General features: G+C 36.4%; 1 protein-coding gene across 1 annotated transcript; it reads left to right on the plus strand.

The window, feature by feature from the left end:
• The first annotated feature begins 17,967 nt into the window (after positions 1-17,967).
• Positions 17,968-59,803, plus strand: LOC148861305 (lon protease homolog 1, mitochondrial-like). The gene is made up of 20 exons (XM_088985795.1): positions 17,968-18,508; positions 19,819-19,884; positions 24,488-24,679; positions 24,803-24,868; positions 26,821-26,862; positions 27,039-27,161; positions 29,002-29,100; positions 29,341-29,406; positions 29,512-29,598; positions 29,816-29,855; positions 35,588-35,759; positions 44,116-44,240; positions 44,892-45,022; positions 45,129-45,233; positions 45,444-45,557; positions 48,886-49,053; positions 56,367-56,468; positions 56,597-56,854; positions 57,785-58,303; positions 59,258-59,803. The coding sequence occupies exons 1-20, from the start codon at positions 18,182-18,184 to the stop codon at positions 59,441-59,443; spliced, it is 2,988 nt and encodes a 995-aa protein (XP_088841921.1). The 5' UTR covers positions 17,968-18,181; the 3' UTR covers positions 59,444-59,803.
• Positions 59,804-60,948: the final 1,145 nt, after the last annotated feature.

Here is a 60,948-nt window from a genome sequence, read left to right on the forward strand (position 1 = left end):
TTTTAATAAATCATTTTTTATTTTTATAATTTATTCATATTTTTCAATATTATTTTGAATTTAATAAATTATTTTATGAGATAGTACAAGTTGAACTCAAAATTACCAAATAGTCTAATTTAGGGGTAAAATAGTAAAATTAGTGAATTTCAGATGCTGGAGGTTTGATCCAACAAAAACAATAGCCTCTTACAACTATATCTCTTTTCAGATTTCAGACACTTGTAATATGTTTTTAACTTTTCAAATTTCAGATTTATCAAACGCCACCTAAATAGAAGGTACAAACCTTAACTATGGTAATTTTGAATAGATAAAATCTTCAAAGAAAAAGGAAACTCAACCTATTGAGTCCCTTTTTGAAGATGAGAGTCAAAAGAAATCAAGGAGACCCAATCATCACCACCAAAGCTTGAGGATGGAGGCTACGCAATTGTAGATGAGCTTCAAGAAATCAACCTTGAAACTATTGAAGACCCCAAGCCCATTTTTGTCAGTTCTATACTAACCAAGAAAGAATTAGCATTATATGAATCTTTACTTAAAGAATACAGGGATGTCTTTGCCCAGGGATATCAAGACATGCCAAGACTAGATCCGGAGATAATTGTATATAGATTAGTTGTTTCTAAGGACAAGCATCCTATAAAACAAGCTCAGCGTCGCTTTAACCTGAGCTTATTATACAAATTGAATCTGAGGTTAACAAATTAGTAAATGTTGGTTTTATCGGAGAAGTTAAATATCCTACGTGGTTGGATAATATTGTATCTATGAAAAAGAAAAATGGACAAGTCCACACTTGCATAGATTTTAGAGATCTTAATGATGTGTACCCAAAAGATGACTTTCCACTACCTATTACAGAATTGTAAGTGGATGTTACTACAAGATTTGAAGCATTGTCCTTCATAGACAGATTTTCAGGTTATAACCAAATTAAAATTGCTCCAAAAGATGAAGAGCTAACTACTTTTCAAATTCCAAAAGGAATATTCTACTACATAGTTATGCCCTTTGGCTTGAAAAATGTTGGAGCTACATACCAATGAACCATGATTGTAATATTCAATGACATGCTTCACAACATTGTGGAATGTTATGTTGATGTTCTAGTGGTGAAGAGTAGAAAAATAGAACATCGCCTAGATGATTTTAGATGGGTTTTCAATAGACTCCAGAAACATCAACTTAAAATGAACCCCTTCAAATGTGCATTTGGGGTAATTTCAGGAAAATTCCTTGGATTCATTATGCGACATCAATGAACTGAGATTGATCCTACAAAAAGTAAGGCAGTTATAGAGATGACACATCCTCAAAATCTACAATAATTTCATGATTTACAAAGAAGGATAGCATATACAAATTTTCACTCTTCCTCTTCTTATATTTCTATTTCTTTTCACTTGACTTATGCAAGAGTCTTCATCTATTGGTGTCGAATAGAGTTGTTTCATGGGTTGGGCATTGCATCAAGTTTGGGTCGGGCTTTGCCTCTTTAGTAATAGAAAATGTCTATGTTCAAGTTTGAGGCCAACCCTTGTATAAATCCCAAAGCTCGGTTTGAACATAAAAAATCTTACCTATGGTGTAATTTAATAATATAGCATTATATTAATTAGGTAGTAATATGATAAACCAATAAACTAATTCCTATTTCCTAAACTATACATTGGTATTTGGTAATAATTTAATAAACTAGCATTATATTTATACTATTTATATACTTTTTTATTATATGTAACATTATCAATTCAGGCTCAAGATCGAGCTCAAGCTAGGCTTATTTAAAAAAGCCCAAGCCTGAGTTCATAGACATGAAATTTTGTTTAAACCTAATCAAAGGCAGGCTAGGTTGGGCTAGCCCGTCCAGCTACCCAACCCATGAATAGGTTTGGTGACTTTCAATTATCATAAACCCTTGAGTCCTTATTTATCGTCTTCATCATTGTCACTCATAAATGGTAGATTCATAAGGATGATCATGGGCCTAGCTAGGTCGGGCTTGGGCCAGGTTTAGCACCAATGATAAGGGCTTTAAATTAGGCCTAGGCCTTGCCCATCCCATACCCCAGGCCTAGAATGCAAGCCCAAGCCAAGCCCTACACGAGCCCGAGATGGGCTTGCAAGCATTTCAGGCCTAATGAGTAGTGAGTAATGATTATGAGCATGTGACATCAAATATTAAAAATTTAATTATTTAAATTTTTAAATTAAATATCATGTAATACATACAAAAAATTACACATGCCAAAGTTAAAATTGTGCTAGGCTAGGCTTTAAGCCTATAGCACAAAAAACAAGGCATAGGCCTCATTTAATTGGTAGGCTTGATTTGGCTTCGCTTACCTATCCTTTTATAGGTGAAGGCAATGCCTTCACTCCCATTCTTGAGCAATGGAGACTGAAAAGAACATTAAATTTAAATAGTTAGTGCAACTATTGAATGCTTTCCCAAGTCCCACATTGCATAGGGAATGAGAATGAAGGTCTTGCCCCCATCTATAAAAAGTCCTTACTTAGGAGGACAATTCTCATACTTGAATTGACTTAAGTGTAGACACATGTGTTGACACATGTTAATTCATAAATATTTATTTATATGTTAATATAAAACTTAAAACCTTTATATTTATATTTTATATAAAATAATAATCATTTAATATAAAATAAAATATATTTGTGTATATATATAATATATAAAATATGATGCATATATTATATTATATAAAAATATGTATATTAAATAATATATTTAAAAATATATATGATATTATATTGCAAGATGGGCTTAAGTGTTGGACCAAGCCCAACTCAAAAAATTCTAGGTCGCGGACCAAGGCCCAGCTCAGGCTTGCATACAAAATCTTGGGCCCAAGCCTTGAAATTTGCAGGTTGGGCCAGACCAAGAATTATCACCCCCTATATATTCATTTCTTGCTCATGTTCTTCTCCAGCTTCGTCATTTTAGGGTTTTGCAATTTTTGTTTTTTTTTTTCATTTTGTAGGTTTGTAATTTTTATAATATTTTCTTGTAATTTTTGTTATTTTATATTTTCCATGTTCATTTATGACCTTTGTTATATTTTCCTATAATTTTTGTTATATTTTCTTTTGATTTTTGTTATATTTTCTTTTGATTTTTGTTATATTTTTCTGTAATTTATATTATATTTTTATGTAATTTATGTATGTAGGATGAATGAGTTGGTGGGTTGGGTTAAGGCGATCTTGGATTGGACCAACCCATTAAAATTTTTCTAATTGGGTCATTAGCGGGTTGAAGCTTAACCAAAACCCAACCCAACCGCCCAATTACCACCCCTAATTCTTATCATCATCACCGACACAACATGTGCAAAGCATGCACATGCATATTTGTTAGTATATATGAATATATATGTGCCATCTATTAAGAAAAAATGCAATATATATGTTAACGAATTTAAGTTCAAAGGGGCAAAAAATAAATAAATTTAAGTTCAAAGGCATGTTTGTTTACATATAATAAGCTAAAATTTAATTAATATCAAGCGTTTGAATATAGGTAGGAGTGAGCATTCATTTGTTCAGTTCAAAACCGAACCGGAAAATCCAAAATTTTAAAAATTGATTTAACAATATGGTAACCAAAACAAAAATATGTGAAAACTGAATAAACCAAACCGAATTTTTTTCGATTATTTCAGATATTCTGATTCAAACCAGAACTATTTAACCTGAGTAAAGGAGTCAGATTTTGTGATTTTTTTTATGAGAAAAAAATTTATGAAGAATTTTTTTTCTCCGTTCAAAAGCAGAGGATGGGTAAAACACTGAATAAACCAAACCGAATTTTTTTCGATTATTTCAGATATTCTGATTCAAACCAGAACTATTTAACCTGAGTAAAGGAGTCAGATTTTGTGATTTTTTTTATGAGAAAAAAATTTATGAAGAATTTTTTTTCTCCGTTCAAAAGCAGAGGATGGGTAAAACTCAAAAATTTTTTAGAAGTTAGAATCAGTGTTAGTGAATATGGCTGGCCTATGGAGGCCGCAATGCTGTGTGTAATTCACATCATTGTCCTACTGTTATGACTATAGGATACTAAAACAAAAGTCTTTCCAAGGGAAAAAGAAATGCGGTAGACAAATAATTTTTTCCTTCAAATAGCTAAATAATACATTTTGTGGTTTGAACTTGATTATCTTGAAATTGTTAGAAAGAATAAGCTCGTCTCCTTCACTCAACCCACCCTAATCACATTTTGTGGTCTGAACTAGGATGCAACAAGACAATAAGGACATTTAATCATAAAAAAGAATAAGCTCGTATCCTTCACTCAACCCACCCTAATCACAACCACTTTCACCATCCAAATTAAGCTATTCAAGACTCTCTTTTTTCTCTACTCTTGGCACCCCATAGAAAGTTTAATCATCTCAAGCATGATTCATAAAATCTCTTTTATTATTGACATCTCAAACTGATCATAGCTTCAAAACCTACCAAATTTGCAAAGGTTATGATCTCTCATCTCTCATACCTCCTTTTATCTTTCTAATGACAAGAACCCAGGTTACCAATTCAACTTAAGGGAATTCTTTGTTTAATCTCCATATAAATAAGTTACAAGAGCTTACTTCCACAGAAGAATCTTCGTGCTTTAATCCCCAATTTCCCCTCCACAATCCTTTAAATTGAATTATATAAAATTATATTTCGACATCTACCATCACCTAACTCTACTACCTAGGTTGAGTTTCTGTTTCAAACTTTCAATTTTAAATACAAAATAGTGGACACAGAATCAATCTATCAAGACAAAACGTGGGCTCTAGAGGTTTCTTTTCTGGCCCAAGCATCACTAATCTCATAGGCTCCATCTTAATCATGGGTAGGTAGGGCCCACTCAACTATAAAGCAAGGTCCCCCAATGAGGTCTCATAGTATAGAATGGTGGCAATGGCAATGCTGAAGGTGATGATTATTTATTGGGTACAAATGTACAACCCAAAGCTTCATGGAATAATCTCCTGAGGCCTAAGTGATGCAAAATCATACAAAACATCCTTTGAAAATTTATTCATATTACAGATTTACAATGGAAAACTAGCTACATTTTGCCCATTTCCAAGATATACATACAGAGATGCAAATATCAAAAAATGAACGTTACATTCAAACAAATACATTTACATTTTTTTATTACATGCTCCTAACTTGTGACTAAGAGAAGACACAAGTTGTAGCCTCACGTAGACCAATTCCAACTTCCAAGGGCCCTTGCCTGCTGTGTGGCATGCTTCTTGACATAATTTTGGTTATCTCGTTCATCTACTTATACAACCATCTTTATTGTATTATCTAGGAGGTTCATCTATAGGAAAAATAAAATAAAATTATAAACAAAAGTTGTCAAAATCAAACAAAATTGAACTTGTGTTTAAGATAACCTCAAGTCCTCAACTAAAGTGGTTTTATGAGATCTCATCAATTGACTATGCTAACTGATGTCTCCGTTCAATTAGCAGTCTACCACACCTGTCGCCATGACCTTACCTTCAACCATCTTAAGCAATCTCAATTGAATCATTCAATCTCTGCCCTCAAACCTACATGCTCAGTTTCATTGAATTGTTAGAACCAAAACTCAGTTAAGGGAGCCCATTTGCTTTGGTTTGGAAAAAAATCAAGAAAACCAGAATTCCAAATAACATATTATAGTTTTGATTTAAGAGGAATAGCAAAGAACTTACCTCATGAGATAAAGAATAGTTGGCTAGATGGCAAGTTTCAACATTGTTAGCTAATAGCTTTCTTACATCAATAATCTTACCAGTTGAGATTCCCTTCATTTGCCACAAATGGATTTGCATCAATGAAATAATAAATACAGTTTTCTGTTTAAGACATTCATTGAAATCATTCAATCCTTCAAAGAAAATCACCCAAAAGAAGAGAGCACAGAGCAGTACCTTAAGTGTAATTTTTGAGTCATATGGAGTGACAACAGTGATGTCAAGCAGGCTAGGCACAACTGCAAATGCAAAAGAGAAAAATAAGATGGGTGGTTTGAAGAGAAAATTGCAACATTTGACTATTTGGTTATTCAAGTAGAAGAGCTACCATTCTCTTCTTTCTTCTTCTTCTTCTCTCCCTTAGCTTTATCGGCTTTGCCTCGTACAAATTTAGGTGCCATTTTCAATCACAAGGAGTTGTATTTGATGGAGAAATTTGGAAACCCATTTTAGAATTCATACCCAAGGTTAATAAAAACAACTCAGAATCATTGGTTTACAGTTGATGAACTCTCACCAAAGGAGAAGAGGCTACAGGGAGACCAAAAAGCATGAAAGAGAGCTTCAGATCAATAGTGATATAGAAGAAAACATGTATTGGGTACACATAAGATAGGCTAAGGGTTTTAGCCTTTTGGTTGGATTCTTGTGGAATATTGACCTCTCGTTCTTGTTTTCTACTCTCTCTACACTCTTGGCGACATGTGAATGTGATACATTTATGGTACACCACTACTCACCCGGTCACCCCTACCTACTGTTTATTTTGATATCTCCGTTCAAAAGAAGATTAGTTAACATTTGCAGCTGAACTTCTCACTTCACCAATTTTCATTATCCACCAATATTTTTGCCTATACAGAAATACAGAATCTGCTGAAACCAAAAATAGAGCGACAAACCCATAAAGGACAAAGATAAAAAATGAAAAGAAAACTAAAGCTTGCCTGCAAATACAAGGCTATAAATCTGTAATTGTTTCATATAACAATTAATTATCATATTATTAATTCCACAAATTCATTGGAATCTTCAAGATCATTGTAATTAATCATCATATTAGTTATCAACCCATCATTGTGAAAATGTATTAGATTAGAAATGGGATGAATTGAACCATAATTGTTGTCTTCAAAACCACTACAAAATATTTAAGATTCGTAAAACTTAGCATCTCCATTAGACAATCAACACAAGAATAGGGCATGCCCATTTAAAGTTTTAAACATATCTAATTGATGGGTAGTCTATTAACATGTTTACAAATTAAGGAATTAACAGAAATTACATAATAAAAAAAGATTTCTAGAAGAAATACTATCCAAAAGAAATGTATTAAGTAATAGTCCAGAGAAGATTTGGAGCACCCAAGACTTTGTCTAACATAACCAAAATTTTCTTTTACTTCTCTTGTTTATCTACTTTCAGAGCTTCAAAGACAATCAAAAGTCCAAAACTTCCACCACTATAGCATTTGCAGAAAGACTTTGCCCCCCTAGTAATTATATCTATTTGAAAAAAAAGGCCCCTTGTTAAAAAATTAAGGTGAATAAATACAAAATAGTCCATCATACAATATAAGTATGGAATTTAGAAACTTACCCAAGAATAAGCATAGGAATGAATTTAATGATCAAATATCAATCACTATTGTTTGCTCGATGCACTCTTTGATAAATCTGGAAGGGAAGAAAAACATGTATCATTTAATCATTTATGAAGGCTAAACAATTATCATTAGAAATGCCATATGAAACTTGAACAAAAAAGAGTATTACCATTTTCAAAATTGTCAATCTCTTCTAAATCTTCTTCAACATTAATTGCATGCTGTGATGACCAGTCCAATCTTGAGTACATATAAGTGTTTCTTCTACCTTAGGTGTCAAAAAGCTCCTAAATGCATCAAACACTCATCCTCCAGTGTTAAAAGTGGATTCAAAAGCAACTATAGAAATGGGAACTATTAATACATCACGAGCCATCTATGAAAGAATAGAGAATCTAGGACCATTAACTTTCCATCATCCAAGAATATCAAAATCATCATTACCTTGTCCCTCTTCAGTATCTTCATTCAGATATCTATCCAACTTTGATTTAGCATCTCCCCCTTCACTTACTAACTTGTACTTCTTAAATCGAGACATCATCAACATCTTTTTTGCTTGTGATTGTTACTTATTCTTTGTCTCACTAGTTGAACATTTGACCTTCCCAATAGCTCGTCCACTCTAAGGTGCAAACATACTCTTGTATTCATTATACAACTCATACAAGGCTTGCCTAACTCTTTTTGCAAATTGTTGACCCTTGGCACCTTGATAAGTTTCATTAAGTACAAACTCCACGTACTCTAATTTGTGTCAAGAGTCTAACACAACTGCAATATAGATAAACTTATTCATCTTTTCAATGTTTCCCCAAAACTTATCGTACTTCCATTTCATCCTCTCTACCATCTCCCTTAAATTTTTGTCGTCATTGTTTATCCATTCTTGTAAAAGGCACTCAACTGCATTAATTTCATGGGAAAAGTTGTTTGTTGTGACATACAAGGAGCCTAAAACCTGTAGTGTGAGATCATAAAAATGTTGTAAAAATATCACTACCTTCCTAACATTCACCCAATCAAAACAAGTAAGAATATCATCCTCCATCTCAAGTTCACTTCTAAAATGAGGATCATGATCCTTAAACCTCTCAAAGACTCTTTCAAACTTTTGAGTTGCGTCCAATATTAGGTATGTTGAAATTCATCTAGTACTAACATCTAAATACAATGAACTCTTACTTTGAATATTTTCAACTTCAACAAATTCTTTAAATTTTTGCAACCTAGTTAAAGATTGCCTCACATACCTCACAGCCTCCTGAACACGACTAATAGACTTACTCATTTCTTTCAAGCCATTATTCATAACTAGATTTATAATGTGTGCAGTGCACCTCATATGAAACAACTTCCCATCTACAATACAAGTTCCCCAATTAGAAATTTTCCTTTTCAAGTATGTAATTACAATATCATTTGAACTCGCATTGTCAATTGTAATAATAAAGACTTTATCAATCCCCCATTCAAGAAAACATTTTTTCACTACCTTATCAATGGCATCTCCTCTTTGACTAGAAATTGGATAAAAGTTAAGAACATTGTTATTCAATTTCCAATCATTATCAATAAAGTTGGTCGTTAAACACATGTAGTTGATTCTTTGCAATGAAGACAATGTGTCTGTGGTAAGACAAATCCTTTGGCATGAAATTTTTAGGAATTTCTTTTACTTCAATTTATCATCTACGTACAATTAGTAACAATCTCTGGCAACAGTCTATCTAGATTGAATCTGAAACTTAGGACAAGAAAGTGTTATAAAGTTTTTAAAGCCCTCACCATCCAAAAATTTGAATGGAAGCTCATCAACAATGAGCATCTGAGCTAAGCATTTTCTAATGGCCTCTTGGTCAAACTTACAACAACTAAGGGAATTCATATTCTCAATGTTTTCACCCTCCCCCTCCCTTGAGGTTGATTGCATATTTAACTGTAATTGTTTTGCCTCTAAGCTATAGAGGTTTTTCTTACATATGTTCATGTGGTTCTTTAATGAGTCTGTCCCATTTTTCTTAGGGTTACAACAAAATTCTCTATCACAGTGTTTCACTTACCCTTTACTTCACTATTATCTGAGATAAATTTCAAAAAGTGGTCCCAAATTTCTGACTTTGGCTTCATCAATTTTCTTTTTCCTTTAGCAATTACATTCATCGAATTCATTTGGTTAAAAGGTCAGGGTCGGGGGTGTGAACTTCCAACCTCAATAATATTGGTAGGAGTATCTCTAATTTGTTGTGACATCTATAATCACAATTCACAAAAGATAACATATATGTTAAAACTAACAAACAAATGGAATAAAATACTTGAACATCTACAATCATAATTCACTTAACAAACAAAAAGAGAACCATGTAAGAGCAAACTTACATTACATGATAAGGTAGATGATGTCGTTGCTAAAAAAATATAGCAAACTAAATAAATACTCCAAGAATTCAAGTCCAAATCCCTATCAAGATAAAAACAACAATTTATAGAAATTAAAAAATACAATCATAATTTAATGCAACACAAAGTCATTACCAAACAAAGGGAATATAATTATATAAAATTATAAATATAAATCATGATAGGTGATTTCTCTGAATTCTCTTTCAGGGAAACACGAATTTAGTATATTTCTTTTATAGGGCAATTGGTTCTTACATAATAGATTTTAATTATTCTTACAATGGTTTTTATTTATTCTTGAAGTTTTTAAACTATACATTGAACATGTTACATGTTAGTATTCCAACTTCCAAGTTCAATTTCAAAGTTTGTTAATATTCCAAGTTCCAAATATCCAAGTTCATGAGAACTTATTCTTTTTGAAACATTCCAAACACCACCTCATCATATTAGTTTTTTCTCTTAATGCTAGTTCTCATCATCCACAATTTTAAATGAAGTTGTTCCCTTTTCTAACTAATTCTAATGCTACTCAGATTGGTATCTTGTTCAGCATATTAGTTATTTTCCTATAGAAATATAAATATTTAAAAGATTTTGATATTTGTACTTAATTGATGTTGCATAGTGCATTGTTGCTTCTTCACCAGGATCATTGAATCAATCTAAATATTTAAAAGATTTTGAATCTAAATATTTAAAAGATTTTGATATTTAGATTCTACTAAAAACATACTACCAAAGCCCAAAGGGATTGCAAAATGCAGACTAAAACTAAAACATCCCCATTTTCTACCCAAGATCAAAAAACATGTATACCAAATACCAGTTAGGCGGTTACTCAGTAAGTCAAGCCTTCTGTCAATCTATGTTCTATCAAAATAGAGGAGAAGAAGAAGAAGAAGAAGTTACCTGTAACTTTAATGTTGTAAGCCTGTAACTAAAGCTGAACGGAGGAAGATACAAGAGGATCGAAGCCTAGAGGAAGATGCAATGGCAGCTAACAGCCGCGGCACTCGACAAAGACGGCAAGCCTTCAGTTAGTCAACAACTCTGTGTTCTATCAAAAACAAAGGAGAAAAGAAGAAGAAGAAGAAGATACCTATTGTAAGTCTATAATTGGAGGTGAATGGAGGAAGATGCAAGATCCAGAGGACCGGAGCCCGGAACCTAGAGCCTAGAGGAATTAAGGAGGATGCAGTGTAGCATCGGCAACCAACAATCGTGACACTTGGCAACGAGTCAATGATGTTCGTGTTCGGTGTTCCTATTGGTGTTGGGTGAGCCGGTGATGTCTGGCAGCCCTAACTCAGAGTCTCAAAGAGAGACCGATTGAGGAAGGAATCATGAATCAAGGAAGAGTCAAAGTCGAAGAGACGAACTGACGAAGAGTGGAAGTCTGGAGACTCTGGACTCTGGACTCTGAAAGACGCTTAGAGTCTTAGTCTCTTAGACGCCTCCACGGAAATTTACTTGTCTAAGATGTTTTGCTTATTTTGGAAACTTGGCAAATAGCCAAATACGATATATATTATATTAATTTATTAAACATTCATATGAAATTTATAAATTATAATATAAATAATATTAAAAATATATTGTTATAAAATTAAATCAATTTTTTTGGTTAACCGATTTATCAAGTATGATAACTGAAACCAAAACCTGAAAAACAAAAAACCGAAGAATAAAATTGAACCCAACCAAAAAACTGATTAGACCAAACCAATTAAATCGAAATCAAAATTTTGGTTCGGTTTTTCAGTTTTAATCGAATTGTGCTCACCCCTAAATATAGGAAATAAGAACATTTGGCAAAGGAAGTAAATCATAACCTTCGGATTGGGGTAGGGTTAGGGTAGGGGGTTCCATAGCCCGAATTTGGTTAGGATTGACTTCAACTCGACATAACATGGCCTAATTGTATATATATAGATTCAACAGCTCGGGTTGGGTTAGGGTTGACCGACCCCAAGTATATAGATAGATAATAAAATTGGATGGTCCATGCCAGCATGTCTCTCCTTTGATAGAAGTTATTTATCTATTTTTTCTTTTTTTTTTTTTTGCATCTTTCATATTTTGTTTTGTTTAAAAAATAAAAAAAAAATAATCATTGTCAATTTGATTAGATCAATAAACTTGTACATTATTGGATAGAGAGAGAGGCATTTGGGTTTTCAAAGGCCTATTATTTTAATGCATGTTATTATTACATTTAAAAAAGACATGATGGAATATTAATACAACATAATAAAGTAAAATATTAATTAATAAGTCAAATAATATAAATAGTTTGAGGTTAAACAATCAAACATAAAACAACAAAAATAAAAATATTATTTTAAAAATTATTAATTTAAACATGATAAAAAAACTTAGTAAAAAATTAAAACATTTCAATTCCACTTAAAAATCAAACTCAATAAACACTATTAAAAATAAAAATTTTAAATAAACCCGCTTAAAACTAAGAAATATTAAAAAAACTTAGTAAAAATTAAAAACATTTTGATTCCAGTTAAAAATCAATATTTATAATCAATAATAAAAATAAGAAATTTAAATACAAAAAGTATTAATTGATAATTTTAATAGTATTATGATTTAAACATGGGTTTGATATATTGCAAATAGAACTTGTGCTCTAATGTTGTATTTTGTTTTACTTATTTTCTTATTTTATTAGATAACTTTGTGTTAATGCATTTTTAATTAATTAATAATATCATTAAAATTAATAATTTTTATGAGTTGAGACCTTTATTTGCATAATGTCCATAGTGCGCAAGAGACTTATGATCACTTAGACGAAAAAGACAAGCTAAACGGGTCAGTGTTAACCCGTAACTTGTGATACATGACATATAATAATAATAATAATAATAATAATAATAATAATAATAGCAACAACAACAATAATAATAAATTAAAATTTAATTAGTAAAATTTTTATGTAGCAACTATTAAAAATTAATAAATTAATAAAATTTAGTAGTTCATAAATGAAAAAACTAAAATACAATTTAATTCTATTTAAATATAATTAATATTATTAGAACAGTACATAGTAAAAAATTATGAAAAATAATAAAATAAAAATTATAAAAATTTATTAAAATAATGTCATAAGACTCCTATTTAGGGATAACCATTTATAACTTAGCCCAACTTTGAGCTCAAGCAAATATTTTCTTCTAAGCTAGGTTTACTTCAAATTAATAAATTACTAAAATTAATAAAACTATTAAATTTGATAAGCTTTTATCTAACAATTATTAAAATTAAAAAATCAATAAAAATTAGTATTGATAGGATAATTAATATTAATAATAAAAAACTAACAAATGGTATATAGCTTAGCCTAACCTGATTAGATCTATAAATTTTAATGCTCAAGCAACTATTTTCTTTTGAATTAGGTATAGCTTAGATATGTACCAAGCCCATACATAATGTGAGTAGTGGGTATGTAAACTGATCATATTCAAATCAAATCCAACTACATCCATATCAACATCTGATTATGAAATTTCTAAATCTTCATCTACATTTGATTATTATTATGTTGGATTTTGAATTTTAAAGTATAAATGCATATATGTATAATTACACATAATATCTATGTGTATACAATAATTATACTACATATATAAAATAATATTTTTTATTAGACATGAATTTTAATCAAATTGGATGGGGTTAAATCTACACCAAATCAAATTATGAACTATATGAAGTTCTAGCATCCAAATCTGGGATAATCAAATCCGAAGTCTAATTGGGTGTCGAGCTTTCAGAGTCCATTGATGGCCCTAACAGATAGGGCCCAAGCTAAGTAACCCTAATAAGCTCAACTTGGAAGTTACATGCATATATGCTAAATATTATTATATAATATTTAATTAACAAATTATATATATATATATTATTTTTACATTAGAATATAATTAAATAAAATTTTTAATTTATGAAAAACCATAGGCCCAAACAAATACTATTACACTTAAGGTATGGGCTAGGCTAAGCCAAGCAATCTTAAAAAATGCTAATACACTATCAAATTTTTCATTGGGCTACACAATGGGGGTAGCCCATCCTTCATAGCTCCTTTGGCTTTAATATTATCTAAAAACAGTTAAAAAGAAAAACTAGAAATAATGCATGCATGGGTTGCACCCAGCTTGGTTCAGTCCAATTATGAATGTTACAATGTGTGCAATTTGGGTGAGTTGGGCCAAGATGAGAATAAATCCAACCCAAATCCAAACTCTTAAACCTTAAGTTTGGGCTTAGATTTTATGAATAAGAAAGTTAACTATATATTAATTTAATTATGACTATAGCCAAATTTTATAATATTTACTAATTGTTAAGTATTTTAAATATTTAAATGATATTTTCAAAAAATTGAAACATTTAATCATTAATAAAATACAATAAATAAAATAGAACACTAACAAATAAGATGAAAAAATAATTATTTTATTAAGTAATTAGCAATAAGTTGTTATTTTTATTAAAAATATTAATATAATTAATCCAAATTACTAAATTAGTAAAATATTTTTGTAACAAAGTATTAAAATAAAGATTTGGGTAAAATATAAAAGCCTCCCCTGAGTTTTCTTACAATCACAATAACCTCCTCTATGTTTTTATTTTAATAAAAATCTCCCTTGTATTTTTTAAAAAAATATGCAACTACCTCCCTAGACAAGAAAGATGACCTAATGTATTTGTTTTTCTAAATACCTATTTTGCCCTTATGCATATATATTTAAATACTTTCCACAACACTATTCATTTTCTTCCGAGAATTGAGAACCGAGCCATCGTTTCTCTCTCTCTCTCTCTCTCTCTCGTTTGCTACGTCCATCTCGACATGGTCTATCACTTTATCACTCACATTCCCATACTACCAATGTGGGATATCTCACATCAGCATACCATACTACCAACTTGGGACAAATGAATTGTAACATTCCACCACACTCTACAGTCTCAGCACCCACACAAGCTAACTTTGCACTAGTCCACCTAGTCCTAGCTGAACATTGCAATACCGATGTCACCACCCTCACCACATGATTGCAATTGGGAGGTATAGTGTAGGGTTTGATACCATTTGATATGTGCCTTAAGAGAACTCACCCCTAAAAGCTAGTTGTTAGAGAGAGGGAACCCAAGCACATAAATACCCCACAATAGCATCTCATACTACCATGTAGGATACCTCACATTAGCATCCCATACTACCAACGTGGGACAAATGGATTGTAACACTTACATACTGGCTGTAAGCTATAAAGCACATGGGCTAGGATGTTAACGCGGATTAGGAAGATGATTTCCTTCAACATGCTTTCAAAATCCACTTTCTGATTCTTCTTCATTCTACTTATCTTTCTATCATTTCTGGTTTTAGACATTCTTGCTCTCAATTCCTTCCTTGCTCAAACCCTTTTTCAAGTAGTCGTCATTCCAGTATTTTACTGTTTGTCTTTTGACTCCGGCCTTTTGACACTGAGTGCTCTTTCTTGCATTGGAAGCAATAAGCCACCTTCCTTTTATGTGAGAGGAGGAGCCACACACTCTTACGCCATTAGATTGGAATATATATTTAACTCCAATGGGTAATGGCTTGCCTTGTAGTGATATTTTTTTTCTGCCTTTTTCTTCTGCTTTGACCTATGAATGACAATGATTATGCTTCTCACTTTTTTCAATTGTTGGAGTAGAGACAGAGTAGGGTAGATGTGAGGTCAACTAGCCAATAGCCATCCTACAGAGAGCTCGTAGTTTGGCGATGAGGCCCCCACTAGCCAATCCATGGAAAGGCCACAATCCCGTGGGATGATTCCCTTGCTTTTGCCATTGTAGGTGGTGTGTCATAGATTGATCTTCTCAAATGGGTGAGAAGGTCGGCGACTATTGTTCTCAATTATCGGGAAGAAAATGAACAACATTTTGGAAGGTATTTTAAATAATCTACATCTAAATAGATAGGTATAAGGGCAAAATAGGCATTTTAAAAAAATAAATACATTTGGTTGGCTTTTTTTTTATGTATGAAGGGAGGTAGTTGCATATTTTCTAAAAAGTACAGAGGAGGCTTTTGTTAAAGTGAAAATACAAGGGATGTTTTTATTATTGTCAGAAAACTCATGAGAGGTTTTTAAATTTTACCCTAAAGATTTAGGGCCTGTTCGTTTCCTCTTAACTCTTATCTCTTAAGAGAAATCTTTTAACTTTAAGAGAAAAATGGTTGTTTGTTTGTTTCGTCTTATCTCTTATCTCTTATCTCTTAAAGCAATCATACAAGTTTTTGTTTTCTAATGATACCCCAAAAAAGACAAACAAAAACTCTCATATATGGGGTCAAAATGGACATTTGATCATTTTTAGAATTCAGAATTCAGAGTTCATAACAATATTCTTTGGATTCAAAGTTCAAATGAAAAAAAATTTCACCAATACCAATATACCTCTTAATGTAATTATTGCACTTTCAGATGTTATGAACATTTGATCATTTTTAGAATAGGCCCTTAATTATTTTAAACAACACTGCATTCTTTCCCTAGTCACAAGTTTTTGGTTATTTCACTTTCCTTGATAAATTCTGTGGATGACACGAGTCCCCGCTAGTGATAGTATCTGACTTTGAACAATGGGCCCACACAATGAGCAAAATAAGGTGGACAACGTCTTAGAACTTCAAGAGTCAAAACTCAAGACTCAAAGCATGCGACATCTCCATTAATGAATTACTAGTTATCACCACTCCTCCACTTCCAAGTAACAAAGCGTGTATCTAAATGGGCCAAGCACAACTCGGTTCTTCCAGAGAATTTTATTTCATTTAAATTCGGCCCGACACAGTACGACACGATGGCATGCGGGCCATGTCAGGCCTGGCACGATGGTCTAAGCCATGCTGGGCTTGGGGTTCCAGTCCATAGGCTAGCATGACATGGCACGACGATGTGTGCTGTGCTGCCCGTGGCCCACATGTAGGCATGGCCTAGCCCATGGCACGGGCCGCCCTGTAGGCCCGTAGCTATATAGAGTTTTTTACATAAATACCCCTCAAAAGTTATAAACAACTATATAAAGGGGGTATTTATGTATTTTGGTTTTGGGGGGAGAAATAACAAGACAAATGCCCGCCAACAACTATATAAACAACTAGTTTGGGGAGGCATTTTGGGTAAAGTGATAAATAACTTTACAATGACCAAAATACCCCTCACAACAACTAAAAAATGGCTAGTTTTTAGGGTATTTTGGGCAATTGAATTATTTCCAATTCCTATAAATAGCCATATCCTCCACCATTCTCATCACACCAATTCAACAATTCCTATAAATAGCCCTATCCTCCACCATTTTCAATTCCTACAATGATCAAAGTTAAGAACAATAGGAGAAAATGATGAATTCAATATTTTTGTATACTCAATAATTGTATAGCATTTTTTAAATTATTGAAAATTTTGTTTTAATTTTATTTAATTTATTTGATATTTTTAATAACATATTTTTTATTTTCAATTTGTAACTATAGTGTATTTTTGATATTTTATTAATTCATTCCATTTTTCAATTTTCATATTTCATTTGTCCAACCATATTATGCTTTGTATCATTCAAAATTAAATGAAATAAAATTCATATTTTTCATCCAATTTGCTATTCGCTTTGAGTCTTTATTTGTTTGACTTCATATTTGGTTAAGTATTTTTTTCATTTCATTTCTTATTTTTTCAAATAGTTCCCAAAAAAAAGTTAAATATTTTAGTTTTACCTAACAAAGAAATAAAAATAAAAATATAAAAAAACAAAAAATCTAGTTTGGCTCAGTTCAACCCACACCCAAGGCCTACCTTGCAGCCCAGCTCGGCATGGCTCAGGCCCACAACACAACCTACAACCTCGCTCGGCCCAAGCCCGTAGCATGGCATAGCACAGGCCCACACGGGCTTGGGCCATGGTCCATGCCGAGCCAACCCTCTAAATTATCCCCGAAGAGGGCGACACGGCCCAGGAGCCGGCACAGCCCGCACTTAGCACGGCCGATCCGGCACGGCCTGTTTTACACTTGTAAATTTTCGTCTTTGCAACTGGAAAGGACTTATTAGTACTTTTGAAGAAGAAGAGAGAGATTTTCGGTAATATACTCTTCTCATGCATTCTCAAACCAGGACTTTGGGAGGGTTTTAGCAGCGATGCACATGCACTAAAATACCTATTTTCTTCGAGCTCTACTCAACCAATGGCGATTATTCACGAAGACGAACAGATATAAAAGTAGAGAGAGGGCACAAAAGGTCGGGAAACCGAATTCTTGTCGGCTTTCTTCATTCAGTCATCATCTATGCTGAAGGTTTTATCAGCTTCATGCCGACAGGGCCGATTGCAGAATTTAACTCCAAGACTTCCCGGAAATTTCTCTTATGGGGGAGAACAAAGAGCTCCATTACTTAGAGTTTTGGACTCTCTGACAAGTTCGAGTCCAAGAAATTCAGGTTTATGTAAAAGAGTATATTTCTGTTCAGAGTCTGGCGACGGGTCCAATCCCGTGGTTGAGCCTGAGGAAAAGACAGCTGAAGTCGAAGCCGCGGCGGAGAATGCGGAGGAAGTCGATTCGAAAGCTTCGTCAGCTATAGTCCCTACTAATCCCAGACCAGAGGATTACCTCACGGTAGGACTTTGTTTTTGTCATTTTAACTTTTTTGAATTGCAATTTTGTTTTACGAGTTGTCTCCTCTTTCCTGCAAGTATTGGGTTAGAATCTTTCATCTCAGGGTAAATAGCTCACCAAGTCTTAAGCTTTGGACAATTTAGAAAGGAATTTTAATTTTTACTGTTTTTCCACTCGGATGTAGCATTGTCTTGGCTGGTCTTAATTGGTAAGGGAGTGAATTTTTGGATATTGTTAAGTACAAAATAATCTATTTCCTGCAATTTTCTGGTACTGCTAACCGGATCTCTTGCTTCTATAAGGATGCATATGGATTAGATTGGAAGATATCTTGTAATGCTTTGATAAGTGACAATCCCTAATCTCAACGAGGAAATCTGCAATATAAGGCTTTTGTGTCTCCTTTGGCATTATATCTTACAACATCTAACATAGACAATTATATACAGAGAGATTAATGCACATTGATAGCAACTTTGACATATATTATACTGCACATTTTCACCTTTAATCTATGCACAACTGGTTGTTTCTTGTTTGTTTTTCCTATCTATATTTGCAAAACATTTGAATGGTTTCTTGCAATTTAGAATCAATGGTCTGGTGAACAGGGTTTTGGGGTTTGTTATGCATTAATGTCGGGGAAAACTGGTATATTCATGAATCATAATTCAAATGCTTCCACCATATCCTTGATACATAATACTTAAAGAAATAAAAATCAATCCTATGTAAGGGTCAATATGAGATCACATCAGCAGTGGCCATTGTTGCAGGATATTATTTTGATCACCCAATAAAACATGGACTTGATCCCCATTTGTTTTAAATTCAAACCTCCTGATGATCTACTTTTGGTTGAGTTGATAGCATGCTTGTGTTTCATTGGTGATGACTAAAATATCTGCTACAGTGGTTATATATGATGTGTACTTGATCAAGAAGGTCATTTATCACAATCTTTTGGTAGTTTTTGAAGGATAACATTAGACATTATTTAACAGAAAATGATAACTCCATTTTTTGATGTATTTTGACCAATAATTTCCTGCTTTTTTTTTTAATATATTTTTCTCCCACCTCCCTTCCCCATCCCAATTATTGTTTACTGCAGAGAAGTCTTATGCCTTTGTGGACCATGGACATAATTTGTTTGTTCCTCTTGACGTCTTTTCATTGCATCTTAATTAAGTGGAATTCCCCAAGATTAGCCAGTTTTTCTTTCTTTCTTTCTCAGAAATTAGAATCATTGGTTTTCTCCTTTAAATTTCTTATTCATTGATTTTTTCTTTTTGTTGTTATCCTTGCAGGTGTTAGCTTTGCCACTGCCACATAGACCTTTATTTCCAGGTTTCTACATGCCTATCTATGTGAAGGTATGGCAACTTAATGGCTTATCCTTTGAATGTGGGCTTGCTTTTTGAATTCCATTTTAGTCATCAAATTTCCCAAATATACTATGCACTATTTCTCATAATTTCTTTTTCAACCAATAATGGTTAATAGAAGAATGATGGAGAAAAAGTTTTGTTCCAAGCATCTCTTGTATTGGTCTAGCTCTTGCTAGCCACCCTGCTTACTTCTTTTTACATAGTCCTCTTGGGGAATTGATCCCTAGTACAGATGATTCCTGTGTTTACCTTGTTTTTTCTGACCAGTCTGCCAGACCATTAGAAAATTGTGGAGTCCAGTTTTTACATGTCCTCACTTCTCCAGCTAACTTCTCAGTCCCCTCTTTTATTATATGTATTTCCATAAACCCATATTATTCTTTTCAACCAGCTGACAACTGTATGAGAGTCTCCTTCGATCACTTCATCTCTAAAATCATATGGACTTTAGAAGACAAAACTAGTGTTGGAGATGAATTGGAGGATTTGGAAGAGTGATTAGTAAAGTTGGGTGAGCTTTATCAGTCTTGAAGGGGCTCTGGGTTGGTTTGTTTGGTTTTGGGTGTTGATGTTTTAGTATGTTAATTGGGTTGGTTTCTTTTCCAGTCTTTGGTTGTTTTCTCTTGGGTTATGTCTTATATTCTTTCCTGTTGTATTCTCTTTTTTCTTTTAATGAAATTTTATTTTTCTATTCACAAAAAAAGTATAGCAGAGACTTGGCTAATCTTAGGTTCTCATCCCACGTAGAGCTGCCATATTTTCAGATCAGGTTGAACCATGTCCAATGTAGCCAGAATACAATGTCAATATTAGCTCTATCACCATTTGCGAAAAGTCATCCTATCCCTGAATTTCCAGGGTTATCCATTGAAATTCAGTTTGATGCTGTCGTACCCTGGAGATGTTGAATATTTTGATGAAGTGTTTTGTCTAATATGTAAGGCAGAATTAAACTAATTGAAATAATGTTGTCTAATCTGCCTATATATTTTATTTATCTCTCTTAACAATCCAAAGTCTGGAAGAAGAACTATATTTCAAAAGGGGGTAGACTTATTCTAACCAAATCAACTCTTTCTAATCTCCCCATTTATTCCCTTTTGTTTTTAAAGTGCTTGCCAAGGTGAGAAAATACCTGGAAAAACTTCAACAGGATTTCTTGTTGAAAGAGTGTTGTCTAATCTGCCTATATATTTTATCTCTCTTAACAATCCAAAGTCTGGAAGAAGAACTATATTTCAAAAGGGGGTAGACTTATTCTAACCAAAGCAACTCTTTCTAATCTCCCCATTTATTCCCTTTTGTTTTTAAAGTGCTTGCCAAGGTGAGAAACTACCTGGAAAAACTTCAACAGGATTTCTTGTTGGGAGGAGGTTGAGAAAGGATGAAGAAGGATCTAGTTAACTGGGAGGTAGTCTGCAAGCTAAAGAAGGATGATGGGTTGGGCTTAGACCACATTGAGGATAGGAACAATGTCTTTCTTGGAAAGTGGCACTGGAGAATGCTGAAGGAGTTGCCTTCTCTCTGGGCCTCTGTAATCTGCAGCAAGTATGGTGACTGTGCTAGTGGCAGGGGTAGCCCCCAATCTCTTCCGCGTTTGTCTTCCATCCACCCTTGGAAAGGTGTCGCCCAAACCCTGCCTTTGCTCTCAAACTGCATTAGTTTCAGCTTAGGGAATGGCAACACAACCTCATCAAGTTATGGATTGATCTTTGGTGGGGTCACCATCCCTGTTGTGAAACCTACCCTAGATTATTCAGGCTTGTCCTAAATAGACAAGCCCTAGTCTCCTCAGTTTTGTCCCATGAGAACAATGGCCTAACCCATAAGGCCATAACTTTAATTTTCAAAGAAGCCTTACCGAGCAGGAAGTTTTGGATGTCTCTAATCTTCTTTCGTCCTTAGAAAAAGTTTTCATCTCTCACCTCAAATGGAACTTTCACTTCTAAATCCTTTTTTCTTTATTTGGGAGACTGCTCTTTAGCGTATCAATACTAATGACAACTTTTAGTGGAGAAGAAAAGGACATCTTTACATATCTCCTCATGTCTTCTCTCTTTATCTCCAAGAGGGAGAATCCATCAGGCATCTCCTCATGAATTGCTAGGTGACAAGAGGCTTTTGGCAGTTTTTTCTAGACCTTTGTTGGGGTGGCAGCTTCGACTGGGTCCACCCAGCAATGTTTGTGATATTGTGCAGCAATGGAAAGGAAACAACTAGGAAAGAGAAGCAGAATGTATTGGAAAACCAGTATATGCTGTCATGTGGGGGATTTGGGAAGAGAGAAATAAAAGGGTTTTTGAAAGAAAGTGTACCCCTATGGAAAACCTCAAAAGGCACATCCTTGCTTTAGTAAGTTCTTGGATGCTTAAAAGTAAACTCTTTGCAGGGTTCAACTATGGTGATCATGACAGAAACCTATTCTAAATCTTGATCTCCTCCCCTTTTGTGCCTCAACCCAGCTTTAATCTTCCCCCTATGCCTTTTACAGTCTTCATATTACAATTTGATGGTAGTTTGAAACCTAGGGCATTTAAAAGCACAGGGTGCAAAAAAAAAAAAAAAAAAAACGCAAGGGCCATTTTGTGCCTGAGGCACAAGGTGAGGTGTGTGCCTTTTTGAAGCAAGGGGCAAAAATGCAAAAATTTCTAAAAAAATTAATAAAAAGTCATAAAAATAAAAAAAGAGAAAAAATAAAAAAAATGCAAAATATTAAAAATATTAAACACATTATTAATTAAAAATATAAACTTAAATTTTAAAATAAATACTTTAAAAAACCTGTTATCTCAAATTAAAATACATAAACATAACATGTAAAACATATTTAAAATGAAAATTTAAAAATAAAATCAAGCATAACATACAAAACATATTCAAGCAGTAAACTCTAAATCTCTATTTTTTTTTTCCAAATTGCATTACTTCAAATACCTAATGTGATGTTAAACATTACGCATTCCTGATTCTACAGGCCATCATTGTACCAAGCCCCTCAAGGCAAGCCCAAAAAATTAAAAAATCCATATCAGATGAATGAATGAGCAACATCAGCAAATATGGGGTTTTCGGTCCAGCTGCTAAACACAACAAACAGAAAAAAATGCACAGATTTTCAAAATGCACACACCTGGGCTGAAATGCAAGGCGCACCGGGCGCATGCCTTTTGAAAATGTTGCACCTGGGACCTAGACGAGGCACATACCCTAAAATGCTCCTCGCCTATGCATCTAGGCACGCCTTTTAAATCACTGGCACAGGGATTGGGGGGTTACTCTAAATGTAAATGACAATCTGAGGTGTGCCTTTAGTGGACCAATAGCAGTAAGTGATGCTTTGGAAGCTGAAGTAAAAGCCCTCCTCATGGGTCTCAGAATAGCTAAAACCTTGCAAGTGGCTTCCCTGTCCCTGCTAGTTGAAGGTGATTCCAGAAATGTGATCAGCTGGGTGACCAACTGAGGAGAAGGCCCTTGGCAGCTAGGTTATCTCCTTCTTGAAATAAGAGGGATCATCTCACTTTTCCATTGCTTCTTCAAGTTTATCCCTAGATAGCTTAACCAAAGAGCTGACTCTTTAGCTAAGTCAGGGTCAGAGGAATATTTTGTACAGTGCAGATAGTTTTCCAGAGTTGTGGATGGATTTTTTGTTTTTTGTTGTAAAGCCCTGTCCTCTTGTACATCTTCTCATGTACACCTCTCTTTTTGATTGAATGAAAAGTTAGTTAGTTACCCTTCTTCCAAAAAAAAAAAAAAAGAAAAAGAAAAAAAATCTCCCAACAAAACTGAAGAGACAATGGTTCTTTTGGTGGTGCTGATCACCATTCACCACATGAGATTGACATGCCTTCCATTCAATGATCCTCCAATTGCTGCCCACATATCTTCAAGAAGTGCCAATTGATAGAAAGAGAGGTGCTACAATGCATAAGAATATACCTTATTGAATTTGGTTGGGGATGATTCACATAACACACATTGATTGTTCCGTACCTTAATTCCAATAAAGAGGTTGTCTAACTCAGGATCTTATTGAGGTAATTAATCCACATGAAATAACATACTTTTGTGGGGATGACAGGACCAAATCCAACACCAGGGAAAGTTCCATTAGAACCTGCCACAATAGCCATTTCAACTTGGACATAAAGCTCTATATGCCTCCCACCCCAATTTTAGAATGATAAGTATTTATTTACTTATAATTTCACATAGGTCCTTGTTTTTTCCTTATTTGTCAACCGAATTAGATTTTTTCCCTCTTTCCTCACCATAGAACTTGCTGTATTTTGATTGTTGATTTCTTATAGTTTACTAAACATCCATAAGATAGTTGATCTGCGTTTTTTTGTTTCAGTTCTTACAGTTCTTTGTTTAGTTGATCTGCAATTTTCTGTTTCAGTTCTGATGGTTCTTTGTTTTTACATGTTATTTCATGATGTGGTTTATTTCTGTGGGTTGTACTTGTTGCCAATGGTGTGTGTGTGTGTGTGTGTGTGTTTGTATCAGTTGTTTTGTTGCCAAAAATTTACTTTGTAGAGATGTAACTCAGTTGCGTGTTCTCAGAGCAAAATTTCTGTTTCCCCTGTAGGATCCTAAACTATTAGCAGCTTTGGTGGAAAACCGTAAGCGACAGGCCCCATATGCAGGTGCTTTTTTGCTTAAAGATGAACCGGGGTCAGATCCTAGTCTTGCAGCTGGTTCAGAAACCGAGAAGAACATATATGACCTTAAAGGAAAAGAATTGTTCAACCGTCTTCATGAAGTTGGCACCTTAGCCCAGGTACACATGTTCTCCGTAGCTTTGAATGACCTCTTTCATTAACATGTTCAAATAACTAGTAGTGAGAAACTTTCTAAAGGGAACCTCCATGATACTGTTGTCCACTTGAATTTGATGAACCAGATAACTAGTATCCAAGGAGATCAGGTTGTGCTTATTGGTCATAGGCGACTTCGGATAGCTGAGATAGTAAGTTTATCTTGAAGCATGTAAACCTGTTTAATTTTGCTTTGTCTCTACTCAAGTTGCATTTTACATGAGAAGCATAATTTTTTCTTGCCAAATATCTCTGATAATTGTAAAAGTATTGCAATGTCTTTGATGATTTTTATGAAGTTATGGAAGGTTTTGCGTTTTTCAATAATTTGGTATCTTAAATTTATTGCAGAGTTCCTGGGTTAAACTTTAATGGGAAATTTAGGCCTGTATTTGGGGTGACTTGGTGCTTTTTTAAGGGTCTGATTTTTGGGTATGGACAGAGGGAGGGAGATGTTTTCCTTGCATTTTTATGTTTTTCCTGGGGGCAGTTGAATCTTGTCTGGGGGAAAGTAATAGAGTTGATATCCTGCATGGTTTAGCGTTTTGCAATAATTATTTTTTGAAGAAAATAACAAGGTGTTATAATATTAGGATAACGAAAAGGAATTTACAAAACAGGGGAGTGCCCAGCCAAAAAATCAGGGCACAACAGAACTGCTATACAAGTTAAGCCTATTCACACTAATTTTCCAAAGAATCTGCCATTAACATTCTGCTCCCTGGGAATCCAAGAGGAGATAGACGAGGAAGCTGCCAGATCAAAAGCCTTGGCTAAAAAATGATCAAGCCTCCATGGACCACCCTGTTTAGCATTGAGCCAACTGATAGTGTTTAGTGAATCACCTTCAACCAGCGGATTATGCAAACCCAATTGACTTGCAATGTGGAGTCCAGTAAGAGCTGCTAAGATCTTTGCCTTAGTTGCGTTGACCGTCCCAATAGGCCCACTATATGCCCAAAGGATCTCATCTCTATTTGAAACTAAAATACCACCAATCTTGGCTGGACCTGGCTTGTCGATGGAGCTGCCATCAAACCTAAGAGACATCTCAGAAATCATGCCAATTAGAGGCTCAAGGGGATGTTCCACTCTAGGGGACGAACTGAGCAGGAAAGAAGTGCATCTATGAACGTCTTCTTGTAAGAAGCCTTCAAACTCTTTACAAGCATAAGCCCAGAAATTACATCTATTGAAGATACTTGACTCAAGATCCAGGACTGAGTCCTCCCATGAGTCCCACATAACAGAATGTGGAATAAAATCCCAGTATACCTTCCCTCTTCTACCTAAACCACCACACTTCCATTGCAAAAGGAAATCAGACTCGCTCCAGAGTGGTCCATGAGAGACCAACAAGAGAAAGACAAAGTTGCCAGATCCTTGTGCTCAAGCTGCAATGGAGTAAATGATCTGTGGATTCCCCAGCTTGTAGACAAAGCACACAAACATGAGGCAAGAGATACGGCCTGCCCCTTCTTTTTCTTTGTTGAAGATCACAGGTGTTTATTTTGCCCAAACCAGCCTCCCATAAGAAAAAAAAAACAAATTTTATGAGGGACTCTGTGATTCCAAATCTTCCTAGCTGGGAAATGCTGGCTTTGGAGCTCCTGAATGAGTGACCTCCAGAAAGAGGAAACCGAGAAAAAGCCTGAAGGGTGCTCCATCCAAGTTCTCCGATCAGGTTTGTTAGAAGAGATGTAACAGCCAAAAGGGAAGACAAAAGGTTGGAGAGTTCTTGGTTTTCTGAATCCCTGAGAGGTTTTCCTTGTATTTTTATGTTTGTCCTGGGTGCAGTTGAATCTGGTCTGGTAGAAAGTAATAAAGTTGTGTGTTATTTGGTCCTTGTTTACTTTGGTGATGTCTCCTCATCAGGGGTATCTTCTTTTTTTTAGTAAATTTTATTTTATTATAAAAAATAATTTTGGCATCTTGTAAGCCAGAATTGATGGTTTCATTTACTTCAAATGTTTTAATGGTTTTTTTTTTATAAAAAAAAAGGTTTTTAAAATAAATTTGATATTTATGATTAAGTATTATATATTTAAATGTCCCTTTATGATAAGTTCCCAAAAGCAAAAGCTTATGACTTTCTTTTCTGCAGGTTAGTGAGGATCCCCTGACTGTTAAAGTTGATCATCTCAAGGCATGCTATCTCTGTCTTAACCTTTTCTTTCAATTAGCATAGTAACTTTGATATTTTATTTTTTAGTAATACAATGAAGAAACTTAGCTATTTGATGTGGATTCTCATATTGATTGTTTGAAAGATATTCAACTTGCATATCTACCTTTCTCATTGGGTTTTTATGTGCTTTGCAGGAGAAACCTTATAATAAGGATGATGATGTTATCAAGGCCACATCTTTTGAAGTTATAGCAACCCTAAGGGATGTTCTTAAGACGAGTTCCTTATGGAGGGATCATGTCCAGACATATACCCAGGTTTGTCCTTTTTTACATACACATTTGGAATATTCTATTCTTTAGAATTTAGGAGTGTTAGACCTATTATCATCACCACCGGAGAACAGGTCCCAGATAAACAAAAACAATGGTACCATCCCTGTTGCAACACCGTCGATTGATATGAAGCAGGGTTTAGAAGTGGCGTCGTGGTTAGAAACACCATCAATTACAACGAGAGATGTGTCAGTGACGGAGGCAAGGTCAAAGAAAGGTCTAGTAGGTTGATTTGTCCATTTGGATCCTGACATTAGAGATCTGGGGAAATGGGCAAACCAAGAATGGAGAAACCTAAGTTTCTTCTGTGTTTGAAGGTTGGGGGCATCCTTATTTTTGTTCAGTTTTAGATGGAAAAGAGACATGGTAGAAGCCCTAGCAAGGGAAGGCATAGGAAAAAAGAGGAACCTCGAAATCATTTTCAGTCGCTGGTCACCCAGTTTTCGAGTGGAAGTAGAGAAAACGAGGTATGTCTGGATCGATGTCTATGGGATTTCGCTGCATGCCTGGTATACAGAGGTTTTCAGGGCCATAGGAAATGCTGTGGGAAGTTTTAAAAGATTTGATTTCAAAAACAGAAGATGGGAAAACGTACAGGCTGTAAGAATTGTAGTCAAGACTGAAGATGTTATATCAATCCCAACTCTCCTGAATCTGTTTTTTTTTTTTTTCTTGAGGAAGTTTTCAAGCTCCGGATTGTTGTTGCTTGCAGAGATCCATTGTTTCGATGGAAGGATTAAAAGGCAGTGAGGGAGGCCATCAAAGCAGGCATTCTACATAAATCATCTGCATCTTGTGCCTCAATGTGGGAAGCTTCCTATGTGTATCAGTTATGTTTTCTGATATTTAATAAAATCACTCATTACTCATAACAAAAAGTAGGATATTTTAGTATGGTCTCCGAAGAGATTGATGTCAATTCAAGGTCAGATTTTGATAGAATAAAGTCAAGTCCATTCGAAGGAGATAGATTTGGTTGTAGAGGAGAGGGAAAGATGGTGCCAGATCAGTTTTTTGAGAGAAACATGGTGTCAGAACTAGAAAGAATTATTGATGACCAAAGGACACTGAGGGACTTGAAGAAGAAGCCTAACACTGTTGGAAGATTTAACAGCCAGAAAACTCCTCAAATGGTCTAGGTCTCAAAACTGTTTGGAGTTGGGCCTACTAAGAAGGTGAAGAAGTCAAAGAAAATTTGCAAGAGAATATCAATAAAAAAAAAAAGAAAATTTGCAAGAGAACAAAGAGGTTTCTAAATAAGGTCATGGAGAGTTGGGTCAATTATGTTCTGTTTTTTTTTAGTGGGGTTGGATGTTTTTTTGGTGTTTGTTTCATTTGTCTACTTGGAAAGCATTGTTGTGAAACAAAGCTTTGGGGGTTTATAAATTATAAGCAGTAGGGAGTTTACTAAAAGAGGAGGAAGAGAAAAGATACACAGAGAAAACCCCTTGCACCACAAAAACCTCAATCACCAAATAGAAGAAGTGTAACCCATCACAACTTCCAGGTCGTGATACTTCTCATTAGATGAACATAATTGATATAAGATGGGTTTTGATAGTTGTCGTCCGTGTTATCTTAGTCCTGTTTCTATGCAATGGTAATTACTGAGTCACTTCTCTTTTCCTGCATTTAGTATGTGACATTGCTGTTTGAATGTCTTGGAGATGCTTGGAAGATTGTTTTAGCTAAAAAAGGTGCTAACTTTAAGAATGGAGTACCAAGTCTATTATATTTTCCACAATTATGGATTACTTGACAGTCAACTGCATTATATAATCCCTCCTTGGTTTCTTATCACCTTTTCTTTTGATAATTGCAGCATATAGGTGACTTCAATTTTCCAAGGCTAGCGGATTTTGGAGCTGCTATTTCAGGAGCAAACAAATTGCAATGCCAGAAAGTGCTTGAAGAACTAGATGTAAGAAGCTTTGTTTATGAGAAAATATATTAGTACATCCAAGGCCTTGCATAAGAATGTGTATCATTGTGGTGTCCACTGAAGCTCTGAATTAGCGATTTTTTTTTTTTTTAATTTCCCATGCATCTTTTTTTTTTTTCATTTGAAATGTTGCGGTTTGAATATTCGATTCAGAATTCTATTGTTATAATAGTCTATTTCATCTCTCTATCTCTCTTGCAATGCTTTTCCCATTTTCAGGTGTACAAGCGTTTAAATCTGACTCTGGAATTAGTGAAGAAAGAGATGGAGATTAGCAAGATACAGGTACTTGCTATCTGGTTTTATCAGTTCATGTACTTGCATATTTTGATTCCTCTTTCATTTTGTGACACATCTTTCAAGTTTTATCTTCTTATGGTTCTATGCTAGGAATCAATAGCAAAAGCAATTGAAGAGAAAATAAGTGGTGAGCAGCGCCGCTATTTATTGAATGAACAGCTTAAAGCAATAAAGAAGGTCTGTATTTCATTATACTTGAAGGAATTTGACTGCTATTTATTTAAGTTTCATGCCCATTATATTTCTGGTTGTTTCTCTTCATGAAAACAGTTATGATCAAAATACTTGCTGGATTGAAATTTGTAATTGGATTTTAAAATGTTTTGCTTTGATATGTCTTTCTTTCTCACTATCATGGACTTTCATGAATCTAACTTCATTTGTCTTACTCCAGGAGCTTGGTTTGGAGACTGATGACAAAACTGCACTTTCTGGTTAGCTCTCTCTCTCTCTCTCTCTCTCTCTCTCTCTCTCTCTCCTCCCCTCCCCCCCCCCCACTGCATGTGTGTTGCAAATTGAATCAGAAAACAACTCCCAAGTCCAAGAAGCATCTTAGAAAGAAGAGGATAGTTACAATGATAATCACTTTCAGATTTTATGGCCAATTTGGTCTCATGTATTTCATCATCCAACCATTGGATTGGCCTCGATTTTAGGTATGTGGTAATTCTATGAGTTCCCTACATGTTTTAATTGTTTTGTTTTGAAAAAAAGGCAACTTTCATTCAAGAACAAAAGGAGAAGTTTCTATTAGAAGTTATGCAAAACTGTGGGTTTGGGGACAAGTGGTGTAATTGGATCTTTGGGTGTATCAGTACTTGTCACTACTCTATTTTGGTAAATGGTATGGTGAGGGACTTTTTTCCAGCTTGCAGGGGTGTTAGGCAAGGGGATCCACTCTCGCCCTTCCTTTTTACCGTAGTAGCTGATGTGCTTAGTAGGATCATTACTAAGGCTGACAGCGAAGATGCCATTAGGGGTTGGAGAATAGGGAGACACCAAGTTCCCGTCACCCACCTTCAGTTTGCAGATGACCTAATGATCTTTTGTGAAGGAGGTCTTAGCGAAAAGGTAGCAAACCTAAAGGAGCTAATAAAAGGTTTTGAAAGTATCTCTAATTTGAGAATAAATCTGGAAAAGAGCTGCATAGCGGGTATAAATTTGGAGGTAGGGGAGGTCGAGGCTATTGCGGAGTGTCTTGAGTGTTCCACTTCTGCTTGGCCTATGTCATATTTAGGGCTTTCTTTAGGGGCAAATCCTAGGGAGAGTAGATTTTGGACCCCAGTGATAGAAAAGTTTGAGAAGAGATTAGCCTCATGGAAGAGGAATTATATCTCTTTAGGAGGGACTTGGGAGGATAGCTAGAAAAAATCAAACTCTGTTAGGGAAATAGTTGTGGCGATGGCCTTTGGAAAGAGGGAGATTGTGGCATGAGGTGGTGGGAAGCATTCATGGGAGGTCAGAGAATGGATGGGATGCCGGTGTATTCACAACACCCTTTCTCAATTCCTCAATTTTATTAGGTATGAAGTTTGTTCTGGCAACTCTGTCCATTTTTTGGAGGATATTTGGGTAGGAGACACACCGTTAAAGGATTTGTTCCCTTCACTATTTTATATTTCTTTGTACAAAAAAGAGGTGGTTTCAAAATTTGACTCACCTTTGGGAACACCCTTAGATCCTATTTGGGATTTTGGGTTTCGTAGATGTCTTAGGGATGATGAAATTGATTCTCTTTTTGCTTTGCTTGGTTGTCTTAATCAGGTTTGTTTGGATCCCTCCAAGCCAGATAAGCACTCATGCTTCTTTCTTCAAGTCCATCTCTCAACTTTCTACTCACCAACCCTTTCCGTCAAAAGAAATTTGGTGTAGGCCAGTTCCCCCAAAAATTATGGCATTTTGTTGGGAAATATTCCATGGGAAAGTAAACACTTTAGATAATTTACAAAAGAGAAGACCTTTCCTCTGTATTTCTCCTAATTGGTGTATTCTTTGTAGAGCTCACGGTGAGGATTGTTACCATCTATTAATATCTTGTTCCTTTTCTGCAGACCTTTGGGCTTGGCTACTTTCGTTGTTTGGGGGTAGTTGGAGTCTACCAGCAGAAGTTCACATGCTCTTCAACCATTCTACCTTTTATTGGCCTACAAAAATATGGAGAATTATGTGGAGATGTGCTCGTGCTGCTTTGATTTGGACTCTTTGGGAAGAAAGAAATCTTAGAATCTTTCAAGAAAAGGAAATGAGCAGTCAGGATTTGAAAGACTGTGTGTTGAATAGGGCAATACATTGACTTAAGACCTTGGAAATCTTTCATCAATTCTTCTTTAATGACCTTTGGAGAAATTGGTCAGTAGTAGCGAGGTGTTCATTTCTAAAGGACAAATCAATTACAAGCTGGTCTCCTCCATCCGAAGGCTCACTAAAGTTGAACTTTGATGGAAGTAGCATGGGTAATCCAGGTTTATCCGGAATGGGGGGTGCTTTGGGAAATGCGAAGGGAGAGATTTTGTTGCTTTACTCAGGTCCCTTGGGATTTGGGAACTCCATTAGGGCAGAACTTTTAGTTGCTGTACAAGGGGTGCAATTTGCAAACCAGCTGGGGGTACAACAACTAATAATTGAGGGGGACTCCAAAGTGGTGGTGGGTTGGTTGAAAAATTCTGAAGAGGCTATGTGGCGATACAAGAATGAAATGAAGAAATTCAGTTGGTTGACAAGGAATATGTTGGTCACTGTACAGTGGGTGGGGAGATCCACAAATACTTTGACAGATATGCTAGCTAAGCAAAGGGTAAATAGGGAAGAATTATTTTGGGCTCAGTTGTGATTCTTGTTTTTCTTTCCTAGTTTACTTGTAAGATTCAAGGAGGGGCTGCAGCTCGCGCCTCTCGCTGGGATGATGTATGAACTCACTCTAAATTTGCTTTTGAATCAATAAATTTATTATTATTCATAAAAAAAACAAAAGGAGATGGGGGGTGTACATGAATGATGTGCACAAGAAACAAAAAAGTCCAAAAAACCCCAAAATCAGGTTTTACATAGGCAAGGTATTGGCACTATACAAAGGATCTCTGGCCCCTCCCAAATTTCTCTAGAGAATCAGCCGCAGAATTAAACTCCCTTGGAATCCATGTAAAGAAACAGGGAAAAACAACTTCTAATTCCGGAATTCCCTGATCTCTTTTGAAAAATGAGCAAATCTCCATGGATCCACATCATGACTGGTAGTGGTGTCTAGAATAGCCTGGAGATACTAAAAAGGATCATAGGGTAAAATGGGAAGTGGTGTCTAGAAAGAAAGACAAAGGGAGCTTAGGGATTGGAAATATTAGAATAAGAAACATAGCTTTGCTAGGCAAATGGTTATGGAGGTTTGTTTCCTAAGGAGCAAGAGAGTTCATGGCATAAGGTGATAATAAGTATTCATGGAATGACAGAAAATGGATGGGACACTGGACTCGACCCAAGGGCTTCACGCTTTTCCCCATGGAAAGATATTGTTGGTATCTTGCCTGTCTATTCTCCTTTCATCAGGTATGATGCTTGCGTGGGTAATAAGATTCTTTTTTGGGAGGACTTGTGGATTGGGGAATCTCCCCTTAAGTATAGATTCCCAGACCTATATTCCCCTTTTCGAACCTATATCCCCTTAAGTATGGAGTGCTCTGGTACCCCCAATACTAAGGGCTTTTTGTTGGGAAGTGGTTCTCCAAAAAATCAATACCTTGGAAGTGCTTCAAAGAAAGAGATCAAATCGGTGCTTGTCACCTCATGTCTGTAGCCTTTGCTTGAGGAATGGTGAGACGGTGAATCACCTATTAATTTATTGTCCTTTTAGTGCTCTAATTTGGGATTGGTTCTCCTCTCTCTTTGATTGTAGGTGGACTCCTCCCACAAGCGTAGCGGATTTATTTGACCCTATCTTTTTCTGACAACCAAAGAAGAAAGGAAGGGTGATGTGGAGAACAACAAGGGCAGTTATCTTGCGGGCAGTGTGGGAAGAGAGAAATAATAGGATTTTCCAAGGGAAAGAAAAATCAGCTCCTGAAGTTATTGAAGGGATCACCATCAAGGCAGTACATTGGCTGAAAACTCTTGACTTGTTCAAGGATGTCTCTATAGATGATTTGACTGGAGGCTGGAGTATTTTAGCATGGTCTTCTACTTCATCACCTACCATACAAGCAGTTTGGTCCCCTCCTTTGCAGTGTAATGTTAAACTGAACTTTGATGGCAGCTCTCTTAAGAAACCCTGGACCTTTTGGAATAGGGGGTGTGTTTAGAGATGTGGAAGGAAAAATCCTAGCTATGTGTTCTGGTCCAATAGGTTTGGGGGACTCACTTAGAGCTGAAGTACTGTCTCTCCTCCAGGGGCTCAGATGGGCCAAGCAATTGGGTTTTCAACAGTTAGAAGTGGAGGGGTATTCAAAATTAGTAGTAGGTTGGCTGCAATCAAATAGTTTGGGAACATGGTCCCTTAGACAACATGTAAGGGAATTATTGAGCCTCACAAGGGAGCTGGGTGCACAAGTGTATTGGTCTAGGAGGTCAGCAAATGTTTTAGCTGACAACCTAGCAAAACAAGGGGTGAACCGGGAGGTTTTGTTTTGTGCAGTGTTTTAAGTTATTACTTTAGAAGGTGACAGTTGTTCTTCTGGTTTTATCTAATGAAAATTATAGTTTCCTATAAAAAAAAAAAGCTCTAGTAGTTCTTAACCCCAGAAGGAAAGCTACTTCAGCTTCTGAAGCATCTCCCTCACCAATTAGCCACTGAAAGCCCACAAAAGCCAACCACTAGCATATGAAATGTGACCCCCAATACCTCCTATCAAATTTCAGACAAAAGTCATGGATAAGCCTGAGGGCAATGCTGAAGTGGATGTGGACAATCTCCAGAAGTGAGATGCAAGATTTTCCCTTTAATACCCTCCAAGGAAGAGAGGGCTGACTGTTGAAGATCCTTTCATTACCTTCTTCCCAAATGCACCATAAAACAGCATGGGTGACTGAGAGCTATTGATCAGCTTAAGCTATTGATCAACCAAGAATATAAATGAGATCGCTTCTAAACTGAAAGCTATTGATCAACCTAGAAGAAGTTAGATGCAAGATTTTCCTTTAATACCCTCTAAGGAAGAGGGCCGACTGTGAAGATCGTTTTATTACATTCTTCCTAAATGCACCACAAAACAGCGTGGGTGACTGCTCTCCAGAAGAATTTACCCCTTTGACACAGCTTTCACTTAGTACATTGGAAGATAAAATAAAAAAATTTATTAGGAGGGGCCCAATAGAAGCTACTGCCCTGAGTGATCTCAAGGGTAAACTGCCAAAGACTGGGCAACACTGCAATTGATAAGGAGGTGGGCAATTGATTCCCTGTCCTTCAGGTACATAACACAAACATGAAGAGAGAAGTTAAAAATGGCTCTTCTTTTTCTGTAAATTATGTCATGAGTATTTATCCTTTCACAAGAGGCTTCCCAAGGTTATAATCTGGCAATCCTTTCACATAAGCAGAGAAGTAAAGAATTATGTCTCAAGCATAATCTGGCAATCACATTATAAGCTGGTTTCTACCGATTGGTTATAATATATATTTTTTTTTCTGGTCAAAAGTCAAATTTTAACCCTTGAACAGGGGTTCATCAAGGCCTGCCCCTTAAGCTCGTGGAATGTCTTGTCTGTAATTTAAATTGAGTTTTGTTGGATCAAGTAAGGTCCAAGAGATTTCTCTCTTGAAGTCAGTACTAGTTTAGGAATTTTATAAAAATACAGATTTATGAAGTTATTTTTGGTATCTGAACATTGAGTCCATGGGGTTTTAAGTTTCTTATACCCTGTGAATAGTGATGAAACTAGTGGATTTTTAATAGAATCTTATCTTTTCCTCTAAGATAAACTTCCGCTTTACTCTTTTGAGGTTCAGATCATCCAACCCTAATAAGCCCACTATCTATTTTTGTACTTAGTTTTTACTGCTTGGTCATTTATGGCTGCTTTGTTCTTATATTTGGATATATGTTTGTGGTTTTCTTTATGTTAGTGTGTTCTTCTATTGCTGTGTTGGTTGGAATCCATTCTTACCTTTCCTGGGTAACTCCATATTATTGGCATGTGATTGGAATAAATTCCTTAACCTTTTCTTTTGTTGCTGCAGCAAAGTTTAGGGAAAGGCTTGAACCCAATAAGGAGAGATGTCCACCACATGTTCTGCAAGTTATAGAAGAGGAGCTAACAAAGCTCCAGCTTCTAGAGGCCAGTTCGAGTGAGTTCAATGTTACCCGTAACTATCTAGATTGGCTCACTGCATTGCCTTGGGGAAACTATAGGTATTGTTGTAATACTCTTTTATATGTTTATAAATTTATGTAGGAGTAATGTTTCTATTGATACTGAAAGCTTATTTGTAGGGGTGATCATGAAAAACCGAAAAACCAAACCGAACAGGCAAGACCGAACCAAAAATTCCGGTTAACCGAACCAACCAGTATGCACATATTTATATTATATATATTTTTCATATATATGCATTATATATTATAAATATATATATAATATATAATATATAATATGTGATATATTATTTATTATTTATAATATAATATAACATTTTATATTATTTATTATTTATAATATAATATAACTGACAAACCGAACTGGCGGTTAACTGATTGGCTTCGGTTCGGTTTTGGTTATTGGTTTTCCAAAAACTGGTACTACCGGTTTGGTTTGGAAAAAAGGCCCATGGTTCAGTTAACCAAACCATGAGCACCCCTGCTTATTTGTAAGATGTATGTACATTCCCATTGTATGGTACCCTGGTGTACATGGGTGCTGATATAGTTACTGATATTAATGAGTATACATCAATACAATACTCAACCTTTTTATAAAAAACAAGTATTAATTTATCATGCCTAATGTGACAGATTTCCCATATAAGGAAGTTTGGCTGCCTCATATCCCTTCAAAAGTGCTTTATGAAGGGGAGAGAGAGAACACAGATTGCTTATTCCTCACTTGTTCAATAGCTAGTGGAGTGTATAAGCACTTGTACAACCTTATAAATCTCAGCTGGTGCCTGCCAAAAACTTTGGAGGAGCATTTGAAATCCTAGAAGTTTTGATGCTTAAATAGGAGGGGAAGAAAATTATGGGGTGTGATCCTGGCTTCTGTAACTTGGTGCTTATGGAAGGAGAGAAATCTCAGAATTTTTGAAGATAAGCTCCTTGTTTGAAGCATTAACTAGAAGGGTTTTGGGACACTAATTTCTTGGTTATCAATTCAGGAGATATTCAGAGATCTCCTTTAATGTCACATGATGAGAAAAAAGAACCTATTAAATAAGTCGAGTTTGTAGCCTCATCCAATCAGATTAGCGAAAAAGAGTCTGACTTTTTTGCAATTCCATAGACAGGACATAGGGCAATGATCCCATTGAATGAGTAGTCATTTAGGTTAACTCTTTCAAGGTGTATTTGCAGGATGGATTGCCCAAGGAGGTCAGGCATTAATGGAGATTGACTTTCTAATTCTTCCTTGAGAGAGGCCTTACCTATGTCCAGGAGGAAGGCTGTATGTGTCGTGAAGTTATCTGATCATTGTTCTATTGGGGAACAGGGTTCAATTGATGGATTGGTTTAACTTCGTACGAAAATGAGTTAGAGTTATTGCTTTATATGTGGGGATAGTCAGGTAGAACAAAATTTTCTCTTTTTGGAGGAATACGACTGGTTGGGTGTGAAGTAAGAGCCTCTATTGATGGGACCAGTGAGGCTTGGATGTGGTAGTGTAATTAAAATAAGATGGGCTCGATGAGTTGTTTTGGGCTTGAATACAATGGGAGGGGTGTGGATATGTATAGGTTTTTTTGTATTGTTGACTGTCTGGGAGGAAAGGAATACTAGAATATATGAAGAAATTTTGATGGGAAGCATTGTGGTGAATTTGGTACATTGTGTAGAATATACGAAGATTTTTTTACCCTTTTCACAGATGATATTATTTGGGGTTGGCTGGTAATGGCATGTTCATCTTCTGCTAGGTATCTCTCCGTATTTTTTCTCACTTCTCATCTCATTAAGTTAAACTTTGATGGGTTCTGCTTGGGCAATCCAGGACTATCAAGCAGGCATAGGTGGAGTCTTTAGAAACAGCCAAGCAAACATCATGACTATTTTTTCCAATCCTATAGGATATTGATGTTTTACTAGATTTGAATTGTTGGTGGAAGGGGATTCAAGGGTAGTTTTGCACTGGCTCAAAACCAATAGTAGTAGTTCTTGGATTTATAGGCATATTGAGGGAAACACTTTATGTGGCTAGTGAATTTTGGGAAACTTTTATATAGACCCATAGATCATCCAATGGCTTAGGTGATGCCTTAGACAGGTTAGGGGTTAAGAACAGTATTTATATTCGGGTGGGCAAGAATGGGAACCCCCATGAAGGATGAATATAATTAAAGAGTATGAAATTGGGGTTAGGTGGGTGGGGCTAGCCTATGAAATTGGGGTGCATGTCATATTTGTTATTGTAATTCATTCTTTACATATCAATGAAATGTAGAAAGCTTGGAAAACATAAAATCAGACAAAAGAAAAAGGAAGAAAAAAGTGAGTGAAGCTAAATTTAAGACACATAACAAACTTTACCATAAGCTAGGCACTACAGAGGGAGAGAATGAAATTTATGAACTTGGAAAGATGGAAAAAAAGGAAAAAAAAATAGAGATTCTGATGTTAGATGCATCAAAGAGGATAGTGTAGAAATGTAAAATTTTCAGTGAAATCATTTTATATGGCTCTCATCAAGGATAGTGTAATCCAATGATCAAATAAGTGGAATTTGGGGAAATCCAGTACCCGTGAGAGTTGAAGCTTTTGCTTGGCTGGCTGCAACGGAGAGTGTTCTTACAACAGATTATTTGAAAAGTAGAGGAATCTATCTGGCTAGCTATTGTTATATGTGCAAGTCAGACAAGGAAACTGTTTTTCATCTGTACTTCTCCTGCCAGTTAGCAAATTTCATCTGGAGATTCTACTCCTTCCTCTTTGGGATTCCCATCTTCCAGCCATCAACATCAGCAAAGATTTTCTCTACCTGGTCTGGAGCTGCATTTCCTTTGCAGTTTGCTGGTCTCTGTGGTGGGAAGGAATAGGAGGCTCTTTGAAGGAAAGGAAAGAAGTATTGAAGTGATTGTGGCCTCGGTTGGCAATCTTATCACAAGCTGGGTCATCTCTCCAAGAATTTGAGCAAATCAGGCCTTCAGACTTTGCTGAGAATTTTTGGGACATCCTTGAGATTCAAACTTGTAATGTGAATCATTTCAGTCTGGACTGAAGTTTTGGTGTATGCTTTTTGCTTTGATGTGGGGTGTTATCTTGACACCTAAACAGTTTGTACCTGTTTTTTCTTTTAATAAAATTTTTCTTCTTTACTCTTCAAAAAACAATTTAAAGGAAAGATGGAGGATCTATTTTAAAAAAGTACTAAATGAAGAGCATATAGAGGGCACATGCTGGGCAGGGATCAGTAGTTCTGATATAGCTAGAAATAATATGCACTTTTATAAAATTAGAGCCTTCAAAGTGATGGAGCTTTTAAATGAGGTTAAGAAGGGAAAGGCATTAGGACACAACTTAGAGCTAGAACTTTTGGAGCCCTGTGGTAGATAGGTTCTCTAAGAAATGAGCCACTTGGAGAAAGAATTATGTATCCTTGGGAGGTGGAATTCTCTTAATCAGATCTATGCCAGCCAGTTTATTCATTTATTACCTCCTGGTGTTCAGAATCCTAGTGTCGGTGGTGAATAGACTTACGGAGATTATTGACGACTTCTTGTTGGAATTAGGGGGGAACAGAAAGGATCACCATTGGGCTATGGTTACCAAGAGCAAAAAAGATGGCAGTTTGGTTATGAAGAGATTGATAAATAGGAATTCAGCACTTTTTTGGTAAGGGATTCAGCATTGCTAGGGAAATGGTTGTGGAGATTTTCCTTGGATACTAATAATATTTAGCACATGTCATACTGAACATTTATGGCACGGATGCTAATGGGTGGAATTCGAGCTGGTTGCCTGAGTGTCTTTGGCATCTCTTTGGGTTTTGTCCATTTTGATGCTTGTTTGGGTAATAGGATTAAATTCTAGGAATAGCTCTGGTGGGGGATAGACCTTTAAAGGTTTTCTTTTCAATCATTTGATCTATCTCTTCCTATAAGTCTGAACCCATCTCTCATGTTGTTTCCACTTCAAATTCCGGATTTTCTTGCAGCTTGGGTTTAAGTAGTGGTTTAAGGGACTTTGAATCTTCAGAGGCCTTAGTTTTAATCAATTTCCTTGAGGTTGTTTTTCTTGACTCTTCCACTTCCAACTCTACGTTTGGATCCTTGATTCCTTTGGAGTTTTCTCTTGTGCACCCTTTTCTTGAGCTATCCTCAGTTCTCTTCAGTTGTGGGGTTGGCTAGTTGAATGCATTTGGACACAGAAATTTAGGACGTTCTGTTGGGAATTGTTCCACCTAGAAATTAACATGTGTGAGACTCTTCAAAAGAAAACTCAACCCTTTCCTATTCACACATTTGTGCATGTTTGTAGTCTTGTAGATGCAAGAAGGTTGGTGGAACAATATTGAATTATATTTCCTCTTCACCTTAACTGCAGATGTCCTAAGTAGGTTAATCTCCAGAGCAGACTGGGAGTGGCTAGTTAGAGGCTGGAGAAAAGGGAGAAACAGTGTAGTGGTTGCTCATCTCCAATTTGCAGGTGATGCAATAATCTTTTGTGATGGAAATGATTTGAGCAAGTGAGGAGATTGAAATTGTTATTGAGTCCTTTTGAGAAAATTTCTTGTCTGAGAATAAACCTGGAGATAAGTTGGAGTGAATTTGGAGGACAATGAAGTAGAAGCAATTGTTGAAGTCCTAGGTTGTCAAATGAGTGCTTGGCCCTTGAAGTACCTAGGTATGCCTTTCGGGGGTAATCCAAGGAGTAGTAGGTTTTGGACACTAGTGGTAGAAAGGTTTGAAAAAAGATAAGCAGCTTAAGTGTAACTACATTTCTCTAGGTGGGAGAATGACTTTGATCAAATCTAGCTTGGCAAATCTTCTAGTACCTTGGAGTTTTTAGAAATCTGGGAACAGCAGAATAGGGGAAGCTTTTAGAAATTACTCAGGTATGGTGGTGGCCATTTATTCAGGATCAATTGTTTCAGTGACTAGGTTAGGGATGAAATTTTGGCATTGCTACAAGGACTCTCTAAGGCTAGCAAAACAGCTTGGTCTCAAAGATTTGGAAGTGGAAGGGGACTCACAACTGGTCATATCTTGGACAAGACAATCAATTTCAGCACATTGGAGTTACTGGCACTTATTCAGGGAGATAGATAACCTATCAAGAGAACTCAACACCAAATTTAGTTGGACTAGAAAAACTCCAAATGGGGTAGCAAAGTGTGTGTGTGGGTGGGTGGGGGGGGGGGTTAACAAACATACTTTGTTTTGGGCAAAAGTGTAAAGCTGTATATCTGGGTTGGTTGTAGTGTTCTGACGTTGTACCAAACTTAATTCATATCTTAATCTAATGAATCTTTATTTATTTATTTTTTCTGATAAAAAAAATCTTCTAACTTGGATTCCTTGGAGACTAAACCATTTCTTGGGCTCTTGGCAGAGGCTAGAGACACCCTGAATTGCCTAAATGCAAGACTAACTTGGATTCCTAGGGAACTAAATCACATAGCAGATGGTTTAGCCAAATGGGGTGTATTTCTGGAAGAACTGTATCTGTATGGTGATAGAACTCCTCTGTAAGCTTTGGGGTTCTACCGCTGCTATGTACATCTTCTCATGTACTTTTCTTGCTTTAATGAAATCTGGTTAACCTTTCCTAAAAAAATTAAAAAACTCTTCTAGTGGGATCTTGGAGAAACTAATGAGGGATTTTCTTTGGGATCTTGGAGAATCGAAGAAGGATCACCTGGTCAAGTGGGAAACGATAAGTACAAGTAATAAACAAGGTGGGCTAGGCCTAGGGGTTGGTAATGCGACTTGTAAAAATCAAGCCTTGTTAGGGAAATGGTTTTGGCACTAACTTTTTTTTTTATGAATAATAATAAGTTTATTAATTCAGAAGTTGATTTGGAGTTGTGAATTCATACAACATCCGAGGAAGAGGCGCGAGCTGCAGCCCCTCCTTGAATTTTACAAGTAAACTAGGAAAGAAATACAGGAATCACAGCTGAGCCCAAAACAATTCTTCCCTATTTACCCCTTGCTTGGCTAACACATCTGACAAAGTATTTGCTGATCTCCCTACCCACTGTACAGTAACCAACATATTCCTTGTCAACCAACTGAATTTCTTCATTTCATTCTTGTAGCGCCATATAGCCTCTTCAGGTTTTGGCACTAACTTTGGAGAGTGAGAAGCTTTGGCATAAGGTGATAGTAAGTATACATGGCTTGATGCAAAATAGCTAGGATGCTGGTTTATCCACCCGAGCAACTTTGGCCTCTCCCTGGAAAGCTATTCATGTGATCCTACTTTTCCTCAACTTTATTAGGTATGATTTATAGTTAAGGTCTAAAATTCTGTTTTGGGAGGACCCTTGGGTGGGAGATGCTACTTTATTAAGACACCTTATCTTCCCTTTATGCCATCTCTTTGTTAATAAAATGAGCCTATCTCCTCCTTTTTTCTGTATCTGATGGGGTGGCGTAGGATCTGGGTTTCAAAAGACGATTAAGAGAGTTTGAGTGGGGCTCAGATCTACCCAGGAGCTGTTCCCACATCTCTACCCACGAGACATTACAACTGCACATTGGGAATATCACCCTTGTCATTGATGGGGAGATGTTCCCAATACACAGTGGTGGTGCTCTTGAGTAGGTATGTGGGAACAACTTGTGGGTAGCAGATCCTGAGTGGTTTGAGTGTTCCCTAGTCACTGATTTACTACAAATCCTTGATTCAGTTGTTGACCCTCTCAAGTTTGATGAGAGAATTTGGACTTCCAACCCAAAAGGCTCTTTTTCTTATGCCTCCTAGACGCTGGTTTCTCCTATTTCCATTGGATCCTCTTTTTTGATGCTTGAGGTTTGGTGTAAACCGGTTCCTTTCAAAATAGAGGCTCTTTGTTGGGAGGTTTATCATGGAAAAATAGAGGCTCTTTGTAGCTATGGGTCTCGGATGGGGGTTCTATTTTGTTTTGGGTGCTGTATGGTTTTCTTGTCCAGGTTTCTTTGCTGTGTCATGTTAGTGCTTTTTTCTTGTTTGGGGGTTTGGTTGTCGGGGTGATTGGGTTTTTGGAGGTTTGGCATACAATGGTGTTAAGCTTTAGTCAGTTGTACTTTGGGTTTTTCATTTCATTCGGGTGATTGCTTATCACCTTTCCTTGTATCCTGTTTTTTCCTGTTTTAATAATTTTTTATTCATCTTAATAAAATCAAAACTCAGGAGCTATTTCAAAAAAGAAGTAAAAATGTGTGTTTGTCCCCAAACTAGTGTTTGCTCTGCAAGGAAAATGGTGAAACTGCTGAAAACCTTTTTATCTCGTGTTCATTTGTTACCGATATTTAGGATTGGTGCTTTTCTCTTCTTGGGTGCAGGTGGACTCCACCTGCAAGCTTGGAGAGTTTGTTTGTAGGTGGGACTTTTAGATGACCAAAGAAGAGTGGAAGAGTAATGTGAAGGTGCACTGGGGCTGCTGTACTATGGACAGTATAGGAAGAAAGAAATGCAAGAGTCTTCAAGGAAGAGGAAAGGCACTTGGAAGCTCTTATTGAATGCATTTTAATAAGGGTGATACACTGGATCAAATCTTTGGACCTGTTCTCATCTATAATTTTGGTATTTTAAAAAGGAGTTGGAGGGATGTGGCTTCATTGTCTACAAGGAAAGAAAAATTTATCAAACCCTGGATTCCACCCTTGGAAAACGATATAAAACTTAATTTTGATGGGAGCAGACTCTGTTAGGGGTGAGCATTTGGTTTATTCAGTTAAAAACAAACTGAATAAACCAAAATTTTAAAAACTTTAACTTAAAAAATGAAAACTGAACTAAAACTGAAATAAACAAAATTGAAAATTTGAGTTGTTTTGGTTAAAACCAAATTATAATAATATATTATAACATGTAATATACATTATATATTATAATATATATTATTATATATCATAATATATATATCTATATATTATGCAATCAAATGGTTACTAAGGGGAACGACAGTAACTGTTCAATGGGTCCCAAGGGAGGCAAATGGACTAGCAGATTGTTTAGCTAGGCAAAGGGTTGATGGGGAGCAACTGTACTGGGCTCAATTGTAATATCCATACTCTTTGGGGTAACTCTACCCCTTACAATCCACATTGTACATTCTTGTTTATATTAATGAAATAATTCCTGGTTAATTTTCAAAAAATATCGAAATGTATTTCTTAAACCCTTAATGTAAATCTATTTGGACATAAATTTAGGACTTTCTGTTGGGAGATGTTCCACCTAAAATTTAACGTGTGCAAGACTCTTCAAAAGAAAGGACCCAAGATAGAAGTCTGGTGGGACAATATTCAAATATGTTTCTTAAACCTTTAATGTAAATCTGTCAAAAACTTCAATTGCTTTTATGCTTATTGGATATCGGAGTTGATACTTTGTTAGCTAAATGAAAATGCAGTGATGAGAATTTTGATGTCCATCGTGCTCAAACAATACTAGATGAGGATCACTATGGTTTGACTGATGTTAAGGAGCGAATAATGGAATTCATTGCAGTTGGAAAACTTAGAGGAACCTCTCAAGGTTAGTGAGATCCATTTACAGTTTTTCGTCTGATAAATTTGACATTTTGCCTAGCATCTTTGCTTTAGATTATGTAAAATTTATATAAAGCAACCATTTCCTAAAAATGTTGTTTCAGAAATGTTTGTCAGACGTGTTGCCATGGAATTAACAGAAAAATGGTTTCTTTACAGTTGTCCAAAATTTACATATATGACGTATTGATAATGCCTTGCCTATGAAAGGGGGGGAAAGGATGGTTCATATTATCATTTACAGCTTTTGCTATATATGAAGCCCATGCTCAGATGCAAGAGTATTGGAACCTGACAGAGATAACCAGTGATGGGGTACCACTTTCAGCTGGGTTGGGATCTGACCATGCTCAGGCCATGACCTTTGAGAAGCCACTCAGACATGCCAGTCTAGATGGGTCTAAGTACTGTAAAAGTTAACTTGACCAAGGACTGGGCCTCATTAGACAGGTCAAATGTCAAATCGGGCATTTCTATGCACGTTACTGCATTCATTCCTATGTACCATAAACAAAGATCATCTGGTTCTTCTGATTAATATCTTAAACTTGATCCACAGCAATGTTAATGTTATTCATTCCCTGTAACTTTGAAAACATTAGCATCTTATTTTTGGAGTTCTGTGTAATAATTGCAGGAAAAATCATTTGCCTGTCTGGGCCTCCTGGAGTGGGTAAAACCAGCATTGGTCGTTCCATTGCACGTGCCTTGAATCGTAAGTTCTATCGGTTTTCTGTAGGAGGATTGGCTGATGTAGCTGAAATTAAGGTACAGTGGAGAACTCTTTGATAAAGTGATCCATCAATACATAGATCTTTATCATAACAGCAGAAGGATTGTTTTTCTTGCCTTGTTAACTTCTACTACTTTTCAGGGGCATCGTCGAACCTATATAGGTGCCATGCCAGGAAAGATGGTGCAGTGTCTGAAAAATGTTGGAACAGCTAACCCTCTTGTTTTGATAGATGAGATCGACAAGGTATTTTGTGGGTTTTCCATTTTTCTATCTCAGCTGAATGGATCTGTTTCTTTGAGTGCATCTTTTGAATGTGAAGGCAATGAGTTTTTGGGTAAAGCATTTTGTTCGAGTCATTATGAGTTTTAGTCTCTATTCTGTCTTGTATTCGTGGTAGACCTTCTTTTTCTAACCAATTGGCTTTGTCATTAATGAAAATGTTTATTACAACAGTTGGGAAGGGGGCATGCTGGTGATCCTGCAAGTGCATTGTTGGAGCTTCTTGATCCAGAGCAAAATGCAAACTTTCTTGACCACTATCTTGATGTTCCTATAGACTTATCAAAAGTGAGTGACTATCTATGGGTTTTACCACAGAAAAGTTTTCTCTTTGACTTGTCATTTGCACTCTTTCTTCCCAAATTATGGTTTTGTTGGTAGTAACAGACAGAAAATATATAGATATTTTGAGGGTTGAATCCTGTTTGTGCATGTATGTCTGCATGATGTCATATAAATCCTAAACAGGTCTGTTTTACTCTGGATTAAAGAGAAGAAAATAACAGTTAAACATAATTTGTACAGGGTTTAAGAAATAGAGTTCAAGGATAAATTTAGAGATTTAAAGGTTGGAGGTCAGCTGTGACTTTTAGATGCTACCTAGTTTGTGGCTGGAGTGTGTTTAAACTGTTTTAGAAGCATATTATGTTAGCAGGGAAGTTGGAGACCACAAGCTTAATTTCTTTTGTTTCTATTCATTTTCACATTTTACCATATTGCAACATGATTGCCCTACATCTGACCAATAAACAAGTGAAGCTTCAATTTGACTTCACCTTCCAATGGAATCCCAGGCCAGAGGGGTTGGAGTTTTTTTGTCTTCTTCTTCTTCTTGTTTTATTTTAACAGGAATGGAAGCATTTGCTGGGCTTGTAGCGAGCTCCATTGGTGATGTGGACTTGACCAATGGTGAGGTGCTTTCCCTCCTAACAGGAGCTCAAATAGCTAATGGTATTCACTGTACATCCCTAGCTATGGAGAAATTAAACTAATGCTACTGGATGGAACAATGGATTGGGTTGAGGGCCATGGAGGCTCTCGATTATCTAACTGAGATCAAGAAAATATTGACACTTCTCAATGTGCCAATTAAGTAAAAGAATTGAATGTTACTGTTGATGGACCTGCAGATCGGTATTGGTACAACATTTTTGTGTTGCAAAAATGCAATTCCTTAGTAGCCTTTAAACAGATAAATTTGAAAGCTTGTCCCTGAGTTGCAAGGTGCCAGCCAGCTGGTTGGTAAGGTCTCCTGCTGGTCGTAGTGGACACTTGGGATCAAGTCCCTCCTGCACCTAGGTTGGGGGATGGGCAACCCCCTGTTATGTAGCCCTTCAAAAAGAAAAAAAAAATGCTTGCCCCTGAGTTTGCTAAATAGTTTACTAGCCATATTTCTTCATATTTACTGAAATATCTTATTGATTACTAATGAGAAAAAAAGTTTCTAGCCTCCACAGCATAATCTGAAAGCAATTCTTGACTCTGTAAAAGAGTCATCACCTCTGTGTTGGTGGAGTTTGCATCCCTCATTTCTCCCTATCAGTGAAGATCCCATCAGTACTAGCTGGTCCAGGATTTCCAAAAGAATAGCCATGAAATTGTAATTTCACATCCCCCAAGGACTGTAGGGGTGTGTTTTCTGGGGTAATAGAGGATGAGGAATAGATTCTAGGGTCTCCAGAAAATCTCTTTTGTAAATAATTTTGACAGATACTTAGAAAAGACTGCTTTGTTCACCTAATAAAAAAATATGGCCATGTTGTTCCTCCCACACTCCCTGCATAAGTGTTGATGATAGCGTTTCAATTCATATACCCATGAGACAGGCTCAAGCACCTTTTATTGACAGAAACGTCTACCCTCTACATGTAGCCGCTCGTTCAATATCCAATTGTCTTCCTGTACGGCATCCACTGGAGTCTTTAATCCAAGCATTTCATTGTTATGGAGTGGCAAAAAAGCAAAGATAACATGTTTTCATAAAATAATGGTGCTTCAGCCTCTAATCATGAGTTCAAAATTAGTTAGGTTTTTTTTTTTTTTGAAACAGGTAAAGTATAATGTCATTAAAAGAAAGAAAGAGAACAAAAACATGTGCAACAAGAAGTTGTACACAGGGATTTACAAAACATTGCCCAAGCAGTCCTATACCCCCCAGGCCTGGCTTTACAAAAAGATATTCTCATGTTCAAAAAAAGAGTTGTAATTCCTGTCCTTGAACAATTTTTTTACAGAAAGCCAAGACATCATTTTTCCCACTATTCTCAGAAACACAGAGTTTAAAATTATTTAGTTGGTTTTTTAAGGTGGCATGCTTGTGCTTTTTGAAGCATGGCTATTCTAAAGTATCAAAATAATTCAGGTAGTAGATCATATATGCATATGTAATATTCATATATAACGGAATTGGCATTCTATTGCCAACTTTTGTGGCATTAATTCCACTCTTTTTTTTTGGACAAGTAATGCCTAGTTTTGTAGAGTGCCAACTAGACAGCTAACATCCATTCCTCCCAAAGGTAGAGATCAGGTTGAATCAAATTGTGTTGGCCTAGATTTCTTCACATTTTCCCTTTAAAGAAATAATTTCTATGATCAATTCCATCAATTCTTTGTAACTTGATGTAAGGTACATAATATTGTTGTACCAAAAATCATTGCCAATCCAGCCATTTTATTTTTTATTTTTTTGATAAATCAATCCAGCCTTTTTATGTTTGCAACCAAAGATTTTATATTGAATATTGTATATCATATTTGTTGCAAAAGCTTCATTAATATGAGATTGCATCATTATTTGATGTATCTTTCTTTTTTTTTTTTTTATATCTTTTGAAGGGCTACACAACGGGGGGTAGCCCATCCCCCAACCCATAACCGACCCCCCCCCCCAATCCAGGTGCAGGTGGGATTCGATCCCAAGTCTCGCTGCAACCAGTAGGAGACCTTACCAACCAGCTGGTTGGCACCTTGCGAACATTTCTTTCTTTTTGGTCAATTAGTTAGCCCCTAGGAACCATCTAGTCACCACATAGCCTAGGCTAGTCATTGCATCACCAAATTGACTCTCCGTTGCTTTCATCAGAAGTTTCTCTTACTTCCAACTAATAGTTAGTATATCTTCCAAGTTGTAACTAAAAGTACTTAAACTCAATTTCAAGTTCTTTTTTCTTGTGTGTGTGGGAGTGATGTGTGGAGCAAGGATGCTATTCTGAATTTACTTTTTTTGTTAGGTTGGGATTTATAGTATAAGCCTGATTTACATGTGTAATTGTATTGTATGCTTTTACTGAAAAAAGTGTATTGTAGGTTTTTGAATCATTTTGTTTCATATGACTTGTACACATTTTGGATCTGGATGCAAGTCAAGTACCTGACTTGAGGAATTTACACAGCATTGGGCTCGGGCCTATGGGCTGGGCCCAATCAAATTTTGGCAAATAGTCAACCGCAGCCTGCCCAAGTTGCAGCCAGATTTTAGATAAATTGACTTTAACATGTACACCATAATTTATTATAGTATGGTATAACATTTTGTACATAATTACAACTAGTCAGATGTGCTTACAGATGAAGTATCTAACCTTCACATCCTTTTCTGGTATTTTCATTGTAGGTTCTGTTTGTCTGCACAGCAAATGTAGTAGAAATGATACCCAATCCTCTCTTGGACAGAATGGAGATCATTGCCATTGCTGGCTATATAACTGATGAGAAGATGCACATTGCCCGGGATTATTTGGAAAAGACAACTAGGGAAGCTTGTGGCATCAAACCTGAACAAGTATGAACCACTTGCTACTTTTTCTAGAACCGATTTCTTTCCTCCTGATCTATTTATTTCAAATTAAAATGGATGGGAATGCAAATTTTACCTCCATTTTGGCTTTTACGCTATTTGGTTCAACATTATTTTATTTGTATAGCAGGTAAAAGTAAAATAATACTTATGGAACCACGATTTTACTTTGTTTCTGAGTGATTTTGGGAAAAATTTTTATGCCCACTCTAGAACAGGTGTTTCCCACACATTAGGGCTCACATATTGGTGGGCTTACAAATGATGCCAACATATGAGGCCCACAAAGGGGACCCATTTTCCAATTATGTTTTTATTTGTCTGAGAAGTAAATATGTCCTCTAAATCTGATATAAAGAACTTGGTTAAAGTAGAAAAGAATGAGAGAGAAAGAGGAATACAGCAGAATAGAAGAAGAAGATGGAGAAGAAGAAGAGGAAGAAGAAGAGAGTTCGACAATCTCCTCTCTCCCTTCACTAATTCTTTTATTAATCTTCATTAACTAGGTTAATTACAAGTCTGCCCTTAAGTGGGTGGCAGCTAATCAAGAACTTAAAAGAACTTATAAAAGAGGTTAACAGGCCCATTAACACACAAAATAAATAACATACTACTTCTTAAACATAAAAACAAATACTAGGGCCCATTCAGCCTAGTCTCTCTACACTCCCCCTCAAGCTAAGCATAGATGTCAATCATGCCCAACTTGCTTATATAGTGTGTTAGCTTCCCTTTTGGAACACCTTTGGTCAAAACATCAACCAACTACTCTTCTGAAGAGATAAATGGCAAGAAAACTTCCCCTAAAGCAATTCTCTCCTGTATAAAATGTCTATCAACCTCTATGTGCTTAGTTCTGTTGTGTTGAACAGGACTATGTGCAATGTTGATAGTTGCCCGGTTGTCACAGTAGAGCATCATTGGCTTTTCATTGGCTTTTCATAGTCAATACCCAACTCTTTCAAAAGTGATCTCAGCCACAGTAATTCTGACACTCCATGTGCCATTGCCCCATACTCTGCTTTAGTTGAGGTTCTAGCTACTACAAACTGTTCCTTACTCCTCCATGAGACAATGTTCCCTGCCACCAAAGCACAATATCCTGAGGTGGATCTCCTATCATCAATACATCCAGTCTAGTCAGCATTAGTATATGCCTCCAGCTTCGTGTGTCCATGCTTGGCAAATAGAATACCTTTCCCCGGAGTGCCTTTCAAGTAACACAAAACTCTTTCTATAGCTACTTAAATGTATATCTATGGGAGAATGCATAAAGGAAATATTTGGCCGAGTCATGTAGAGATATAACAACTTCCCTAGCAGTCTCTGAAACACTCCCCTATTAGACAACAGTTCACCATCAGCAACAAAGAGCTTATGATTGAGGTCTATAGGGGTGGAAGCCAGTTTAGCACCAACATTACCAGTCTCGGCAAGGAGGTCAAGACATACTTGCATTGAGAAATGAAGATACCATCCTTAGATTTAGCAACTTCAATTCCCAAGAAATATCTAAGATCCCCCAAATCCTTGATATCAAATTTAGAGTTAAGAAATCTTTTGAGCTTAACCACTTCCTGGGTGTCATTATCTGTAACCACAATGTCATCAACATAAACAACTAGAATAATCGCCAAACAGTTACTTCTTTTCATAAACAAAGTATGGTCAAATTGAGTTTGTGCATAACCAAAAGAGACAAGGGCAGCTTTGAATCTCTCAAACCAGGCTCGAGGAGACTGTTTGAGACCATAAATGGATTTTTGTAGTTTACACACTTTCCCTTCATTTTCTTTTCATACATCCCCGTAGGCAAAGACATATAGACCTTTTCGTGTAGGTCTTTCAAGAAGGCATTTTTAACATCAAATTGGTGGAAGGGGCAATCAAAAGTAGCAGCTAGAGACAACAAAACTCGAATTGAAGTCATCTTAGCCACAAGAGCAAAAGTCTCAAGGTAATCAACACCATACATCTAAGTGTAGCCATTAGCAACCAATCTAGCCTTAAATCTCTCAACAGTGCCATCGGAATGATACTTAATAGTGAACACCCATTTACAACCTATTGGTTCCTTCCCTTCAGGCAAATCCACAATATCCTAGGTGTGGTTCTTATGCAAAGCATTTAGTTCAATCATCATAGCATCCCTTCATTCAAGTTTGGACATGGCTTTTGGTATAGACCTAGGAATCACATGGGTAGAAACAAAGGCAAGAAAAGAGTAATAGGTAGGGGATAGAAGGCTATAGGGCAGGTGTTTAGAGATACAATGTGTTGTACACTTCCACTTGCCTTTGCGAAGGGCAATAGGAAGGTCAAGGTTTGGGAAGGTAGCAGAAGGGTTAGATGAAGGCTGACCTATTGCCTCAAAAGTGATGGGAGGTGCCAGAGGCTTTGTTGAAGGAGTGGAAACAACTTGCCCATGCATGAATCTTTGTCTTTGGTACCACCTTTGGATGATGGGATGTGAGGGAAAACTAGGAGGATGAGCTGGAGGAGTAGGAACATGAGAGGTAGACCTAGTTGAAGGAGATGCAACAGAGGAAGATCGATCAATAAAAGACTAAAAGAAGAAGACAGTGGTTTGTAGAGGTATAACAATGAGAGGAAAAAATTCAAATGGCTGAGTAGGGATATGGTAATGAAATATACTTGGGTGAAAAGGACTGCTAACTTAGTTGTTGATGGGTTAGCCAAGCAAGGGGTGAATAGGGAATCTATATTTTGGGCTAATTTTTAACTTTACTCCAATGTACTTTGTTGGTGGGGTGTTAAGACATTTTACCTCCCCCCTCTTGTTGTAATTAAAGTTTCACATAGTTTCACATCATTAATAAAGTTTCTTGTTACTGATAAAAAATATAGAAGACTCAAAGGGAACTGGAAGAGGAACAGCCGGGGACATAGCAAATGCCTCCTCAGAATGCTCATCCTCAGGAGAAACACCAAAGAAAGGAGTAGACTTAGCAAATGTGACATCCCTAGAGACAAAACGGTTGCTATGAACTGGATCAAAACAACAATATCCCTTTTGTGTGGAAGCATATCCTAAGAAGACACACTTATGTGCCTTAGGCTCACATTTATGCCTCTGATGAATATGAACATGTACATAGCAAGTGCACCCAAAAACTCAGAGAGGAAGAGAAAAGAAATCCTCATCCGGAAAGAGAAGGCTAAATGGGGTTTTGAAACCCAAAACCCGAGAAGGCATACGGTTAATCAAATATTTGGCAATAAGAACAACATCCCCCCAAAATTTAATAGGAACATGTGATGCAAACAGGAGGCATCTAACAACCTCAATGACATGGCAGTTCTTCCTTTCTGCCACTCCATTTTGTTGTGGAGTGTGGGAGCAAGAACTCTAATGAATAACCCTATAGGTATAAAAGTATGACGAAAGGTTCTTCTCAAAATATTCCTTAGCATTATCAGAGTGGAATATTTTGATCCGGGTGTTAAGCTGAGTAAGAATAAGTTCATGAAATTTTTGCACAATGGTTGGTACTTCATCTCGGGATTTCATGAGGTAAATCCAAGTATAATGAGAATAATCATTAATAAAGAGGATAAAATACTTGTAACCCCCCATAGTAAGCAAATGATATGGCCCTCACACATCAGAGCACACAATATGAAAAGGATAAATAGATATTTTATTGCTTACTGAATAAGAATGTCTACAATGTTTTGCAAGTTCACATGACTCGCAATGAAGACTCGATAAAGACATTCTCTTAAACATATCGGGAAACAAATGGCTCAAAGCAGAAAAAGGTAAATGACCAAACCGTAAATGACATAACACGACTCTATTAAAAGACTCTGACAAAATAGACTCCAAGGTTACTCCATTAGGTGGTCCAAGACTCCTATCATGTGTGTCTAGCAAATATATTCCATTTGTCTCATGGCCACTCCCAATTGTCCTCTGAGATTTGAAGTCCTGAAAAACACAATGGGTAGGATTATGCTACATTTCATGGATTTAGTCAAGTTACTAACAGATAAAAGGTTGGTATTAAGCTTGGGGACATGAAGAACAGAGGATAAGACAAGGGTGTTAGAGGCCTTGATATCCCCTTTGCTAGAGATGGGAGTAAGAGACCCATTAGCAAGGGATATCTTCTCTCTACCAGAGAGGAGCTAATATGAACAAAAGAGTTTAGATAAACTGGTCATATGGTCAGATGCACTAGAATCAATAATCCAATGGATATTTTGATTGCCTGAAAAGTAGCATTTGCAGAAGTACAAGTACCTGAGTGAGCAAATGCGGATGATGAGGTGTTGCTAGAAGGGTTGGATGTTGAGACAGTGGTTTCCAAGTGATTCAGTAACCTCCCATACTTTTCACACTCTGCCTTTACTGTTGCCAGCTGCTCTGTAGATGATTTTTCTTCACTTTCCTTATTCTCTCCTTCAGGCACTATGGCAATATTAGCATTCTTAGGCTTTCCATTCTGACCATTCTTCTTGAAATTGTTGTTATTGTTGTTATCTTGAAACCTGTCAAGGAGAAGATTTGGATGAACTTTCCAACAGATGTCCTTAGTATGGCTTGGTTTCTTATAGTATTCACATATCACTTCTTTCTTCTCAGTCGGACCCTTTGACTTTATTCCAGCATGTGCAAAGTGTTCTGTAGGTGGACCCAGTAATTGTACCTGTTGCCTGCTCTCCTCACTGCTTTCCATAGCATATGCCTGAGCAAGAGTGACCTCATCCTTGGCTAGAATATTCTTCCTAGTAATGTCGAACTCAAGGTTGAGTCTTGTAAGAAACTCAAAGACTCTGTTTCGTTCCACTAGTTTCCTAAAAGTCTCTGCATCCTTAGTACTCTCCCATACCACTGTCTTCATAACATCAATTTCTTGCCATAGTGACTTAAACATGGTGTAGTAAACCGCTACACTTTTCTCCCCCTGTCTCAAACTGTTTACATCACTCTTTAACTTATAGGCTCTAGCAACATTTAACTTCTACGAATATGTTTCTGTAACATTGTCCCAAATCTCCTTGGTTGAAAACATCCAGAGGTAGTACTTATATGGGGCTACATAGAGCTGACCAACCATCCGATCATTGTGTAGTTCTCTTGTATATGGCACTGCATAGAGCTGACCAACCATTCGATCATTGTGTAGTTCTCTTGCATCCATTTCTCATATGAAAGGTCTGTCTCTGCGGGTTTCACCTTACTGCCTGTGAGATACCCTAGTTTACCTCTAGTGCAGACATAAATCCATATAGGTTGTGCCGCTAGATAATTGGTTCCATATAGCTTAATTGTGGTCACTCCAATCAAAGGGGAATCTACCAGACCAACCCCGGGTACTGGCATCTGCTTCAATTCACTTCCAGATTGCTCCATTGATCAAATGAAAATAGAAAATCTAGTTTTTTAGTCTTTGTAAACCTAACTGAGGTCAGTACAATATCCGGAGACTTGAAAACTAGGGTTTTACTGCACTTGGTTGTCGGGGAGGAAGAGAGAAGAGATAGCCACTCCTACCAAAGCTTCCCAACCTCCTTCAAGTTTCAACTGCACACTTCTAGGGATCAAAATACACCTCCCAAGCCTTGAGTGCCACACCCAAATCTTCTCCTTGGCCTATGACTTGAAAGCTGTCTAGTCAGCTAGGGTTTTGGGCAGAAAAAATACAACTTCACTTCTTGGCAACTTTCGACCAGATTCCAACTCTCCAAACCCTCTACCAACTAGGCAAATGGTCTTTTGATTTATTAGGAACTTATCTCTCCATACACTCTCCTAATTGAAGGGTGTATGGAAAAAGAGAAAAGGGAAAAACAAGAAAGGGAAAACCTGCTTTGATACCAAGAAGTAAATCTGTTCTCTAAATTTGATATTTGATTAAAGTAGAAAAGAATGAGAGAGAAAGAGGAATACAGTAGAATAGAAGAAGAGGAAGAAGAAGCAAGTTTGATAATCTCCTCTCTCCCCTCACTAATTCTTTTATTAATCTTCATTAAATAGCTTAATTACAAGTCTGCCCTTAAGTGGGTGACTAGCTAAGCAAGAACTTAAAAGAACTTACAAAAGAGGTTAACAGGTCCATAAAGATAGGCCCATTAACATACAAAATAAATAACATACTACTTAAACATAAAAACAGATACTAGGGTCCATCCGGCTGAGTCTCTCTACAGTCTGCTAACAGAGATGAATGAGAAATGGATAAAAACTGAAACATGGTTACACTCACTAAATTTTACTCTGTTACTACAAAACAAGTGGTGTTTTTCTTTCAGTTTCTTTTCTTTGTCTTTTAATCATGGATTAAACCTATGACTGCATGGGAACAATGTAGAGTGTTCCATCCTATAGAGTTGCAGATTCAACTGGATGACTTGAATTTCTTGTTGAATTAGTATGTTTTTGATTGAATGTTCCTCAACTTTACTGGATTTTTTTTTGAAGATAAATAAAGAAAGAAATTTTATTGCTAAAAGAAAAAGCAGTACAACATAACTAGGTGACAAGATGTCACCCCACCAGATTAAGGTAATGCAAGATCACAAAAAAGCAAAAACAACATTTCCAGGAATCAAAACAGAAATCAGCATTCCTTAATGAATTCAGAGAAGTCCAAAAATCAGCTCCAAAGTCTTTTTTCCAGTGTCTGAAACTCTGGAAGCACTAGCGCCCAACCAATAGCTGTTGAACTAATAACAGCTACCATCTCTTGCATGCTTTTCTTTTTCTCCTAGAAGATTCTTCTATTTCTTTCTTTCCATATTTCCCAGCATACAGCAAACTAGCAAAGGGAATACAGGTCCATAAGATCTTAACTTTTACACAACCTTGGATTCTTGGCCAACAACTAAAAATTTCAGCCGGATCTGCCAAAGAGCTCCTGTCCACCTTGAATAACTTGAAGAAATAGGACCAAACTGGATATGAAAGGCTGCAATGAAGTAAAATGTGAACACATCTTCCTCACCAGCTCAACTTGACTGGATTTAGCCAAAATCATATAGCTTTGTGGGTATAATTTAGTATAGGAAAAATATTCATTTCTTGATAAAACATAGAACTGTCTGAAAAATCAACATGCAATGCCTTATTCCACTTTAGTAAATTATATCCGTCTTATTAAGTTCTTGGCTTTGAATTTTTCAATTTTGTCCTCAAATTTATACCTGGGTAAGCTTAGACTTGTGCTGCTCAACTTGCAACTTGTAAATCCAAAAAAGTTGTAATGTTCTTCCACTAATGTTTATACTTTTTCAAAACAAGACCTGAATTTCAAGTAATAATTTGTCACCAGGTTGAAGTGACTGATGCAGCTCTTCTTGCTCTGGTAGAAAATTATTGCCGAGAAGCAGGAGTTAGGAATTTGCAGAAACACATTGAGAAGATATACAGGAAGGTTAGCTCAAATATTAATTTCTTTATTGCAAACTTGGAGTGACTACAGTAATGTGAAGAGGATAATTTAGGGTGGGGGGTGTTCTCCAACATGAATGATTCTATTTTCATGCTTTAAATGCCTGACAGATTGCTCTACAACTTGTGCGGAAAGAAGTAACAAATGAATCATCTCCAGCCATTGGAGTCAAACTTGAACCAGAAGAAAACAAAGAGAAGTCTGCTGAAGAATGCAATGGGACTTTGGCAAGGAAGATTGAGATTGTTGCTGAACCAGAGGAAGGTGGGGATCAAGAGCAGGCTAGTGCTATTGAATCTGATCAAATGCAGATGGATCTCCCAGTGGTTGAAATCCCACAAGAAGATATTTTATTGGTTGATTCAAAGGTATTGCAGAACACAATATGTATTATAATGGGATTGACAAAAAAAAATGTTGTAGAAATGCCTATATGTTGAACTGACTTGCATCAAGTTGTGGTTTTTGTAAATAAAATCATCTCGAGGCATACAACTTTGTGCATGATGGAACATCTAAAGATGGCAAAGCATAGAAGTTGATTTTGCATGACCATTTTCTTCATTCTCTTTATTTTTTCAAGTGCAATAATTCTCAGGTTTGGCATAACATTGAACCTACATCATCCGATGTTTTTCTTCTTTTTTTTGACAGATAGTAGCAATTTTATTAATTAAAAAAACACAGGATACATATGACAAACTCTCCACAAAGAGGCGCGAGGTGCAGCCTCTAAACTATATCATAAAGCTTACAAGTGAGCCCAAAATAGCTGATTCCTATGTACCGCTTGTTTGGCTGGAAAATCTGCCAACCCATTTACCGATCTTTCCCATTGAACTGTGACTGAAATATTTGATGTTAACCACTTAATCTTCTCAACGCCCCCCTTTAGGGCCAACTGCAATCTCCGGCTCTTTTGGCCATCTAATACCAGTTTAGAGTCGCCTTCAATAATTAAGTGTTCCACTGCCAATTCTTTCACAACCTCTGCTCCTTGTAGTACAGCTTGGACTTCTGCATTAACTGAATCTCCACCCCAACAGGACCAGAAAATAAAGCTACTATCTGGCCCTTGGCATTTTTGAAGACTCCCCCAATCCGATGTTTTTCTTCTTTAAAAAAGTCACATTATTAAAAGGAGTCTTTTACCTATATTTTCCAAAACTGACAGTACTTTTCTGGTCCCTAGAAGCAGATGCTTGTCAACTTATGGGAACCATTGATCAATGCAATTTTTTTCCTACCATCGTATACAATTTCATGTATTCATACTTTTGTTTTTGTCTCATTTGCAGGAACATGTAGAAACAGATCAGGTCCAGGAAACTGAAGCAAGTAAGACCATTGAGAAAGTGCTGGTCGATGTGTCGAACTTGTCTGATTTTGTTGGAAAACCTGTTTTTCATGCTGAACGCATCTATGATCAGACGCCAGTTGGAGTTGTGATGGGCCTTGCATGGACTGCAATGGGTGGTTCAACCTTGTATGTAGAAACCACCCAGGTGGAACAAGGAGAAGGGAAAGGAGCACTCCACCTCACTGGACAACTTGGAGATGTCATGAAGGAGAGTGCCCAGATAGCACACACAGTTTCCAGAGCAATATTACTTGAGAATGATCCAAATAACCACTTCTTTGCTAATACAAAGCTCCATCTCCATGTGCCTGCTGGAGCTACCCCAAAGGATGGCCCAAGTGCTGGTTGCACCATGATCACATCAATGCTGTCCTTAGCAATGAAGAAGCCTGTAAAGAGGGACCTAGCAATGACTGGGGAAGTAACACTGACAGGGAGGGTCCTTCCAATTGGTGGTGTAAGTAAAACTAAGCTAAACTGAAATCTGACCTCTGTCCCAAGTCCCAACTGCTTCAATTGCTTTTTTAAATCTTGCAGTTTCAGGGGTTTTATAAGATGGGAAAATAGCTTTTCTATTAGTAAGATGAGTAAATAGTTTCAAAAAAATTTGTTGAATGCCAGAATCTAGTTCTTTCTTCTCTGATTATATGTGAGAAAGGTCGTTAATGGTTTTCCATGGGATTTTGAATTTTATAATTTCTGAAGATATTTTTTTTGAAAAAAATATGCACATATATTTGACTTTCTTTGACATTCTTTGCAAAGGGAAAGTTCAGATTCTATGGAAAGAACTTGAACCCACCCATCCCCACCCCCTAAAAAAGTTTATTATCAGTGGTTATCTTGAAAATTTCCCACAAATCCTGCAAGTGGACCAAACCCCACAAGTTTTATTGCCCAATCACGATCATGGGGACCCTTTTTTTTTTGTTTTGTTTTGTTTCATCAGAAGCTCTACTATAGTACTTCTGAAATATCTTAGACCATATTTTACTTAGCTACAATTTTCAATGTGGGTTGCGTCCATCTTGAGTAGATAGCAAACCAAATTCTTTATCATGTTATTTGTCATCCTTATACAAGACAGACTCGAGCACTGTTTCTGTGAGTAGTCCTTTCTTTGTCCTTGGGCAATAGTTAACCATTATTTTTTTTTCCTTTCGTGGTTCTCAACTTAGGCCATGTAAAACCCCAGATATTGGTATTTAATTTAAATGGTTTCACTACTTTCAATACTGAGTAACAAGGTTTGACCAGTCATGGAATCCAAAGATAGACAAGCTGTTATTATGCATTTGAAGTTTTTTTTCCTCTCCGGTAGCTATATACCCCAAATTTCCACCTTAATGTTGTCACCATGTCCTTTCTGGTAAGATTATGACAGAAAAGATATCTCTGATTTGGCAAACAGGTCAAAGAGAAGACAATTGCTGCTAGGAGGAGTGGCGTGAAGACTGTCATATTCCCTTCAGCTAACAGAAGGGACTTTGATGAGCTTGCATCCAATGTAAAAGAGGGCATTGAAGTTCACTTTGTAGATGACTACAATCAGATTTTTGAGTTAGCTTTTGGTGGTGATCAGGGTACGGAAAAATGAACTATGGTGCTTAACTACGTCTTCAACTACCTACCCTTCCGGATCCCAAGAAGGAAAAACGTCATAGCATTGAGTCCTAGCCATCAACAATTTTGTAGGTTTGGATCTTCTAATAAAGAGATTCTGAGAAGCAGGTAGGGTTGAGCAAGAATTTTATTAGGTTCACAGTTGGCCATTATTTATTCAGTTCTGAAGTTCAGGTAAGTTATTTTTTTATTATCTGGATTAAAGTAAGATCCACCATCATTTATTTATAATATTACCTGCCTGTGTAAAAATCTCATCATATAGTTGTAAGCCTGTAACAGTTCTAACATTATTTTTGAGGTTGAATCAGGTTTTGCTGTGTTTTCTTTTTAACTTTCTGTGTGGAACGATTCTATAGCTAATTTGTTTTATTCTGACGTAAAAATTGGATTTTATGGCATCTAGATTTATGGGTTAGCTTGGTATAGGCAGAGTTATTAGTCATGGATTGACCTACTTAATAATGGTGGGCCGTAAAAGGAGCCAGTCCAGATAATGGTCTATTGTTGACTTTGTTGCTTTAATCTGGTTAATTGATTTTCCTTGCATTCCACGGTTTCCGCCTGCCAACAACAGGTTAAGCGAACCCATTCTTGCTTTTGCCTCATGTCATATGAAAGATTTTTCACTGGTCAAGCTCATGTCCTATTGTGCGTGAAAAATAGCAATTTATTTGGGATCCGTCTTAAGGTGGAGCTCTATTCGTGTGTCTTAAGGTTAAAGTAGCACATTTCAGTTGAAGGGCTGCTATTAGTTCCTCAGGGGCTGTTTAATCGAGTTCGGATGTGCTGAACAACAAATAGAGCTAGGGGTGGAAGTTTGGTGGGTTGGGTTTGGGTTGATCTTCAACTCAACCCATCTGATCTGCCAGGTCGTAAATGACCCATATAAATAAAATTGAATAGGTTGGATTCGATCCAAACTCACCTTGACCAATCGAACCTGCCCAGCCCATTGTAATAACTTCATATGAAGATTAGACTGGGCTGACCCAATCTGGTTCTGACCATTGAAAACGTTTGAAAACACAATGCTTTCCAGGAATTCACAAATTCTCTCGCAATTAGTTTGATAACCAATTAAGTTTCTGTAAAATATTTTCATATTTATTTATATCTATAGTACATAAAGATATTTGCCTTGGGCTCCATGCAAATTATAAACGTTAAATTCAAATACCATATATTATATATGGTTAGTACTTGTGCACATGTACATATAATGCGTTCTTACACTAGTTCATTGGGTTGGGTTAGGGTTGAGGGATTTTAGGTAAGGTTAGGGTTAGGGTTCATTATGTTGGCTTGAAGGTTGGGTTGGGGGTTTATAGTTTAGGGTTGGCTAGGGTTGACATCAACCCAGCCTAACTCGGCCCGACTTGTACCTCTACTATGGTTTTGAAAATCGGATTGGAAATGGAACCACTTTGACCATTGGTTCCCAAACCAATTGGTCTAGTCGTTTGGTCCAGTTTGGTT

This window comes from Nelumbo lutea, chromosome 4 (genome assembly GCF_056320005.1).
Source record: "Nelumbo lutea isolate HS-2025 chromosome 4, American lotus-T2T, whole genome shotgun sequence".
Taxonomy (NCBI): domain Eukaryota; kingdom Viridiplantae; phylum Streptophyta; class Magnoliopsida; order Proteales; family Nelumbonaceae; genus Nelumbo; species Nelumbo lutea.

Excerpts from the sequence above, each read along its gene's own strand:
- LOC148861305 (XM_088985795.1), top strand. The coding sequence starts at position 18,182 with ATGCTGAAGGTTTTATCAGCTTCATGCCGACAGGGCCGATTGCAGAAT. Across the intron at positions 24,680-24,802 it reads AAGTTGGCACCTTAGCCCAG|ATAACTAGTATCCAAGGAGA; the intron begins GTACACATGTTC and ends TTGATGAACCAG. Across the intron at positions 29,101-29,340 it reads AAGTGCTTGAAGAACTAGAT|GTGTACAAGCGTTTAAATCT; the intron begins GTAAGAAGCTTT and ends TCCCATTTTCAG.